General features: G+C 31.4%; 1 protein-coding gene and 1 non-coding gene across 2 annotated transcripts; both read left to right on the top strand.

Moving 5' to 3' along the window:
* Positions 1 to 15,836: 15,836 nt before the first annotated feature.
* LOC108912888 (protein Wnt-2-like) lies at positions 15,837 to 50,488 on the top strand. The gene is made up of 4 exons (XM_023455086.1): positions 15,837 to 15,861; positions 19,778 to 20,049; positions 47,663 to 48,023; positions 50,337 to 50,488. Exons 1-4 carry the CDS (start codon positions 15,837 to 15,839, stop codon positions 50,486 to 50,488), a joined length of 810 nt encoding a protein of 269 aa, XP_023310854.1.
* A 10,671-nt stretch (positions 50,489 to 61,159) lies between these two features.
* LOC111691770 lies at positions 61,160 to 61,279 on the top strand. The gene has a single exon (XR_002763054.1). It is a non-coding gene; the product is annotated as a 5S ribosomal RNA (ribosomal RNA).
* Positions 61,280 to 66,287: the final 5,008 nt, after the last annotated feature.

The raw sequence follows: 66,287 nt of genomic DNA on the forward strand, positions 1-66,287 counted from the left end.
CTTTCATTGCGCCGTCGTGATTTTCCAAATATCGTTTTAATCCAAAAAGATGAAAGCGACGAGTGTAAAGAATTTTGTTGATGTGCTTACAAATTTCACTTACTTTTAAGCATAAACATAAATATTCTTGTAATATTATGGTTAGAAGTATCTGCCACTAGGGGATTGTATTGGTATGAATAATTTGAGAACGGTGAACTTTAGGGAAAAAATTCAAGTTACCTTTTTTACTTATTTTGTACATTAAAATATAAATCCGTTGCAATAGCTTGTAAATAATACAGTGGCGTAGGTTTTTTTATAAAAAGGGGGTGACCCTGTCCAATTGTACACCACTGGTTGAACCTTTAGAGCTCATATTTTAAGGAATGCAAGGCCTACTGTTATGCATTATCTGTACCAAATTTTATTGAAATCGGTTAATAGATTCCGGAGATATAAACAAAAAATCAATTTTTTTAACAACTTCAACACCCTGTATCTCTAAAACGAGACCGTTCCAGACTTATGTTTATAAGGCAAACACCTATTATTTTAAAGAGATCTATCTGCCCTCGAAGTTTCCTGCATAAAATTCGGACCACCCTGTATATANATGCGTATTTTTGGATATCGAGTTTTTACGAAATATAAAAGTTATGGCAAAAAATGGCTAGAGGGGTGGTTATTTCATCCCCTTTCGAGGGGTTAAAATTTTCGAAAAATAGTTGAAAACTCACATCTATATTAGTAAACAACCTGTAAAAAATTTGTTATTTGTACCTCGATCGGTTTTCAAATTACAGCCAATTTTCATAATTTTTTTGGAAACTTTGATGGCCCATATCTCTCCAGGGGTGAACATTTATGCTACTCCATTCAAAAACATCCTGTATAATGTAATACCTAATTACTTAATTTAATGCAGAATTTAATATCACACAAAATAAAAAACCTCCCAAAAAACAGGGGAAATTTTTGCTATAAGATATGTTAATAAAATTACAAGTCGTGGTACCTACTATTAGTAAAGATTAAGATTATGTGTTACTTCCTTATTTTAGAAGTGGAGAAAAGTGCTATATAAAACTCGAATGCATGATTTTGGACACTAGTTAATAAATTTTCGATATGTTAGAAATTATGAAAGGGTAACTTTCCGATAAGACACTTGAATAAAAACGTTTCCATTAAAATCTGGAATTTTGAATTTTCCAACGTGTATAAAATTGCATTAAGAAGTCGTGGCATTACGTATGAAAAGTATTAAAAAATACCATAAACACGGAAATATATATTTTAGCTCGAACTGTAATTATTGCTAAAATAATATAGAAAAGCTGGTTAAAAAGAGTATGTTGGCAGATGTTGATACGGAAGCTAAGTCTTTGATTAATATACCTTTAGTACCTATGCTATCGAAGTAGTATAAAAAATATACATAGTAAACATTTCGGAGGGGTTACAAAACTGGAATTGCCGAATTCTGATTTCAAAAGTCTATTGGATTTCAGTTACACATCGTATGTGTACCAACAATCATTTAATTCCTTCAAATGATTCAAAAACTACAGAAAATACAAATTTTAGTGAATATTAAAAAAATCACTCTGTACATCTGCAAATTTTAACTTAGGACCTTTTTGAAAAAAGACCATTCCGTACTGGCCTAGATTACCAATTTGTCATGAACCACCCTGTATTTTAATTAAACGGCCTGCTTGAATTTATGAATCTTATCACCGGCTCCTCCGCCAAAATAAAAAATTACAGCTGCCTAACTTAATATTTTAAAATATAAATAATGCACAAGTTACGGATATAAAAAGCAAACATTGGATCCTGGAATTTTTTAAAATAATTTGATAATAAATATTTTGAAAATGAGTTAATATTATCATTTCAAAGAGTAAATCCTCAAATAAGTCTAAATTCGTGTCTAAATCTATCTTCTACCTCAATGTAGTCTTAATAGATTTAGACTAAGACAAAAATGAAAGGTATTAAAAAATATTTCATATTTTAACTCCGTTATTTGTAAAAATTTCTATGGAATTTGATGGTTTTTGGGGTAGCCGAATATGATGCGCTTATAATACGTTATTTACCTAAAACACCAAGGTCTGCACTCTTTGTATAATATAGACATAAAGGCTAATCGATATGAGCCAAATTTCAACATGTGATTCCTAGAAAAAATAATAGGCGACAATAAGATAGCGCTGACTAACCAATGACAATACAGGTTAGTCGTTATATAGGATTTGATGATAACATTTTTTTGGCTATAGAAACAGCTTCCTATAAAAGTTGTATGGTCCTTTAAGGGCTATAAACAATATTAGAAAGAATAATTGAACATCGCACTTCCAAATTGATAACAAATATATAGAAAAAAATACCCCATTATAATTATTTTAGTTCTTGTTCGACATATTTTATCTTCTAAAGATGACGGTTCCACTTATACAGTACAGGTACACTTATACGGTACAGGGTGATTCACTATATTTTGACCCCCTTTAACTTTTTTGTTTTAAGAGTTATAAAAAAATGTTAAATATAAAAGTTGCACGATTTTTTATGAATTTTTCGAAAATGATAGTAGAAAAACAAATGAAGTGCAAACAAAATGACCGCGGATGTTAGCTTTGTTAAGTTAAATGGAACACCTTATATATTTTTACATATTTGGATAGAACGTTCCCTGTCGAGCATAGTCATGTAGGGTTTGTTGGGTCCAAGATTTTTTATTAAGAAAATGATATATCTTGTAATTGTTAGACCTTTTTTCCAATCGAGTAAGGATTTACAGATTTAGTTATAATATATTTTTATAGATCGGACATTGATACGGTCCAAAATGCGTATAGGTAATGTAACGAAATCTCAATAATTAGGCCATGAGAGGTCTAATTACTCATGGACATTATATGGTAGGTCGTGACAGTGGCAGGTAGTAATGTATGGAGAAGGACTTTGCTCTATTTTAATTCCTATAATATTTCAATTTTCTGCTTCTGTGTAACCTATTTTAATTAAATAATAATACAAACTGTCAAACAATAATAATGTTGTCATGACATTACCTGTCACTGTCACGGCCTACCATACAGCAATGTCCGTGCGTAATTAGGCCTCTCACGGCCTAATTAGTGAGATTTAGTTACAATACCTACAGCATTTTGGACCATATCAATGCCCGATCTGTCAAAATATATTATAACTAAATCTGTAAATCCTTACTCAATTGGAAAAAGGCAGAAATGCCTGAAAAAGGTTTAGCAATTACAAGATGTCTTATTTCCTTAATAAAAAATCTTCTTTTTGTTTTTTATTAGTATCTCGCTTATCAGCGATGGACCCAACAAACCATACATGACTATGCTCGACAGGGACCGTTCTATCCAAATATGTCGTCGCCACGGTAGTGCAGTCGGTCGAGAGTGCGGTGGCAAGCATTTCTCGGCTAGGCTTCCTACTCTGGTCCGGGTTCGATCCCCGGTGTCGGCACTGGCAATGTTGATGGATAATGGGTGTTTGTCCGCGTTTTTTCAAGTGTAGCCCCCTTCCGCACAAGCCTTTGGCTTTGAATTTGGGGGTTGTCTCATTTCTGTGGTGTGTGTTTATGTAAAAATATACAGGGCGTTCCATTTAACTTAACAAAGTTAACATCCGCGGCCATTTTGTTTGCACTTCATTTGTTTTTCTACTATCATTTTCGAAAAATTCATAAAAAATCGTGCAACTTTTATATTTAACATTTTTTTATAACTCTTAAAACAAAAAAGTTAAAGGGGGTCAAAATATAGTGAATCACCCTGTACTTGTTGTCTTTAAATTTAGTGCCACCTGAAAAAAAAAGTAAGGTGTTTGTTAAATGTTTATTGAAATATATTTTAACTGCTTCAGTTTGCTATTACAATTTAATTTAAATATACAGGGGTGGAAAATCCACATGGTCCATCTGCCTTTACATGAGAGCGACAAAGTAAAGTAAAGAAATCCGTGCGATAGACAAGAATGGCTATAGTGAAGACGTTTCATAATCTGAATAGCCACCGCCTGTTTCAGGTTAGAAGTGGGAGTGACTATTCAGATTGTAAAACGTCTTCAATGTAACCATCCTTGTCTATCGTACGGATTTCTATGACTTACTTTATCGCTCTCACGTAACGGCCGATGTACCATGGGGACTTTCCGAACCTGTATAATGATAAAGACGGTTTGTTGTAGATTGAAATATCGATAGTGTCGTAATGTATTAAAAAATCTTATCTAGACTGAGCCAACATATTATTATTAAGTATTTATATTGAAATAAGAAATATTTCCAGATTTTAAAAATATTAAAGATCATAGTTTAAGAAATTTAAAACTGGTTTGGCGAAATCTCGAATTGTAATTCAGGCGTTCATCTGTACCTAATCAAGAATATTGATGGCTATGTAATTAATTACAATAGGGTATGGGAAGTACCTAATATAAAGGTAATAAGTAATTGGTCTATCGATTTGTATTTGACATTTTTTAACCGCTAACAATCTACCCATATCCTGTAAATTATTGTAATTATATACCGAAGGTCATTGTGGTGAAGCATGTATTGGAATCTCGCAGACTGGCTTAATTGTTCCAGTTTTCAAAAGACTTAATATTTTTATGTCCATGAAAATCTTTTTGCAAATAATTTTACTATGTATTTAGCATTGCCGCATTTCTTACTTCACTTCGTTACGTCATTACATTTTGTCGTATTAACGATACATCGTCGAAAATATTAAAAATACACTTTTCGTTCAGCATAAATTTCAATATTGCACCCATAAGAAACAATTAAGTTAAAAAGGAAATAATGATGGTTTCTTGAAACCACAGCGTTAAAACGAGATTCGTAATTCACATTGAAATGCTTTATTGTAGTAAAGATAGTTAACATAGCAGAATGATCTACCCAGTACATATAATCACAATAATATGTAAATTATTACAGAATAGTAACCTACAGATTGTAGGCGGATTATTAGCTCCTAAAAATATTAAGTAATCAAACCCACAGATAACAGATCGACTACTTATTATTTATTATACTCCATTATCTAAATTATAAAGTTATCAATATTCTTGATTTTGCATAAATGAACGCTGTTATTAAAATTCGATTTTTTGTCGAACTAGTTTAAAGCTTCTTAAGTTATGGTGAACTAAATGGGCACTAAATTATCTGAAAAATTGCTACATCCTGCACAGTAAGTGTTTTTACCATAGTAAGTTCATTGTATATGAATCAGGACGTTACCGAGGTATATTTTTAATGAAATCAGTAAGTTAATATAAAAAGTCTTATTAACTGACTGACACGTTCAAATAATACGTTTGCACTGCATTACCAATAATACCAACACCCAATAGATGAATGAATCAATAGGCGAATGAATAGATATATCAGAACCAATAAATGAATTTAACTGCGTTTCATTGGTATCAGAAATGGAATGTTCTATGAAGACATATATTTTTAGTTCAAGAGTAAGTGGATGTCAGTTACAAGATTTGCATAAAATGAGAAAATTTTGAAACAAATAATGGACATAAATGAAAGACATGAAATAAAAAAATGTAGTGAAAAAAAACAAAAATAATGATTTGAATGAAGAAATGAAGAACAGCCAGTATGAAATGAAGAATAGCAGTTTACAGAGAAATAATAAGTTTGAACATGTAAAGGATAAACTGAATAATTTTGAAGAAACTGTCGAAGAAGAAATTATTCAATTAGGTAGGTAGTAAGGTGTTATACAATGTCCAAGTTGTAAAAGAAATTTACAGAGGAGAGTCACACATCTGATGGGAAAAAAAACGTCTTGAGCCGTCGACAAAACCAGTTAAGGTTAAGGCTAATTATTTTCTATATTTAAGAATTAAACCACCAATATTTGATGGGAAGGTATCATGGAGCATCTGCCTAAAACAGTTCGATAGTACGATAAATATCCAGGAAGAAAGGCAACATCCTTACGAGGTGAGGTTATAGAAATTTGAAGAACTAAAGCTGAAGATATAGAATATATAATGATTGAATGCTTAAGGCTAAAATTGAGATATTGTGAATCCCAATCTGCAACATATCTACTAGGCACCACTAAAGGGTAGAAGACAACGCTTCAAAAAAAAGTTGCGGCCATATAAGGCCTATATAGTGAAAATGATGAATCCAGCCCACTGGGAAAATTCGAAGAGTAACTAGAAATTAGTAGCTTCACCGTTGGCGTGGCAGAGTCGGGCATCTCAGTCAAGTATTGAGATTAGCTAGAGTCTAGACAGAGTCAGACAGGTGAACAACGAAATGTCGAGAAGAATCCCATCCAATGTTGAGCGGTGCTTTCCAGCATTGAGGCGCAAAAGTGAATAAGAAAAATTGAATAATTTTTATTTGCTATAAACTAGACTTACTTTCTTTCTTTCTTAATTACCTCGCTAACACTATTCTGAAAATAAATGTTATGATTTGGATCACCCGGTATATTCATCATATAAATAACTATGTCATTGTTAATTAAAACTTATAATAATAGCATTTAAAAAAGTTTACAAGATAAAAATTACAAAGTAAAAAGAACCACTTCTGTGTATCATTCAATTTTAGGTAAAATTTTACATAGATCTGTAGAACAGTTATATTCTGTTTAATATTACGGAATATTTATAAGAGGAATTATTAATTTATGGTCTCGTAATGTTATAGGTATATTTGAAATCAATATTATGCTGTCCACTATTAAAAACTAACAGGTAGGTGGAAGGAACTTGTAGCTGCAGTCCGTCGAAATATCGTGATGGGTAAATGTGGGTATATAAAGTCACGCAATCGTGGATTAATTGGCAATCTGCGTGCACTTTGAATGACGGCCAACAATCGTGGGAGGCGTTATATCATTAGCACTGTCTGATTTATACAGATGCTGATCACTGATCTGATAACTAACAAACGGTTATTGGTTTCACTTTGGTCGATGTGCAATATTATTGGAATTTAATTTGGAGCCGTGAGATACAATCGGATTCACAGGAAAGTTAATTAAAGATTTTAAGAATAGTTTTTACGGACAAGATTTATAGAAAAGAGAGGCATATGTTTGTTTTAATAAATATTTATTTCAGACAGATCAACAAAATACACATATTAATTAGTAAACCTAAAACATATGGTTTGCCTCATACCCTATAGACCTCAGTAGTTTAAAAATTCTTAAGTAACAACCTATTGAATATGAAATTTCTTAAGTTACTATTCACAAATGCAAGCGGTTCTACATAGGTACTGCTGTGAATTTGGATTGGATGTAGGCTGATTTTGATTGGCCGTAGAGCTTTTGGGCGTTGGCGCATCGGGTTGAGCTGCGCCACGCGCTCTTGGGCAGCGCCTGTGTCCCTTCGAACTTATCTTTAAGCATAAGTATGGTGTCGGATGGAACGACTTGGTCTGGCTCCGTTTTTACCTACAATGTTAGGATGTTAGTCACCCGCTCGTCAATAAGGGGATTTCCAGTCTGTCGTTCTTCCTCCATTGATGACGAGTTCTAGGCTTCTTTGAGATGAGCAGTCTACGCTCTAATTTGGTCTGGAGTTGCACTTGCGCACTTCACTTACTACTATTAGTTCAAGTTTTGAGGGTTTCAACTGACCCTTTGGATTGTTTTTCACTATCTTTTTTATTTTTTAACATTGCGAGACTATGACTCTGGTGTCTGTTCACTGGTAGCTAAGCATAAAAGTTTATTGAGGACTTTTTGACATTGCGCCTCCTAGGAGGACAATTGTATGGCAGAGCAGATCTAGGCGGGTAGCTTAAGGAGCTAGGTGAGCTTAAGAGCTTGTGCTTATTTTTTAGAGAGAATAGTCAGATAATATATAAAGAAATATTGGGTTTCTTTGTTATTTTGGGTTAATAGTAATACCGAGTATAAACTCAGGTCAGATATCCGTACACTGGTTAAAAATCTGCCGATAGTCAGGGTCGACGTTCGGTCACAGGCAGGGGCATCTCCGCTGGTGGTTCTTTCGCGTGGTCCGGTTTAGAGCGGCACCATTCCCACTGCTGGGCTCTACCGTCCTGACCTAAACATGACATCCTTCTGGATTGGCCTCTATATGTTTGTAGTAGTTGTAGTGTTTCTGTTGGATTCAAATTTCATTGAATCCGTCGCCCTATCCCTCATTGCGCGTCGTTAGGGATGTTGGCTGCTACGACGAATGTTTGTTGCTGCTTGAAGCTGTGTTCTGAACGCGACGGCAGGAACTTTGGAAAATGTNTACAAAAAGTCTCAACCCAAAAAAGAATTCGCATAAAACAAAAGAAAGCTAATAAGTTCGTCAAATATTAATTAGTGTTCTCAACATTACAACGTTCTACGCCTTCCCAAGTGTCTCACTAGCCGGGGACCCCAAAAAACTATTTCAACAAAAATCCAACCACAAGGCGAGGCGTAGACACTAGACTTACTTTCTTTCTTTCTTAATGACCTCGCTAACACTATTCTGAAAATAAATGTTATGATTTGGATCACCCGCTATATTCATCATATAAATAACTATGTCATTGTTAATTAAAACTTATAATAATAGCATTTAAAAAAGTTTACAAGATAAAAATTACAAAGTAAAAAGAACCACTTCTGTGTATCATTCAATTTTAGGTAAAATTTTACATAGATCTGTAGAACAGTTATATTCTGTTTAATATTACGGAATATTTATAAGAGGAATTATTAATTTATGGTCTCGTAATGTTATAGGTATATTTGAAATCAATATTATGCTGTCCACTATTAAAAACTAACAGGTAGGTGGAAGGAACTTGTAGCTGCAGTCCGTCGAAATATCGTGATGGGTAAATGTGGGTATATAAAGTCACGCAATCGTGGATTAATTGGCAATCTGCGTGCACTTTGAATGACGGCCAACAATCGTGGGAGGCGTTATATCATTAGCACTGTCTGATTTATACAGATGCTGATCACTGATCTGATAACTAACAAACGGTTATTGGTTTCACTTTGGTCGATGTGCAATATTATTGGAATTTAATTTGGAGCCGTGAGATACAATCGGATTCACAGGAAAGTTAATTAAAGATTTTAAGAATAGTTTTTACGGACAAGATTTATAGAAAAGAGAGGCATATGTTTGTTTTAATAAATATTTATTTCAGACAGATCAACAAAATACACATATTAATTAGTAAACCTAAAACATATGGTTTGCCTCATACCCTATAGACCTCAGTAGTTTAAAAATTCTTAAGTAACAACCTATTGAATATGAAATTTCTTAAGTTACTATTCACAAATGCAAGCGGTTCTACATAGGTACTGCTGTGAATTTGGATTGGATGTAGGCTGATTTTGATTGGCCGTAGAGCTTTTGGGCGTTGGCGCATCGGGTTGAGCTGCGCCACGCGCTCTTGGGCAGCGCCTGTGTCCCTTCGAACTTATCTTTAAGCATAAGTATGGTGTCGGATGGAACGACTTGGTCTGGCTCCGTTTTTACCTACAATGTTAGGATGTTAGTCACCCGCTCGTCAATAAGGGGATTTCCAGTCTGTCGTTCTTCCTCCATTGATGACGAGTTCTAGGCTTCTTTGAGATGAGCAGTCTACGCTCTAATTTGGTCTGGAGTTGCACTTGCGCACTTCACTTACTACTATTAGTTCAAGTTTTGAGGGTTTCAACTGACCCTTTGGATTGTTTTTCACTATCTTTTTTATTTTTTAACATTGCGAGACTATGACTCTGGTGTCTGTTCACTGGTAGCTAAGCATAAAAGTTTATTGAGGACTTTTTGACATTGCGCCTCCTAGGAGGACAATTGTATGGCAGAGCAGATCTAGGCGGGTAGCTTAAGGAGCTAGGTGAGCTTAAGAGCTTGTGCTTATTTTTTAGAGAGAATAGTCAGATAATATATAAAGAAATATTGGGTTTCTTTGTTATTTTGGGTTAATAGTAATACCGAGTATAAACTCAGGTCAGATATCCGTACACTGGTTAAAAATCTGCCGATAGTCAGGGTCGACGTTCGGTCACAGGCAGGGGCATCTCCGCTGGTGGTTCTTTCGCGTGGTCCGGTTTAGAGCGGCACCATTCCCACTGCTGGGCTCTACCGTCCTGACCTAAACATGACATCCTTCTGGATTGGCCTCTATATGTTTGTAGTAGTTGTAGTGTTTCTGTTGGATTCAAATTTCATTGAATCCGTCGCCCTATCCCTCATTGCGCGTCGTTAGGGATGTTGGCTGCTACGACGAATGTTTGTTGCTGCTTGAAGCTGTGTTCTGAACGCAACGGCAGGAACTTTGGAAAATGTGGTGAAAATTTCCTGCGCCACGACGTCCTCGATGTTTCCGCGGATAGAATCGATTTGTAGCGGTATTGGACGCATGGAACGATTTCAGGCTGCTCGGAGTTGATCAAATAAAGACCGAGTTTAAATTTATTCGATTTAACTTAAGCAATAGTGTCTAATCATTATCATTAAAACTTATATACTTGTCATTTCTTTGTCATGAAAGTCTAATTTCCTTTCTTATTTAAAATGATTTTCAAAGATCGTGAAATAATGATATGATCCCAATATATAATTTTAATAATTGAGTGTTCAAAGTACTTCTTTCGGTCATTATGTTTAATAGTTTTAAAATCTCTGCTACCAGGTAAATTTCTATTTAAATTTTGTAGTTGTTGTTTGTTTAGAGAAATTAATTTAAAATTTAGAAAGTTCGTACTTGATTAGGTTGAAATTGACATTAACTTGAATGAATTTGAATTAACTGATGAAAAAATGAAAGGATTACCTAATTTGTTTCTTTATTTTATTTATTTATTTCTTTTGACCGCGCCAGAGAGATAGAAGCGTCACAGAAATACTCGGTATCGTCACTTAAACATTTACCGTAAATATACCATAAGTATAAGTAATATATTTTATAATAAACTTTATTGCATTTAAGCATTATTGTTACATAAAGCGAATATGATGACAAGAAATAGAATGCTGTTATCTAGATACTAATATAACTTACTTTATAAATGGCTAATTTTTGGATGTCTTCACTATTCTATCTAATTTAAATAAGTATATTTTTTCTACTTAATTTACAAGCCCTACAACTATTATAACAACAGATATTAATAGATAGATAGATACACAAGTTTACAGAATTTGAATCTTAGTCTGAAATTAGGTAGGAAAACATTTTAAGGTGCCCTGATTAATGTGCTTGTGTCAAACTTTCATTACAAAACGACATTATACAATTAACACAAAGATAAAAAACTTAATAAAGAAAGACATCCTTTTGGCATATTTGATAGGTGCAATGATTTTATAATCAATTACCAGAATATAAAAAACTAAACTCATACAGAAAGTGAGTGATTGCTGCTAATCAGATGTCAGTAAAAAATATTTAAATAAGTTTTCAAACAAGTTATTCAAATAAAGTGTTCTAACTTTACTGACAAGATCTACTCGGCGGGATTCACATAATGTCGCGGCTAAACATCTCAACTCATTAGCGAGATCCTTATCATCTTCATTACAGGCTTATAATAACTACAAATAATTAAACATATAAGCCTGGTTAAAGGTGCGTAAGTAGTTTCAGAATAAATGTTTATTTATATGATAGCTGTACCGTTCCAACACTTCAACAGGGCATTTGACACTTATTATTATGGAAAATGAATCAAATAAAAAACAGTAGGACATGTTAATAAACAGGTATTACGGGAACTGAATAAGTTTTTGTAAAAAATGATGTTATTCGACACAGTCATATTGAACACTTTATTAATACTACGTCAATACAAAAAACATTATTACACAGTTTATCTAAATTTATTTTTCTTAATGTTCTGCATTCCGAAGCTATAATTCTTTCAATATTACTAGACGAATGTGAAAATATAAAGTTAAAATATTCAAAATTGAATTTATTGCTTTGATATAAGCAATATATCTAAATTTAGAAGACAGCTCTTTTAAACTTGTTTTTATAATCCTTTGTACACCGGAATAGGTGTTAACTTTAACGCTAGGTAAAAATCATCAAAATGATATCTCAAAGCTATTAATTAGACGGCTATTTTTTATTATTAAACGAAAATCGAAAAATTGATTGTTATATGTGTAATGAAACATATAAATTCCAATTTTTTGTACAATTTGTAGTGTTCGTTTGTCGTCCAGTTTCACTACTAGTAATAGCAGCAAGAGTAGACATCCTTTTCAACTGCACGAAGGAAAATTAAAAATGAACATCACTATGCTTATGCAAACACGCTTATCATCACAATTTTATCTGCCTGTGTCTGTACTAAAAATGTTAATATCAATTTATCCATTTTCTTTAGTAAAAAATTCATAGCTTCTAATTAAGTAAAAAATTCATAGTTTCTAATTAATATTTTTGAAGGACGTTGCACCATTAATATGAATTTTCTGACCTATTGTAGTATAACAACCCTAGGTTCGACAAAAAATAAGTAAACGTAGTTGTGGCCAAAAATATGTGATCGTCATAAGGACTACCTACGTTGTGTGTATCCATTTTTAATTGACCGGAAGGCGCTGGCTACTAACTTTGTAGAGGGGATGATGGTTTAATTATATAAAACAAAAGCAGAAAAAATACACCTAACCTTTATTTACATACAATTCAAATTAAACATGTGACAAATAGAAAGAACAACAAAAACATTAACAACCATTTAACATCAAATGAGAGTGCCAGGCTCACCTAGTGCTCCTGTGGGGAAAGAGCATGGCAGAGAAACCCACGATCGTTGCTCTTACCACCCAAATATAAATACAAAACAACCGCTAACCAAAGGCATAAATTAAGAACCTTTGCTAATGATAAATAAGTCCTGTCTCATTTAATGTGTCACTAAATGTCATCTGTTAACCCCATATTAGTCATACACCAAGTAAAACTGGAGAGATTTGGTGTTAGTTAGCCGGCAGAGCCGGAAGTTACTGAGGTCCCATAATACGGGAGGCTACTCAGCTAAAGTTGAGATTTCGGAAGATCCTTCTTAACACTGGAGTCCCATACAGGAGGCTATCCAGCGTAATCCAGATTCGTTCCGCACGGGCGAAAATGTTAGTAACTGCAACAAGGCTCGTATAGACGTGTGACATAAAGTGGACACAAGAAATCAAAGAACAACATGATCTTGTTTAAAACAAGTTAAATGTGAAATAAAGAAGTCGTTATTGCACTATCTGGGCGGTCTCGACAAAATACATATTTGAACATGTCATAAATAATAAACAACCTTAAATAATAATTGTAACAATTTAATATTAGGAAAATATACGCCCCTAAGCGTAAGACAATGAAGGCTAAACATATACAGAATTATTATCATGAGACATCTATATTTTACGTACAACGTCATCACTACTAAAACAAGTTGTAAAACAAAGGAGTCATTATTGTAAAGTCGGGGCGCCCACGACAATGTATATTTTAACATGATATAGATAATGAGCCATCGTTAGTAATAAGTATAACAATTTTACCTCAGAAAAATATATGCCCTTGAGCATAAAGCAATGGAAGCTAAACATACAAAGAATTATTATCATGAAATATCTATGTTTTTCGGACGACGTAATCAGGACAAAAACAAGTTAGATGTGAAACAAAGGAGTCGTTATATATATATACGACAATATATATTTTAACATGTAATAAATAATGAGCAATCGTTAAGAATAATTATAACAATTTTACCTTAGAAAAATATATGCCCTTGAGCATAAAGCAATGGAAGCTAAACATACAGAGAATTATTATCATGAAACATCTATAAACATCACAATCATAAGATTTCATAGAACAATTAACAACAAAGTACTTAAAGAATATTACCTGCTAACTAATAACACTTTCAACAATTAACTTTTCACTACTTTGACACACTGCCCGCCGATCGTCTTGCCACCGATCTCCACACTGTTCGCACTTCAACTCCCTATCTTCAACTATTTAGGCTTCCTTCCAGAATTTCCTACCTAAGTGCCTGTTTTTTGTGCTTCCTTCTATCGACCGTTAATATTACTTTTTCATTGCTATACAACACCTATGTAACAGGTGACGTGGAAGTTGATAAGATAAGTACGGTTTTGCACACTATATTAATAAAACTTGTCTACCATTTTGATTAATTCTGTCTGGTATTAAAATCTGCATCATATATTCAAGGGCGCCCTGTGACCAAAAATAATGAAAACATGTTTTCGTGAAACAATTTCTCAGGTCTTTATGATTCTTTAAAGATTTAAAATGAAACACATTTTTTAAACAATAACTCACAAATATGTGAGTAATATGACTTACAGCAGTTACACTCCGTACGATATTTGCTGAGATAAAATTCCAAGAAGACCTCTGCGTCACTTTCTTGGAATTAACCGCATTCGACCCTCGAGGTAGAGAGATATTAACAGCTTGGCGTCTACCGTAGCAGCTTGCAATGCATACTGTATTTTGCAGTTACAAATGCGTATATTTTGAGTCTAATTTTTTATTAAAATAAATCAGTGGAGGTGAAAAATAAAAGTAAGGAATTTAATTCCCAGTCGAGGAGTATCGTGTTTAACGTGTATACTTATCTTAACTCCCACTATTATTGTCTGAATATATTTATTTGTGGCATGGTTTTTTTTCTTTATTGAAAAAATATAAGAAATTTGTGAAATAAACCTTACGCCAAATAGATCAGTCAGGGTTATTTTAATGATTATTTTTTGACGTTTCTTAAAACCATTGAAATGCTTCTTTATTTGTCACAAGGGTAAGTTTCAACCAATTATGTCATTATTATAGTGGGAATAAATCTCTTGTGATTATTCTCGGGAATAATCACTGTGGCTTTTATTTGCGTAGCAAGTGTCAGATAGTTGTCAAAATAATTACCTAATTGTGTCAACGCGATATATAAAATGGGTGAATATCATCGGTTTAGTACCTTTTCTGATGCGGAAATAACAAAAAAAATTGTAGAAACTACTTCGAAAAATACTCTAATAAGTAATCAGTCTATATGGAGTCAATTTAAGACCTTCACCAAAGAAAGAAATTATATTCTGGATCAATCTACTACAACAGCTACTCTGGCATTGATTTTGAAAGATTGGGCTTATAACATGAAAAGAAAAGACGGAAATGATTATAAAGAAGCAGTAATAAAGACAATGTGGAATAAAACGGCAAAATTAGTTCAAGAACTTTACTTTAATAAGTATAACAGGTCCTTTGATCCTTTCCATGATATAGAATTCAAAAATGCTCGAAATGCAAGAGATGCAAAAAGAAAAATTTTACAAAAACATCCTGAAAAGCACAAACAAAGTTCTGTGGCACTTTCTAATACAGAATTGTTGCAAATTTTTAACTATTGGGACGAAGATACACCTTGTGGATTGCAAAGAAAGTTTTTTCACGTTGCATCGTATGAACTAGCTTGGAGGGGAGGAGAAGCTACGAAATGTTTAGTTCATTATTTTAAAAAAGAAACCGACATAATAAGATTAAATACTGGCCGCATTGAATACAATCCCATCTTTACAAAAACTGCACAGGGTGGAGCACAAAGGTGCGCTAATAGTAAATGGTTGACTCCAAACATAAATAACCCAGATATTTGCCCTGTTCGTCTTTTTGAAAAACTAATGGGTAAACGTGAAGAAAATATTAAAACCGAACGCTTGTTTCTTACTCCAAATCCGGCTTGGCAAACTCATGGTTCTTGGTATAAAAACGTTCCTGTGGGAATAAATTCCATTTCAAAATGGATGAAAGAATCCGCAGAAAAAGTAGGTCTAGACACAGTTACTAAAAAAATAACTAACCATTCTGCCAGATCAAGTGCAGTAAGTAACCTTTCAAAAGCTGGTGTAGGAGAACAAGAACTAATCAAGGTCACTGGTCATAATTCTGCAAGTTCGATTAAACCATACTTACAATTGAACCAAGAACATCATTCAAATATAATAAATAATCTTAGAGAAAATACGCAGGAGGAAACACTTAATATAACAAGCAATTCCAAATCCTCAATAAATAATGACTCTCGAAATATTTTTAATAATTGCGTTTTTCATTGTACTAATTTAAATTGTTAATTCTTTTAATATATTCACAATGTGTCAACGATATTTTCGTATATTGTAATAATTAATTAAATTAAATTTTTCAATAGTTTTATGATAGTTTTATTGATCTTTTTTATTGTAAAAATTTGTGAATCAAAAAATAATCTAGTCAAATATAACTCGCGAGTTCCATAAATTAGAAAATAATTTGACAGATTTTGTTCAAACTTGTTGCCATTTGGAAATAGCCACTCGAGCCCTGCGGGCTCTCGTGACTATTGCCTGGCAACAAGTTTTCAAAAAATCTGTCAAATTATTTTCAATTTATTCTCACTCTCTTGTTATATTATTACTGACAATAGTTTTGCCTAACAAAAAATTCTCACTGAAAAAGCAGAGAAATAGAAAATAGGTATAAGATTTTTCATAGACAGGTCCTATAAAATATAATAGAAATTTACAAGTTACCAATGTTAATTGAGTACTTACATCTAGAAGTAGCCGTATATGATGAATAATTCTTTGTTGACATGCGGTTTTACGGATTCTAAACTTTAGATGGCTGCTAAGTCGTAACAAAATTTCTTTATTGGACGTACCTATTATTAATTATAAATACTTATATTGTATACTTCTGCTTTCTAAACACTTAAATTTAGTAATAAAATTTCTTTTATTGACAGCTTTCTATTAAGTGCAATAAAATTGTATGAAAATGAAATTACATGAGAAGAAAATAATTTAACTTGGATACATCTATAAATTCGTTCGTGTAGGCGGGTTTATTCCATAACCATAGAATTGAGATGTAATGAAATCATAAAGCGATCTTTCTGCTAATAGCTTTCGAACGGATGAATAACTTCAGATAAGTCAAGTACTGATAGAAAACAGAAGTAGGAAGCATCCAGCATTGGGAGCTTATATCTCAGAATGCAATGGGAATAAATTGGCATGATTCGTAGTTACAGCATCGTCAATGAAACTCCAAAACCGTTTGACGATCCACAAATCTGCAATACATTCCAATTCTGTTGCAGATAATTTTTATTTTCTAGCAGAGAGTAACTCGCATAAGCGATAACCCTCTCATCATCATCAAATACCTTCACCAAGATAGCACCCAAAGTTTTTGTGATAGCGTCTGTTGTGTATGGACGTTCAATGTCCGGACACATAAGAATAGGTGTAGAGACTAAGTAGGTACCCCTCAACCCACGAAAAGCAACTTCAGCTTCGTCATTTCATTCAAACTGAGAATTCTTGTTGATTAGTTCTGTCAACGGTTTTGCGAGTCCAGCAAAGTTGCTGTCAAATCGTCTATAAAAAAAGCCATCCCCAAAAATGAACTTACTTATTTGGCCTTCATAGGAGTAGGGAAATCCAATATAGCTGAAACCTTATCCCTGCCGACCAAAAGACCACGTTGATTTATTAGGAACCCAAAAATTTCAATCCGTTTATGACAAATTCACATTTCTCTTGGTTTACTGTATTCACATTTCTCTTGGTTTACTGTTAGGTTGGCCGCTAATAATAAAATCGGGAGTCACTATAACAATCTCGTCGAGATGAACAATATAAAAGGAACGGTTCTACAAAAAGCTGCCGTGGGGGGGGGGGGGTTGAGTAGAGCGTTATGTAAGCCAAATGGCATGCGACAAGACTTAAAAAGTGAATGTAGTTTCTTGCTTACTCAATTCCTGTCTGTCGGCAAAAGATTTTCAAATCATCGAAAAGAGTATCCTAGAATTCCTTAATTTGTCTAATACCATCGACATACATAAATGGGATTTGATATGCGTTCTCTTTGTTACCTTATTAGGAACTCTGTAATTTACAAACAATCTGTACGTATTATTGGATTTTTTTCTAGTATTGGCGAACTAGATGATGATGGTTCCACTACCCCCAATGCGAAATATTATTCTACTTGCCGTTCATAACTTTTGCATATATGGCAGAATTGCATAGTACATCTGCTTGATCGGTTCACAATCCCAATTTTATGTACAACATCCTCTGCATAACCAAGGGAAGTACCCCTAACTGAACAGTATTTGTATACCTCCTTCAGTTCGGCATGCTCCGCCTCTCCCAATGATTGCTTATTAATTAAAAAAGATTCCACATTACCAGAAAAATTACAACTGCAATTACTAAAATGTGGAGCAACTTTCATTTCTTGCTCTTAAGTCGTTGCCCAAAATAATTTCCTTATCCTTTCTTAAGGATCATCAGAAAATTAAAAATTTTAATTTCCCCTCTAAGTAAATCGGTAAATTGACTACACCAAAACTTTAACATGTAATAATAATAATAATAATAATAATAATAATAATAATAATAATGATAATGATAATGATAATGATAATGATAATGATAATGATAATAATAATTTATTAGCCCAACAGAAGTAATTCCATTTATAGAGCTAAATTACATTGAAATAGTACATAATATAAATATAAAAAACTCAATAACATCAAAAGAACAAAAAACAAAAAAAAAGAAGAAAAATACAATAGTTCGGTAAAGTGTAGGAGTTAAATGAATATACTTAACCTAAGACATGTAACTTAAAGCAAGAGAGGCATCAATTACGATCATGGTTTACTATACTCATACATAACATTTTGACCGAGCAATCGTTTATATCGCAAGTGTTACAGATAGAATTAAATGTCTTGCACATAAAATAAACTGGGGACTTTAACAATAAGTTTGTGCAAGCCCTTGGCAAATAAAAAGTTGCATGATTCCTCATCTCAGCGGGTGGTACTAGAAAACTTAGTTGCTCTAGCAAATCTGTGCAATCGATTTTATTATGAATTAGATTATAAAGGAATTGACTGACAACGCCTGCGGGTTTCTAAAGCTTGGAAGTTAAACATATCTAATAATGTATCGTGATCGAAGCCTTGAGCCGGATATATACCAGTAGACTTAAAAGACAAGAATTTCAAAAAACGCCTTTGAACATTTTCAAGGGCATCAGAATATAATTGGTAATAGGGATTCCAAATCAATGAGCAATACTCAAGCTTCGATCTAACATACGTATAATACAGAATTTCCAAAGCTTTGATATTAGTAAACGAATGACAATTGCGGACTATAAACCCGCTCATTTTCCTGGCATGTGATTGTATTTGATAAATGTGATCAACAAAGTAGAACCATTAGCAGTCGTTATTGGTCTATCTCAGAGTCCATTCTATTTTTACTGCCTTGTTACCTATAATACATCTGGTAACACCACTATACTGTAGCCAAACAAACCTCCTATAAAAAGTAATATATGTTGCATATGGCCTTGGATCACCAAACATAAATGTAAATTTACTTTGGAACCTAGACTTATACTCCTCGACAAAATCTAGCCACTCCTGCTAAGATTGTGCTCGAAGACGAGATCGAGTCGCGTTTTCCGAATTCCTTCTAGAATATTTATCACAAATTTGCTTCACCGTACCTTCAACAACCAAAACAAGGAAAACATTTAGGAGCACGACTAACTCTACAATCCCTAAAATAATCCAGGACCAGTAATATTCTACCTTGTTGTATAATAACTGTCTCCTTTGTATTAAATCACATCCACCAGTTAATTATTCACATCCGTGTTTCTTTCCAGGTTCCCGGGAAGCAGCCTTTACTTACGCCATAAGCAGTGCCGGAGTGGCGTACGCGGTGACGGCGGCGTGTGCCCGTGGAAATATATCCGCTTGTGGTTGCGATCCGGGCCCCAAGCCGAGAGAACCGGCGCCATCTGGTTGGAAATGGGGAGGCTGCAGTGTCGACATCAACTACGGCGTAAGGTTCGCGAGAAAATTTATGGATGCGAGGGAGCTCGAAGGAGACGAGAGGAGTCTTATGAATTTGCATAATAACAAAGCAGGGAGAAAGGTAATTGAACTGTAATCTGATTTTTCATCGTATTTGGTGCATTTGCAATTCAGACCTTGGTAATGATTGTAGTTCACGGAGTATTTAATATCCGACTTAATAAAAATGTTTATAACATTTTTTACACAGTAAAAAATAAGATAATGTAATTTCAACGTTACTTATAAATGAAATTATTTTGGTGTTGAATTTTAAGTGTAATTTAGAATTTAGCAAAGAAATGCGCTAATCAACACAATTTTAGTTAAACATTATAAAATATATGAGAATGAGAATAGTGTATAAAAATCGCTCAGGTATGGTGCATTTCTGAGGAGAAACAGAACGTTGTAGAAAAAAATACCTAGCCGCAGTTTGGACACTGCTATATGAGAATAAATGACACACATAGCTTAGTAATCTTACTTAAAATTTGTTCAATGTTATCAGTATAAGATGTATTTAGCTAACAAACAGTTGAGTGAACATTACTCAACGAATAGTGTTATTATTTCAACAGTATCGGATGTGGACTCATTTTAACAAAAAACTTTGTTGATTTTAAGTGAAAATTTACTCAACATTTTTTACGGTACGGTAAGAATTTTGTTGTTGCTGCAACTAACATTTTGAAAATAATAACAGGATTATTATACTACTTTCAAACGTCTCACAATGAGAAAAATTCACATAATTTACATAAAGTTCATACCTTTATATCAACATTACGTTAACGCAACTAAACATAAAGAAGAGACAATTATTGTTCTAAATCTAAAGACAGAAAAACAATTAAGTAGTTTATGAGGCCTGATTCCCAAACAACTACCATTTCCAGACAAAATTAAAAAATATGCTATTTACTTTCTGTCTTACTTCACTACGAGTTGAATGTACACTATACAAAATGCAGGTGTAACAGAAAATATTCAGTAACTAAACTAAAAAATAAATAAATAAACAATGATATCACCAATATTCCTTGTACAGGGTGATTCACTACATTTTGACCCCCCCCCCTCCACTTCAGTTTTATTGAAAACTCAAGCATACGAATGGTACAAAGCATTATTGAAAAGTGGTCGATGGTGGTTGATAATTTGCCACGTTCTGGTCGTCCTGGTCGATAAAGTCAAGAAAATGGTGCTTGCAAAGCGTTACATTATAGTTTGAAACAGCGGGCATATGAACTAAACATAGCCCAGGAATCAGTTAGCACTATTTTAATTGCTTCAACGAGTTAATTCGGACTCTACATTTATGCAACGCATCATAGCGGGTGACGAGACATGAGTTTACGAGTTTGACATGTAAACGAGCCAACAGGCTTCGTAATGGCGCTTTTTTAATCAGCCGAAACGAAAAAAAACACGTCAAAAGACCATATTTATGGAAGGACAATTCTTGGATTTTGTACCACGAGAATGCACCATCACACAAAGCAATAACTATGAAAACTCAACGAATGTCATCGAGCACCGTATTCGCAGGATATGGTCCCTCTCAATAGAAGCCATAAAACAAAAATCGCTGAAGGAATGTGCGTTTGGAAAGTGCTTTGACGACAGGGTTGTTCATTGGAAAAAGTGTATTGCTTCAAATGGAGCCTATTTTGACAAATTCGGGATACTTTGAAAATAACACAGTGCTTTCGATGATCATCACGGGACAGGGTACTACTATATCGACTTTTCTTCATAGTTTAACTGTGGAAATGTAAAATTTTTATCTTACGAAAATAATGTTTTATCATTTTAACAGAGAAAACGCATATCCATTTATATATCTAAATAATTCATACATTATTTATGAGATTACTTTCCAAAGTAAATTTTGGTGGTTTATACAACCGTTTCTAAGATCTTTAACCATGTACCCAATTATAATTAATCACGTTTATCGATAACCAGATAAGTTAACAGAATGAATCAATTCCAGACAAATTTGCATATTTTAACAGGAAACTGAAGTCGCAGGAAAAGACCTGATTTTTTATTACCATAGCCATATTATGGAATCACCCTCACATCAAGTTCCAGTTCACATAGTTGTTTTGACATTATTATTATTAATCGAGTCATTAATATTTTTATTCGACATGGGTTGTAAAAATTAATCAGAATAATTTATTTTTTAATGCGAACAGAATTATAATCAAATATAACTTGAACTAAGACCTACGATATTCCTAATAAAAACGTGCAAACCATCTCTTCCAATCCTACTCATTTTCAGAATTGTGAAGTGTTTGGAACTAATTGTACCTGTTAAAATTTGAATCGATTTACATTATTCTTTAATACATTAAAGGAATCTTTAATGACGTCTATTAAAATTTTTCGAATACAAATGTCTATAGGTTATTAAAACAAATTAATATCATCATCATAGAGAATAATAATAGTTTAGATAATGATTTCGTTTTTTTTATGTGGTTCTAGAGACACTGCATGGAAAAAATAAATATTCAGTACATTTGCTAAACTAATATTGCCTGTAATTCTGTATTTGTGGTATTTTTATAGTGCATGTTCTATTTTATTGAATATGTTACGTATGAAAAAAGAAATTAAATTATTCATTAAAAATATATTAATAGCATGTCATATAAACAGGAAACTAAAGTGCTTTTTTTATCGAAAGACGCTTTCTTTGGATGGCATTTTCGACAGAGAGTTCATCTTTCGGTTGAGAATTTTAATTCAAAGGCACTTTAGTCATGTTATACGCTATTTTTTGCAGTTCGTGGCCTAAAGTAATCAGAATAACAGTTGTTACTGCAATAATTTTAGATACTTCCTGCGGGCATCGTTATCCTATAACACCCGTGGTGCCTCCATCATTTAAAAGTCTATGGCTGCATTCAGCCTGATATGATATTTAACAAGAGTCATTAATAAATATTACTTGTGATTTCTATTATCGAATTATATGCTAATGTGATTTTAATTTTCTCTAACACTAGTACGACGTATTTATTACTGATTACTTTAACTAGGGATCAGTTTTTTAGGTAATTGAACTGTAATCTGATTTTTCATCGTATTTGGTGCATTTGCAATTCAGACCTTGGTAATGATTGTAGTTCACGGAGTACTTAATATCCGACTTAATAAAAATGTTTATAACATTTTTTACACAGTAAAAAATAAGATAATGTAATTTCAACGTTACTTATAAATGAAATTATTTTGGTGTTGAATTTTAAGTGTAATTTAGAATTTAGCAAAGAAATGCGCTAATCAACACAATTTTAGTTAAAAATTATAAAATATATGAGAATGAGAATAGTGTATAAAAATCGCTCAGGTATGGTGCATTTCTGAGGAGAAACAGAACGTTGTAGAAAAAAATACCTAGCCGCAGTTTGGACACTGCTATATGAGAATAAATGACACACATAGCTTAGTAATCTTACTTAAAATTTGTTCAATGTTATCAGTATAAGATGTAGTTAGCTAACAAACAGTTGNAAAAAAATTAAGTTTTTACGACGATATTTGAAAAAATAAACTATAGATACGTGTTTCTAAAGGTCAAAAGAAACCTGTGTATAAATATGGCCCCACTCAAAGGTACACCATGTATAATGTCATTTAAGTATATATTGTCATAGTAATTTCTAATAACTTATCTTAATGTTAATGACGTGTTTTTCCAATATAACTTCTTAAATATGCAGTTTACAGAAAAAAACTAATACTGAAGAAACTGTTTGTTATGAAATTTGCTACAAGATAGAACTGTTTTGATACCTGCGCATATCATATTTTTGTTGCTAAATAGCCAAAACAACGTGATGAAAATCGGTAATGGTAATTTGGAAGCGTCAAACTGACAGGCAAGAAATTGTCCGATTCTACTATAAATGTAGATGTAAGTACTTTAATCGATTACAAAACGAAATTCCAAAACCCGATCAAAATCGGTCTGATAGTTTTGGTATGAGACAATTTGTTACTAAATTTCGGCGCAAAATGTCGTTATTTTTTTACGTGAGTGCTGGGGTTAAAGTTAGGCATTTTAATTGGCGCTGATTTTTTTACACATACTTGGACCCCTTATCTATCATATAGAATAGTTATAATATCAATTTTCTTTTTTTGAATAATTTTTGGAGCGATTTTAAAAGTTTGAAAAATTTTTACTTTATAAACAAATACTTTCATGAAGCGGTTTTGCGGGTTGGAAAATATACCAAAGTGCTAAAAAACAGTTCTCGGAAAGACGCTTAACTTGAAAAAAAGAACGTTCAAATCGGTCCTATAAGTTCCGAGATATAGAGTGTCAAAGTCAACAAGCGCTTGCTGCAAAACTATGCATAATGTAACAACAATAAAAATTTAATTTGGTAGGTTTTTTCAAGAACTTTCCGTATGTGTTTTTATAAATATAATCGCACGTGTGCTCTTTTTATAAAAATTCAATAAATATCGCCAAGCCGACCATTTGTGCCGCAAAACCAGGAGGAGGGGATGAATTATAGAAATTGAAATCGCGCGTTCAAAAAAAAGCTCGCGTGTTTCGGCGTTCAATATCTCGGCTTCTATGACTCCGATTTTGGTGATTTCTTTTTAATCGATATAGCAAAATGAGGGGAATTCGATTATCAAGATTTCATTAAAATATTATAAAGCCCTTTTCTGTCTATTACGACTACTAATTTCTCACATTTCATTGTTATACTGTATATTCATGTAAATAATAATATCGATGGTAGGATAAAGGTACATAATCCACTGTTAATAGGTATTTGTTTTAATAATTACGTGGTAATAATGTTTAAATAAAATCTTGAAATTGTTATGTAATATATATTTATTTATTGTATGCCTAGAATATAGAAAAAGAAAGAGGTAGATACAAATAATTATTTATTTATGTTTATAAAACGTTTTTATTATATTTTCATAACCATCGTGTTATTAAAGTTTTTAATTTTTTTACATCAGTGCTGTTTTCACTTATAATATCAGCATTTTAATAAGTATCGTTTTCCATTTTCAAATCAGTGATTAACTAATTGTAAGTAGGTACCAGTGTCAGATTAACAGCAAAATGATGACTTATGGTTGGTTAATTTGATTTTTTTTTTGCTAACGATTTCATAGCCATCCTCGCAAGAAATTGGATCATTTTATTTATCACAAAAACCATCAAAAACAGAAAAATTAAAAGATAGGTATATGGAGATGTAATATGGATAGATATGAGTAAATTTTTGCAACAGATTTTGATTAAATATACAGGGTGTCTAATTTATAAAAACCAAGTTTTGGCGGTTCGGTCAATCAAATTAGACAATAAATATGAAATTGAAATAGGTCGAAGACCATTAGACCATTAAAGATGGATATAGGGAAGCTTTATAAAATTCCCCTAAAATTACGTGTATAATCCAAATATGCAAAAATATACAGGATGTTCCATTTATAATAAGCAAATAGGTGGCGACTACCGGTATAACCGGAAGTTCTACAACAGTGGCATTATTTTATTTAAACTCTTTTTAAATAAAACCTCCAAAACCACCAGGTCCCAAATTTTCAAAATTCAAACCGGAGTAGTCTTCGAAATATTCTAATGGGCCGTCACCGTATGACAGCCTGTGTAAGAAAATTTTGAGAGCGAAAACAACAACTATGCTATAAAAAAGCAGAATACTTTAATAATGCGATGATACGTTTTATAAATATCAAATAATTGTTTGTATCTGCATTTTTTCTATGTTAACAATAAATGAATTACATATTAAAAAAAATGTCAAAGTTTTAAACATTATTACGAATTATTAAAACTAATAACTATTACAATGGACTATGTACCTATATCTACCATCGATATTATTGAATATACAGCAACAATGAAATGTGTGAAATTTTAAGTAGTCGTAATAGGCTGAGAGGCCTTTGTAATATTTTAATGAAATCTTGATAATTGAATTCCTCTCATTTACTAATTTTGCTATATTGATTTAACAAAAATCATCAAAATCGGAGCCGTAGAAGCCGAGATATTGAACGCCGAAGAGGGCACGTTCTTTTTGAACGGGCGATTTCAATTTCTATCATTCATCCCCTCCCCCCGGTTTTGCGACTCAAATGGTCGGCTTGGCGAAATTCATTGAATTTTCATAAAAAAAAGCACACGTGCGATAATATTTATAAACGCTCATACGAAAAGTTCTTAAAAAACCTACCAAATTCATATTTTGTTGTTGTTACATTATGCATAGTTTTGCAACTAACGCTTATTGACTTTGACACTCAATATCTCGGAATTTATACGACCGATTTGAACGTTCTTTTTTTCAAGTTAAGCGTCTTTCCGAGAACTGTTTTTTAGTACCTTGGTATATTTTCCAACCCGCAAAACCGATTCACAAAAGTATTTGTTTATAAAGTAAACATTTTTCTAACTTTTAAATTCGCTCCAAAAATTATTCAAAAAAAGAAAAGTGATATTATAACGATTCTATATGATTGTTTAGGGGTCCAAGTATGTGTAAAAAAAACAGCGCCAATTAAAATGCATAACTTTAACTCCAGCACTCACGTAAAAAAATAACGACATTTCGCGCTGAAATTTAGTAACAAATTGTATCGTACCAAAACTATTAGACCGATTTGAATCGGGTTTTGGAATTTCGTTTTGTAATTGCTTAAAGTACTTACATCTTCATTTAAAGTAGAATTGGACAATTTCTTGCCTGTCAGTTTGACGCTTCCAAATTACCTCAGTAGGTTATTATAGCCGGTGCTGAGACTCCCCCCTCCACTTTCGACCTTGGGATGACCTTGAGTGACCTTGAGATGACCTTGGATGACGTCATCCGTGACCTGCATGACATTGATAGAGGTCACGGTGACCTTCATTTGACCTCTGCATATGGGAGGAGGCATTTGACATTGAATGACTTTGAAGTGACGTCATAACAGTTGGTGACCTTCATTTGACCTCTGTATATGGGAGGAGGCATTCGACATTGAATGACTTTGAAGTGACGTCATTTAGTAAACAAGGAATGCTCCGCCCACACTCTCATACCCGATATTTAAAAGGAGGGAATGGGGTAAGCTGAAATCATTTAGAGTCGAGTTCTTCGTCAGGAACGTGGAATATAGCAAAATGCATTTGTGTAGTGCATGTGGTAAAACGTTTACTCGTAGTGACAATTTACGTCGTCATGAGAGGATTTCTTGCAAAGCGAGAATAACCAGTGCAGACGAACCTAGTGCTAAACGTATGAAAATCGATTCTTCAACTACTCAAACTATTAAATGTTGTAATAAGACTATACCCGCTAATCAAATAAATTCGCATCGCAGAACGCTGGAGCACAGAACAATGTCTTGTACTCCCAAATGCGACGGTATACAAATTATCAACAGCGCGTTCAAGCGTAGAATTATTAGCTATCGAGTGTATAGTCAAAATCAGCATATAGATTACAACTTGTTTTTTAATGAAGTAAAAGAGAAGATATTGGAATTGCTAGAAGAAATCGTGAAGGTCCACAAATCTGTAAAAGTCAATATGGAAACTTTCGGCAAATACGTATTACCAACAGAGGAAACAACAGATGTTAAAGCATTCAATAGTTCTAATAGGATTATTGACGAATCCAAGGATCTCAACAATNATTTCATAGCCATCCTCGCAAGAAATTGGATCATTTTATTTATCACAAAAACCATCAAAAACAGAAAAATTAAAAGATAGGTATATGGAGATGTAATATGGATAGATATGAGTAAATTTTTGCAACAGATTTTGATTAAATATACAGGGTGTCTAATTTATAAAAACCAAGTTTTGGCGGTTCGGTCAATCAAATTAGACAATAAATATGAAATTGAAATAGGTCGAAGACCATTAGACCATTAAAGATGGATATAGGGAAGCTTTATAAAATTCCCCTAAAATTACGTGTATAATCCAAATATGAAAAAATATACAGGATGTTCCATTTATAATAAGCAAATAGGTGGCGACTACCGGTATAACCGGAAGTTCTACAACAGTGGCATTATTTTATTTAAACTCTTTTTAAATAAAACCTCCAAAACCACCAGGTCCCAAATTTTCAAAATTCAAACCGGAGTAGTCTTCGAAATATTCTAATGGGCCGTCACCGTATGACAGCCTGTGTAAGAAAATTTTAAGAGCGAAAACAACAACTATGCTATAAAAAAGCAGAATACTTTAATAATGCGATGATACGTTTTATAAATATCAAATAGATATTTGTATCTGCATTTTTTCTATGTTAACAATAAATAAATTACATATTAAAAAAAATGTCAAGGTTTTAAACATTATTACGAATTATTAAAACTAATAACTATTACAATGGACTATGTACCTATATCTACCATCGATATTATTATTTACATGAATATACAGCAACAATGAAATGTGTGAAATTTTAAGTAGTCGTAATAGGCTGATAGACCTTTGTAATATTTTAATGAAATCTTGATAATTGAATTCCTCTCATTTACTCATTTTGATTTAACAAAAATCATCAAAATCGGAGCCGTAGAAGCCGAGATATTGAACGCCGAAGAGGGCACGTTCTTTTTGAACGCGCGATTTCAATTTCTATCATTCATCCCCTCCCCCCGGTTTTGTGACTCAAATGGTCGGCTAGGCGATATTCATTGAATTTTCATATAAAAAGCACAGGTGCGATAATATTTATAAAAGCACATTCGAAAAGTTCTTAAAAAAGCTACCAAATTCATATTTTGTTGTTGTTACATTATGCATAGTTTTGCAACTAACGCTTATTGATTTTGACACTCAATATCTCGGAATTTATACGACCGATTTGAACGTTCTTTTTTTCAAGTTAAGCGTCTTTCCGAGAACTGTTTTTTAGTACCTTGGTATATTTTCCAACCCGCAAAACCGATTCACGAAAGTATTTGTTTATAAAGTAAAAATTTTTCTAACTTTTAAATTCGCTCCAAAAATTATACAGGTCACAGATGACGTCATCCCAAGGTCACCCAAGGTCACCCCCAAGGTCGAAAGTGGAGGGGGGAGTCTCAGCACCGGCTATAATAACCTACTTACCTCGATTTTCATCACATTCTTAAGTTGTCTTGGCTATTTAGCAACAAAAATATGATATGCGCAGGTATGAAAACAATTCTATCTTGTAGCAAATTTTATAACAAACAATTTCATCAGTAATAGTTTTTTCTGTAAACTGCATATTTAAGAAGTTATGTTGGAAAATGTTAGAAAAAACACGTCATTTTTGAGTATTTTTGCAGTTTTTAATTTTTTCTGCATTTGCAGCACAACTTTTTTTCTTGGCGCAACCTTATATTTTCACTGTATATATTATTTTCGACCGATTTTTACTAATATCCAAATTACGTCAAGCAACAGCCATGTCAATGTGTAGTTAATTCTCCTGGACTACATACATACATTTCAAGTAAAATAGACAATATAGGGTGTCCGCAAATTTCACCGACAACGTTTGTCTGCATATTCACGACGATAAATAAATACGATCTACGAAAAAAAATTAAATAAAAAATTTCAAAGTTGTCAAAAATAAAATTAATTTAATTAATAACTTCATAACCCTTTTACCGATCACGTTAAAATTTGGCACATTTATTTGGACTATTATGGCGTATTATTTCTTAAAGCTTTAGTCAAATCGATATACTGGGTGATAGTTTTCTCCGGTTACCTCGTCCTTTTAGCAGTCAAAACTTTGACAGTGGTCATATTTTTTAAAAAGGGAAAGCAACATTGAAAAGGTCGTTTTATTTAAAAAGAAAATTGTCACTTGAGAAAAATCGCCTAGAGAAAGTCATTCTTGAGAAAAATGGCATTATTTTCAGTTATTTATGTTTCGGTCTGCGTAACAGTGTCATGGATTTAAAGCTTTGAGTTCAGTAGGTGATGAAAACAAGATGTTGATTGTTGTGGCTAACAGGTAATGTCATTATTGTCGTGTTTCGATAGGATTCTCATCACTCTACACATGCAAATTATAAAAATTTACAACTTCGTTCGTTGTAAAACAAGATTCTTCAGTACACAACAATTGAAGCAAATTATTATCTTCTGCATAGCCGTTCACCAACCACCGGCAAAATTGTAAAAAATTTTTACATACATTTAGGTAATTGTCTTGATACACTGCGGACACTTCATAATTTGCATGTATGGAGTGATGAGAATCCTAAAGATACGCGACAATAATAACATTACCTACCTGATAGCCACAGCAATTAACATTAACCTTTTCAATGTTACTGCCCGTTTTAAAAAAATACGACCACTGTAAAGTTTTGACCGTTAAAAGGGAGAGATAACCGGAGAAAACTATCACTCAGTATATCGATTTGAATAAAACTTTAAGAAATAATACTCATCTACTTAAAGAAATAAAATTGTAACTTCCAATAAAATTAATGATGATATACGTGGGTATGGATCAAGTGAGAGAATAGCGTTTAGACAATAACTTAACCTTTGGTTTTTTTATACAATAAAGACTTTTATTATTGTTTATATATTTTTTTTTGTATTTTAAAATGATTTTGTATTTTTTTGTTGCGGCAAAATACCCCATTAAATAAAAATGTATACCAGAATTATAATCTCCTACATGCAAATTTTGATTATATCGCTTTATAAATACATAAGTCAGGAACCCTCTCTTTTGGACCACCACAGAAGCCAATTCGTGGAGTACGCTTCGTATGTATATATTATAATTAAATACACGTAATATTCTCCGATGTTTAAAGACTTCTTGTTGCTATATAATTTGTGCAATGTATAATTATACTTACTATGAGAAAGACTTCCAGGCATCCTAAGTGGCCGATGGCATTTAGTTATCCGCCTTACCTCACGAATCTCATGGCATGTAATTTTAATTAATTTGTTGAGAATTTTTACGCTGTCATCATGTATTTCAAATATATTATATACCACTGAACAAATATTTCTATTGTGTGACACATTATTATTTCCTCACAAGATTATAGAAGCGATTTTGCAAATCATGCAAAAGAGAAAGGATGTCAATTTTTGTGTTAACATTTACCCATTAAATGTTAATAGAAACAAACGTGTTCCTCTTTTCTAATTAATTTTTTTATGTTCAAAATGGTTAAGATAGAAGAGTGTTACAAGACATATTATAACTTCAGGGGGTTCTTCTTGGGATCAAAGAGACCAAAAAACTTTAATAGGCTAAATGTGTTTTCGAACTATAGTGTGTCAAAATACAAAAAAGTATTGCTTTTAATCAAATATTTCTGAAAATGTTTGCCTTCGATTGACAAGACTGAGGTTAATGATGTAATTAATTAATGAATGGACAAATTTATCAACCAGGAGTATTTATACAAAAAAGTCATTCACTTCCTTTGAAAAACAAGCCATTACCAATCAAGGCATTTTTAAAAACATAAAATAACCTTATCGTACAATTAAATGAATTTAAAATATCTCTAAAATTCATTTCACAAATTTCGATATACTGTTTGTACGGTATCAAAAGTTCAAAAAAACATTTGCACATAAATTTGGTTTACTGTATCTCTGGCTAAATATTAATACAATTCTAAGAGAACACGTACTTAACCAAGCTTATTTGATACCAGAATAGTGTTAAAAAAATATTTTATACAAGTGTGTATTAAAATATTATCTTAATATCCATATTTTCAAATTATTATTTATTATTTTTTTATATAATCTATTTGATTCTCTTTCGTTCATTTGATTCTCTTTCATACCAGAATAGTATTAAAATAAAAATATTCCATTCACGTATTCAAAATTGATATATTCAAATCAATATTTAAAATATATTTTTCGATCCCCTTTATCTTGAAACCAAGAAGTGTATTTTTGTCTTTGGTGACAACTAAACCAACCATTGAGATATTTTTGGAAAGAACATAAAAACCATTTAAAGTCGTTTCTATTAAAACAATTTGATAGGGATTAGGGAATTTGAATGACAACTTGTTTTAGTACTTATGAAGCACCAAAAGTTTATTAAAAACTACGGTTCATGATGCAGCAGGTACAGAAATTTCAATATAAAGTCAACAAAAATTCCGTAAAATATAGTTGCAAAGTTTTGGAATAAATAGAATATTTATGTTAACGTAACATTTTGTTATTTTTTCGCTGTTAATGTCAATAAGCTCGAAAATCGATTAAATCGAGTTTCGATTTCTCTCCGGAAAATAATTACACACCAAATTACGCAATATCGCTTTTCAATATACCTTTTGAATTTCTAACCCATCTTACATACATCTTGATGATTGCACGAAATTTTGCGTCTTATATTTTAGCAATTTAATTAGTATAGGGTCGCTATGTTCCAAAACATGTTCAAATCATTATTAGTTATCAACAAAACAATGTATTAACATATTTTTTGGACTGATCAACATAGTTCTGCTAGATAATCTTGTCCATCAAAGAAACCAGTAATGTTTTTTGCGGTCTACCAAGTTTTACTATACCAATAAATTTTTTCTTTGTTATATCTAAAAATCCTGTCCATTGTGTCCGCGGGATGAGGACATTTAAATCATTTCCGTTGCGATTCGGCTAACAATCATAGGCGGTTGGTCCATCATTCAGAACCTGTCAATTAGTGCCACGCACACCGCGAAAAAACCATGGGAAACTACTGCTTACCCTGAGGCGAAGTCTACATGTTTTACATTTTTTTTTAATTATGTTGATTTAATGCTTCTGTTTTGTAAATTGTTTATGGTGCCCTCTTTTGACTTTATAGCTGTAGATAATACGATTAGTTTGTTAATGATAATTATATTCGGGATAAATGAGTAACAGTATTCAATTAAAAAATGTCATAAGATTTAATTCCTATTCTTTACAATATATTTTAATCTTATGATTTAGGTTTTCATGCTCGTGTACAGCAAAGTATGCAAAATATAGAAATAATAAGATATTTCTGTTGTGGCTATTTCTACGTGATGGCAATTGCCAAGAATGATTTGAGATCAAGAAGAATACAAGATATTTCTTTGAAATTCTATGAAGTCTTTATTTTTATTTAACTTTACTTTATTAGTTAAATATGTCAAGTGTGTGTTTTTGTATTAATAATATTCAGATATGTCATTTTTAATTTTTAGTCTATATAATTGATTACTAGCTATTTCTTAGATATTATATTGCTGGTATAGTTAAGTTTTAATTGGAGTAGTTCTTTCCCTCAACATATCAGTTAAGAATTTTATCTATTGAACATTGTTTGATTTTATTTGATAGGGTTTTTAGTAAATTTTTTAAATATAATTGAATTAACTAAGTATCTAAGTAACTAATAAAGTGAATATTTAAAATAATAAGTAAGAAGTAAACTCTCACTAATCTAGTCATATTGTCAACACCCTTGACGTTGTCTTTTCAAAATTCAATGAAAAAATATGATGCCACTAATTTCAGATTCTCTTCATTCTGCAATTTTCTCATCAAATTCGTTGGAATAGAAAAAAAATCTGTGATGAGTGCGACATCCTTTTTTTAAATTGAATTATGTATAACTGAAAATAGTGAACATATACAAACATTTTCGTGAAAAAATATTTGATTTATTTCTAAACTTTGCTTTCATTTTATTATCAAATAAATTCCGTTAATAATAGATAAATTGTCATCAAAGTGTTTGTAACATTTTAGAATTGGAAAACGAGTTGTATAATAAAATAATAATATAATATTTGTATAATAAAATAAGAACTGAAATAAAATGAGGTCATCCCGAAAAAAAAGTAAGAGCACATAATGTTTAAAGTTACAGGTAGTTTTATCTTTTCTGTAAATGCATTATTTCATTTGTTATTACAAAAAGTAGTAATTATACAGGGTGTTCGGAAACTAACGCGACAAATGATGATTTCATATTGATTTGACATAAATCGTCCTATCCAAAAATGCTTTCTAAGGGAGGTAGGGCTCTTTGAAGATGGCCCTTGGACATTGTTTTTTTAATTGCTCAGATAGCTGTTTATCTAAAAGGATCAAACTTAGGATATGTGTTAACTTTTATATATACCGCCTTCGAATGTAAACATGATCTTTTAATTGTAATCATAGGCGTCACATTAGGAAGGGTTAACTGTTATTCTTAATTATACATTATTTATTTTTGACTTTTTGATATTTTTAATATCAAACTCGAAAACTTCCGAGTATTCTAGTTTAAAGAGGTACTCTTGTCTTGAGTGTACGAGAAAAATCTATTAGAAATGTGTTTTTTCGCACAATAATTACAAAATTACAAATTCTTTACGAATATTTAGTAGTTGGCTTTGGAAAACAGATAACATAGCAACCGGTAACTACGCTGTGACTGTCAGATTTAGTTTTCATTGGAACTATTTTTCTCTCAGTTCTCAATAATTTAAATTGACATTTGCTAAGTACAAAAAATTCATTCAGTTGTTTACAGAGAATATGCCGATATGTATTTAGTGTATGGCGAAATGAAATGGCAATATCAGAATAGATTTAGCATAAATCTTTGGTTAGGAGTTTTTTGATAATCTATTACGGCTTGTGCAGCAATTCTTGGAGAATATTTTACCAAAATTATCAGATTACATACCTTTGTATATTCTTTAAAACTTATTAACAAAATTATCAGATGGCATACCTTTGTATATTCGATAAATCTTATGGTTTCTACACAGTTTGTGATATTTAATACAAAATTCTAACTTTTTTAAAGAATTTTACTTTATCTGTTTTACATTGGCAAAGAATTTGTAATTTTGTAATTATCGTGCACAAAAAACACATTTCAAACAGACTTTTATTGCATATGGTGCACCCTTACCTTAGACAATCAAGACAAGAGTACCTCTTTAGTCTGGAATACTTTGAGGTTTTAGATTTTTATATTAAAAACAGCAAAAGGTAGAAGGTATCCCAAACTTATGGTTACAATTCAAAGATCATTTAGACAAAATATTTCTTATGTGTACTTATATTATTTAGTACTGTTTCCTTAAAAAAATTGTATTTCGGCGGTCTTTTTAAATAGTATCTACATTTTGCTTACTTATTTGAAATATTTTAACAGCAAAGGAATAAATTGCAATAAAAAGCGATTTATGGATTACTCTGTGCATCACTTCTTGTAAAAATCAAATTAAAAAAAAGAAAAATAATTTAAAATATGAATTTGTTGGTTAAATTATTTCTTTGCAGTTTTTAAAATATTTCGTTTCTAAAATTACGTGTCACTGTTTTTAATCAGTTTTTTTGTCATATCTATACATTTCAAGTGTATTTGGAACATTGAATTTATCATAGTGAATGGTCACAGTGGTGCATAGGTCGAAGACACCATTAAAAATAGTTGGCATTACACTAGAATCACTACATATAACCATTCTATAATTTATTAAACATGATTTATTTAATCAAACGCTTTACAGTACGTAGTCATAAAGTTTTTTTGTTCGAAATTATATGCTCGCAAATTATGATGACAGTGTTAAGTAGTCGTATTTCAAAAATGTACAACATCTATTTATTTTTGAAGATCATTAAATACTACTACTAATATTGTGTTCCAATTTCACAGCAAAAAGCAGAAAGATATCACTTTAATTATGTATGAGATCGATCAGGTTTCCTAGCAATACCTTTTTTGGCCACGATTATACGGGGTGATCGATAGCGTGTGTAAAAAAAATCAGAGCAGGATAGCGCACAAAAAATATTGAAGTTAAAAAAATATAAATAAAAGGATTGTGTTTTAAATTTTACCCATAACTACATTTCATCTTGAAATATTTATTTCATTTTTCGCTTGTAAATATTAATTGTAAATAGCCACTAAAGATAGTTACACTTAATAAATAAATACCTACCTATTTATATTTTATATTCATTAACGAATCAAAATGTTTATCATATTTTTAATGTTAGATATTCATGTTTTCTTTTGCTACACTGTAAAATTTGTACATATATGCAAAACTGACGGTATTTAAAAAATACGATGAATTTATTTGTTGTGACTTATAATAGACTAATTTGATGCGTAGGATGTTTTCCATATTTATAAATTTAAATTTACATGTTTTTAATTTGTTGCTTTTTGGAACAATCTAATGATACACAAAAAGTAAAGAAATAAAACGCGAAAGATTGATGACGGTTTTAACGAAGAAACCTTTTACATAAATATTAATTGAATTAAATAGGATGTGGCACTAATTAATCAAGATTAACAACACTGGAATCAAAACAATTCTTACCGAGACAAAAGAAATATGTAAAAGTAATAATCTTGACTTAAGGAATATTGATTGTTTCAGAAGTTTTAATTATCAACCTTTATTTTTAGTAAAAAGTCACTGCCAAATAAATTCAAAGCTAACTACACTCTTAAATTTAAATTAATTACAATATCGACATAAGCTTGCCTAATTTTTTATGTAGAAGCAATAAGCACTAAAATGTTGAATCTACTCGGTATCTTTAATTCATCGTTTTGAGAACGTAAGTTATAACTGTCGTTTTTTTAGCAACGAAAAAGTTTCATTAGTCAGTAAATATTTTCTGAAGTTTTTTAAATATTGACAAGTTTATAATTATGTAAGTTTTTGTAGTAGACCACATTTTCAGAAAATACTAAATATATGTAAGCATAGTTTATAGAACGCTTAATTTTGTAGATACAGAATATAGAATTTAAATGTATGTATACTTATACTTATATACCTATACAGTATGTCCCAAATGATGGAACAATATTCATTTTTTTCCAGTTGAAATAAAAATAAATCTCTGTAACAGGTTAATTAGTAAATAGAAATTGACACTTTTCTGCAATATTCTCTATTTTTTTAGCCATGTTTGACAGACCGACATTACCGACATTTTTTTTAATAGGACGCTCTATATTTTATAGTAAGTATAAATAGATAGCCCGTCTAATAAAGACGAATTCAGCGATATAAGGTTATATGTACCTACTTTTTTGTTATAGTTGTCAAAAAAATGTAAAAAATTGTCTTTTAAGTCGTACTGACGAATATTTCAAACAATCCTAGTCTCTTCTATACTTTAAAAAACATACTTATTCTTTATTAATCTTTTTCTACTTACTTCAAAAAGCTTTTTTTTCTTAAAAAAAATACATCGACAAACATAAAATTCACCAGAGTACCTTACGTATAATGTGCATCGTTTTAGTTCCAAAGTTGCTAAATTATTTTGAAAAATATTGCCCGTTTAAGCGAGAAAGAAAATTCAAATTTTAGTTATGATTGGATGCGGAGATAAAATCCGTTGTCAACAGGAGGTATGTGACTTATTTCACCATAAGTATCCAGACCAGAGAATTAGTCGAGCTACAATAAGTAAAGTATCCAAAAAGTTTGAAGAGACCGGAAGTATAACAGACAGAAGATTACAGTTTTGCGAGGAAATTAAAAATTTATTTGAAAGACAACTCACACAATTTTCACTGACGGAGCAACTTTTTGCTTAAACGGAACCGTGAACAGGCAAAATACTAGGTTTTGGAGCCCAGAAAATCCCCACTGGATGCAAGAAAAACATACACAACGGCCAGAAAAAGTGAATGTTTGGGCTGGAATAGTAGGAAATCTCATACTGGTACCTTATTTATTTGAGGGCAATTTGACAGGCGACATTTGGATTTTTTGCGTTTTCAGCTGATTCAATCCCTGGAATTAATTATTCCTAACCCTAATGAGCACGGTATGCCTGCTGGTGGTGTCTGGTTCTAACAAGATGGTGCCCCTCCACATTTTCGCCTAGATGTACGAAATTACCTTAATGAAGTTTTCCCAAATCGATGGATAGGCATAAGAGGGCCGCCTCAATGGCCACCACGCTCCCACTTTTTTTGGGGGTTATCTAAAAAGCAAAGTGTATGTGAACAGACAAGACACTATCAAAGGATTGAAAAATCGTATCAGAGAAGTTCGAAACATAACACCAAATGTTATTCAAAATGTAATTGATAACTTTGAACACCTATTATTGTTTTCATTTAATTCCTCCATTTTTTTGGCAACTATGACAAAAAAGTAGATATAACCTTATTCGTCTTTAGAAGGGACTGTCTATTACTATACAGGGTGTCTCATAATTAGCTGCCAACCCTGAACAGGCCGATNTTATAAATTAAAGTTTGTTTGTTTTTGTTAATCGTCGTTTTGTTATAATTTTTGCCAGTTTGTGATATTTAATACAAAATTCTAACTTTTTTAAAGAATTTTACTTTATCTGTTTTACATTGGCAAAGAATTTGTAATTTTGTAATTATCGTGCACAAAAAACACATTTCAAACAGACTTTTATTGCATATGGTGCACCCTTACCTTAGACAATCAAGACAAGAGTACCTCTTTAGTCTGGAATACTTTGAGGTTTTAGATTTTTATATTAAAAACAGCAAAAGGTAGAAGGTATCCCAAACTTATGGTTACAATTCAAAGATCATTTAGACAAAATATTTCTTATGTGTACTTATATTATTTAGTACTGTTTCCTTAAAAAAATTGTATTTCGGCGGTCTTTTTAAATAGTATCTACATTTTGCTTACTTATTTGAAATATTTTAACAGCAAAGGAATAAATTGCAATAAAAAGCGATTTATGGATTACTCTGTGCATCACTTCTTGTAAAAATCAAATTAAAAAAAAGAAAAATAATTTAAAATATGAATTTGTTGGTTAAATTATTTCTTTGCAGTTTTTAAAATATTTCGTTTCTAAAATTACGTGTCACTGTTTTTAATCAGTTTTTTTGTCATATCTATACATTTCAAGTGTATTTGGAACATTGAATTTATCATAGTGAATGGTCACAGTGGTGCATAGGTCGAAGACACCATTAAAAATAGTTGGCATTACACTAGAATCACTACATATAACCATTCTATAATTTATTAAACATGATTTATTTAATCAAACGCTTTACAGTACGTAGTCATAAAGTTTTTTTGTTCGAAATTATATGCTCGCAAATTATGATGACAGTGTTAAGTAGTCGTATTTCAAAAATGTACAACATCTATTTATTTTTGAAGATCATTAAATACTACTACTAATATTGTGTTCCAATTTCACAGCAAAAAGCAGAAAGATATCACTTTAATTATGTATGAGATCGATCAGGTTTCCTAGCAATACCTTTTTTGGCCACGATTATACGGGGTGATCGATAGCGTGTGTAAAAAAAATCAGAGCAGGATAGCGCACAAAAAATATTGAAGTTAAAAAAATATAAATAAAAGGATTGTGTTTTAAATTTCACCCATAACTACATTTCATCTTGAAATATTTATTTCATTTTTCGCTTGTAAATATTAATTGTAAATAGCCACTAGAGATAGTTACACTTAATAAATAAATACCTACCTATTTATATTTTATATTCATTAACGAATCAAAATGTTTATCATATTTTTAATGTTAGATATTCATGTTTTCTTTTGCTACACTGTAAAATTTGTACATATATGCAAAACTGACGGTATTTAAAAAATACGATGAATTTATTTGTTGTGACTTATAATAGACTAATTTGATGCGTAGGATGTTTTCCATATTTATAAATTTAAATTTACATGTTTTTAATTTGTTGCTTTTTGGAACAATCTAATGATACACAAAAAGTAAAGAAATAAAACGCGAAAGATTGATGACGGTTTTAACGAAGAAACCTTTTACATAAATATTAATTGAATTAAATAGGATGTGGCACTAATTAATCAAGATTAACAACACTGGAATCAAAACAATTCTTACCGAGACAAAAGAAATATGTAAAAGTAATAATCTTGACTTAAGGAATATTGATTGTTTCAGAAGTTTTAATTATCAACCTTTATTTTTAGTAAAAAGTCACTGCCAAATAAATTCAAAGCTAACTACACTCTTAAATTTAAATTAATTACAATATCGACATAAGCTTGCCTAATTTTTTATGTAGAAGCAATAAGCACTAAAATGTTGAATCTACTCGGTATCTTTAATTCATCGTTTTGAGAACGTAAGTTATAACTGTCGTTTTTTTAGCAACGAAAAAGTTTCATTAGTCAGTAAATATTTTCTGAAGTTTTTTAAATATTGACAAGTTTATAATTATGTAAGTTTTTGTAGTAGACCACATTTTCAGAAAATACTAAATATATGTAAGCATAGTTTATAGAACGCTTAATTTTGTAGATACAGAATATAGAATTTAAATGTATGTATACTTATACTTATATACCTATACAGTATGTCCCAAATGATGGAACAATATTCATTTTTTTCCAGTTGAAATAAAAATAAATCTCTGTAACAGGTTAATTAGTAAATAGAAATTGACACTTTTCTGCAATATTCTCTATTTTTTTAGCCATGTTTGACAGACCGACATTACCGACATTTTTTTTAATAGGACGCTCTATATTTTATAGTAAGTATAAATAGATAGCCCGTCTAATAAAGACGAATTCAGCGATATAAGGTTATATGTACCTACTTTTTTGTTATAGTTGTCAAAAAAATGTAAAAAATTGTCTTTTAAGTCGTACTGACGAATATTTCAAACAATCCTAGTCTCTTCTATACTTTAAAAAACATACTTATTCTTTATTAATCTTTTTCTACTTACTTCAAAAAGCTTTTTTTTCTTAAAAAAAATACATCGACAAACATAAAATTCACCAGAGTACCTTACGTATAATGTGCATCGTTTTAGTTCCAAAGTTGCTAAATTATTTTGAAAAATATTGCCCGTTTAAGCGAGAAAGAAAATTCAAATTTTAGTTATGATTGGATGCGGAGATAAAATCCGTTGTCAACAGGAGGTATGTGACTTATTTCACCATAAGTATCCAGACCAGAGAATTAGTCGAGCTACAATAAGTAAAGTATCCAAAAAGTTTGAAGAGACCGGAAGTATAACAGACAGAAGATTACAGTTTTGCGAGGAAATTAAAAATTTATTTGAAAGACAACTCACACAATTTTCACTGACGGAGCAACTTTTTGCTTAAACGGAACCGTGAACAGGCAAAATACTAGGTTTTGGAGCCCAGAAAATCCCCACTGGATGCAAGAAAAACATACACAACGGCCAGAAAAAGTGAATGTTTGGGCTGGAATAGTAGGAAATCTCATACTGGTACCTTATTTATTTGAGGGCAATTTGACAGGCGACATTTGGATTTTTTGCGTTTTCAGCTGATTCAATCCCTGGAATTAATTATTCCTAACCCTAATGAGCACGGTATGCCTGCTGGTGGTGTCTGGTTCTAACAAGATGGTGCCCCTCCACATTTTCGCCTCGATGTACGAAATTACCTTAATGAAGTTTTCCCAAATCGATGGATAGGCATAAGAGGGCCGCCTCAATGGCCACCACGCTCCCACTTTTTTTGGGGGTTATCTAAAAAGCAAAGTGTATGTGAACAGACAAGACACTATCAAAGGATTGAAAAATCGTATCAGAGAAGTTCGAAACATAACACCAAATGTTATTCAAAATGTAATTGATAACTTTGAACACCTATTATTGTTTTCATTTAATTCCTCCATTTTTTGGCAACTATGACAAAAAAGTAGATATAACCTTATATAGCTGAATTCGTCTTTATAGCCCGGGAGGCGCGATCACAACGCGATTGAGAGATATTGCAAAAAAATTATTTCCATTCCTCCCTCTTCAATGGGTCCCTGTGCCCTTAGGAAGCATTTCCGGACCCATGTTCATATGAACTTTTTTACTTAGTTTTTATCATAGAATCGGCTTGTTCAGGGTTGGCAGCTAATTATGAGACACCCTGTATAATTATATATCCTATTAAAAAAAAATCGGTAATGTTATAGGTCTGTCAAACATGGCTCAAAAAAATACAAAATATTGCAGAAAAGTGGCAATTTATATTTACTAATTGACCTGTTTCAGCGATTTTTTAAAATAAAAATAAAAAATATATGAATTTTGCTCCATCATTTTAGGACACATTGTATATTTAATTATATACGATTATAATAGCTTAGAACTATATTACTAGCTTATTATGAAAGATATAACTTAAAAATATGCCAAGACAGACTTGAAAATTAACTCAAAACAAGAGATACATTATTATATGAAGAATAAAGCAAACAATGAAAAATCAATGAAAATCAACTGCCAAATAAGTTGTAATACGCGCTTTTTGTAAAGAAGTATTTACGATCATAGTCCTCCTTAAAAGTAGCCATCTTTGAGATATTTGTTCTTCAAGAACAGATTATATCAATTACACCGATAACGAACAATATATAGATATATTAAACTCTTTATAAAGTAAAAAATATAGGATTTTAACAAAGAAGAAGCAACCTTAGAGCTGTTCAGTGCGATGAGCACGTTTGGTAGTCGACAAATGACGTTATCCCATTTTTTACAGCATCGATTACCTAATTATAGTAATAATTTCATAAGCCCCTGCATTCAAAGCAATGCTATTGGAATAAACCACTAACATTATACCGTGAAACCTAATACTTAGAAAGTCATAATTAAATATCTATGTATTTTTTCAGAATTAATTTGGTAATAGAAAAAAAAACACCAAATTATATTTATTAGAATTGGAAGATGATATAATGGGAAAAATTATAACCTTTATTCTCTGAAGTTGTTTATTTGCCATATAGTTTTATTTTTTCATATTTATTGGGTATTCTAATGTTTGAAAAAATGAAAAAATTAATGGAATAAACCCTTGCCTTATAAAAAATCTAAAAAAGTAGATAAATAGGAAATACAAAATACTACTATATACCACGCACTTCAATATGTACTGACGTTTCAAAAATCAATATGGTATTGTTTTCAGGACTCTGCAATGACGCTAGAGTTTTGACAGTTTTAAGTTGTTTCATAATCACAGTTTAAATTTGTTTGTTCTCGCTTCCATGACTAGAGACATCATATGATGTTTATGTTACTATTATTCACTTTCACATTTAATAAAATTATCGGCGTCTCTTTTAACCTTCAAAATTTTGTCCAACCGCATTGAAAAATATGATCATTTTCCCAATTTTTGATGTCTGAAATCCTCGCATTTCAATGTAGTCTTTGCGTTCATCTATTCTAATATTTTCAGGTCAAGTGGTCTGTCCAAGATACGTTTTTTTTTGGATTTGGATTTAAACATCATTGAGGGCGCGTCTTTAATAAAATAATCCGTAAAGTATTATGTATTTTATTTTACACTTATGCGCTTTTTTTAGTATGAAATTTTTGGTTTGGCAAAACTATTTTAATAAAAAATAATCATTGACTGACAAAATACCCAATAAATAATATCTGTCAGTAATATCTTCGATTGGAGAGACAGTTCCTTTAAACTTTTGTCTGAAACACAAACTGACAACCACATAAAATATTGCATGTCTTTCAGCAACATATAAATGCTTGCGGTTTTCTCTATAGGTCATGTTAGCCTGGTAGCTAAATTATTACATTGGAATTTTAGTTGTTTGAAAGTCTTCACCTTTCCAGGAATAATTAAATAAGACATGAAAACACGTACATACCGTACGTGTTTTTTTCATCCATATTCATAATGGATATTCCACTCTTACAGGAATGCATAAAATTGCTTTTTTAACTGGAATTAATAACTAATAGCATCAAACTAGTAACCTGATTTCAAATTTCTTCCTAGAAGTTCAATTACATTTTAACTATAAATATTTATGATCCACTAATGTCAATTTAAAATATTCCACTCTCAATATTTTCATCGATTTTTGTTAGAAGGATTTAAGTAGAAAAAGTTGTTGGCTGGAATGGAATTCTCAATTTAAGCCATATTGTTTTTTCTGTGGCATCAACTAAAACTAACAGCGCGTAAAACACTGTCAAGAACTATTTAGGAGTTCATCTGACAAATAAATGTTGTAGTAAAGGCTTCACAAAGCAGAGTTTAATCTACATTCCCCTTATTTTTTTTAATCGTACACTTTTTCAATAGGTTGTTTTTAAATTTTAATAGTAGTTTTTTTTCATATCCTGATCTGGTATCAAAGAGCATAATATATGACTTTATCTAATGAGAATTTAGATTTTTAGTTTGTATACCAAATTATTAATAAAATTAATAAATCAATACTCATTTAATAGCTGTTTCAATAAAATTGAAATTTGTACAGTATGTAACAAATATAAAGGATATTGACTATCAATCAGAAACAAATACGTTTTGAGAAAATATGCTAAGACAGTCGATTCTTATTTTTTTGTAAATATTTTTTATTAAATTTTACATTCAATTGTTGTACACTGATACTCCATAAGTAGGATCTATTATTTACCATTTAGAAATTATCAAGCAATTTTTCCCACAAAACCTTTAATTTCTAAGAATAAAATAGGATATAACAGTCTCATAAATAAGTCATTTTAACTGAAGGATAACGTTATAACAAAAGTTGTGAAAATATTAATTGACAACAATAATTACAATACCCGCTATTTACTGCTTAACAGTCCCTAAACAGTGAACAAATTGATTTTGTATATTTGTCTTATCTTAACTTTGATCCTCTTATAGCATTTTTCAAATCTGCCGCGTTTTTCAAATAACTCCACAAGAAAAATTCAAGCGGTGTTGGGTCTGGCCACCGAACAGATTGTATTGTAATGAGTCTACCTATCCATCGATTGTGAAACACTTGTAGTTTAATTAAACTGCATGTTATATAGTATAGGCACAGACAAAATAGCTATCGCCACAGACCGCTCCTGGAATAGGCCAGCAGTTTTAAATTTCCGAATTGCCGGTAGAGTACACCACCAGCAGAATTTTAGGAAGAATCAAATACAGCGGACCGCATACCTAAGCCTATCCTAGCAACATATAAACAAGACTTTGGTAATGTTGCCAGGCGTACTTACGGATTTCTTTTGTACACTTTTTTATCAATATCTGTTTTTTGCGTTACTGTATTTACTTCAATATATGATGTAGGTATTGATAAAAATGTTTTTAAAGAATCAACGAATATCTATGTATGTATCATATGATATTCTGCAGTGGTGTTACAATTAAATTATTTAATCATAATTTCGTTAATTAGCTACCTACTATTTTCATTTTTTGGTATTGAAATACTGCAGAAAATATATTTCCAAATAAACAAAATTAGTAATAATATTTTAAACAGCTTGTAATATAATTTTTTTAATATTTGATGATAACGATAAATTTATTTAATATACAAGGTGGGTTATTAGTACATCGCGGAATGTAGGTACAGTTTTTTTTTTGTATTTTGACATCCACTTATAGGTTTAATAATTAAAGATAGAAAGAAACTTTAAATACGACTTTTCCTTTATTTCATTTGACATCAAAATTTACTGGCATAAAAAATATATGTTTAAAATAAAAAAAAATCATTAAAAAAAAATTAAAATTCATCCTTATGAAAATAACAAACAACGCTTTTTATAACTAACCTTTACAACAACATAAGGAGAATAACTAAAAACGAAATAACATTAATATACCTACAATTTTTACAAATCAACATGCAAGTGATTGTGATGATACAGTTGAAAATATGTTTCAATTTACTATTAATTGCTTCAAAAACAAATTCAAAATTATCAAGCATTTCGTCCTGTATTTTTTTTTTCAATACTTGCAAATTTTCAGGTAAAAAAAAATATGTCTAAAGGACTGACAATGAGATCGGGGCTGTTTTCTGGCCACCTAAGGTTTCTAATAATATTTTTTAGTGTTCGTTGACGGGATTCTTCCTCCAAAATAAATTTGCCAATATTCCTGAAGAACTTTTGCACATTATTGTTATTTGAATAATACAGTTAATTATGTTTTATTTTTCGTCATCAGAATAACCCATTGTAATTTTTTTAATTTTTTAAATTAAAATGGGTTATTCTAATAATGATAAATCCCATGTATTTTTAAAAGAAGGTTCGTTTCTGTCGTTTTTGTCTGATTGTGTGCGAGAGAGATAGAGTTATAGTGTGCGATAGAGATAGAGTGACTCTGTCCTCATAGAGAGCTTTTCTCTCTCTCTCTCTCTCTCTGCTGTCTTCAGGAGTCTCCCCAGCAATTTCAGGACACCTAGGGAGGGAACGTGGGGTAGAGCGCGTGGCCTTGTTAAGCCTTCGTTATCGATCTATGATGTCACACAGTATAAGAAAAAAAAATGGTTTTTGCTCGTAACTCGGAAATGGCTGGAAATATAAACAAATTTCCCCTTGGTTCTGAGTAGAGCACTCGGTGGGTGACGCAGAGCGGGGTGTCACAATATATGAAAGAAAAAAAAACAGTATTTGCTTAGACTCTTAAGTATCAAAAAATCTCCCATGGTGAACAAATAAATCTCCCATGGTGAACGAGTGAAAAACGTCAAAACCCGCATGTCAAAAAAAAAATCGGGACCAACGGTGTGTGACGTCATAGGATAAAAAAGTGTTTATAACTCGGAAACGGTGCGTTGAATCGAAAAAATAATTGAAAAATGTCAACCCCTCCCTCCCGGGTTCTGTATGTTCCTTCTGCGTTGAATGCAAAAGGTCCGAAGTCCGTATGTCGAAAATAAATTCTGGAAACAAGAGATATATCGTGTTATAGTAAAAAGGCCGTATAACTCGGAAACGGTGCGTTAAATCGAAAAAATAATTGAAAAAATCTCTCCACACTTCTGGTTCTGTATGACAGTTCTGCGTTGAATGGAAAAGGTCCGAAGTCCATATGTGGAAAATAAATTTCGGAAAGAAGAGGTGTGTGAGGTGATACAGTAAAGAAGGTCTTATAATTCGGAAACAGTGCGTTGAATTGAAAAAATAATTAAAAAATCTCCCTACTACTCTGGTTCTGATTTCCGTTCTGCGTTGAATGGAAACGGTCCGAAGTCAGTATGTCGAAAAACAAAAAAGTTAGTTAGTTAAAAATTGCAACAGCAGTAGCGAACGCATTATCTTATCTCTGTATTGATTGATGATTTGTTGTTATTTTTAAATAAATTTCGTATTCAACTACTCCTTGAGGTTCCAGCAATTTTACATTGTGTTAATTTTTTTGANTCGAGTAAGGCCAGATTTCCCGGAAATTCCCGCTTCGAGAAGTGTCGACCAGAAACCCTAAGCTGAAAGCCGGCTAAGGAGACCCTACTTCCATTTCGGGTTGCCAATTTCCAGCATTTAAGTAGCAGTCTGTAGCGATACGCTATATTGTCTGTGGTATAGGTGTGGATTATCGATTAATAAATAGAACTTTAATAAAGCAACGTATTTTATATTTCTTATTTGTCTGTTTTTTCCATATGAGATTTTTCATTAAGCAAAACTATTTTCATAAAAATAACTCTTGACTGATCTGATCATTTTGGCGTAATGATTTATTTCATTAATTTTTCAATATTTTTTTTTTCACAGGTGGTAAAATATCCAATAAAAAATAAAAAGACTAATACTTTCATACATATTTTGCAATTTGCAGTTGCCTCCTGGAATTTTTTCCAGTTTAATATTTCTATTAGATAACTTCAACATTTAATATGTAGTTATAATTTGCAGGCTGTAAAAATGAATCTCATAGTAGAGTGCAAGTGTCACGGAGTGTCCGGAAGCTGCACTATGAAGACTTGCTGGAAGACACTTCCAACATTCAGGCAAGTCGGTGATATTTTAATGAAAAAGTACTATAGAGCCAGACCAGTAGCTGCTAGTGCATCACAGCATGGACCAAGAGGTATTGACGGCCCTAGGAAGCAGAAAAAATTACATCTTGTTTTAACCAAGGGAAAATTGCCTGTTAAAAAAATGCCAAAGAAATCAGAATTAGTTTTCCTACAAATGTCTCCAAATTACTGTGAAAGGGATTTAGCAGCTGGTTCCTTAGGCACAGTTGGAAGGACATGCAACAGAACCTCGAGAGGTAAGTTGGAAATTGATCATTTAACGAATTAAATATACAGGGTGCTCGGAAAACAATGTTACATTCTTTAGTGTCGGGTTCCGGAAAACAAACGGGAATCATTATAGCCATATTTCAAATTGGAAAGGGTCGATTATCTCCTAAAGTAAGATAGCCATCCAAAAATCATAAGACACAAACATTTTATGATTTTTTAAAATCTGCTACAATAAAGAAAAATCATGACGAAACAAAGGTTTTTTTTAATGGAACACCCTGTATATTATTGCATATTTCAATTCTTCTCAAAATTCTAAACAAAATTCATATAGCACATCGTGTACCTTAACCGTTTTCGAGATATAGAACTTTGAAAGTAAATTTTTTATTACTAAATTTATAAAAAAAAAGGACCGAAAATTATGGATGTTTATTTTGAAAATAACACAAGGTGAATTCAATTTTATTATTAGTCTTTTTATAAAAAAATTAAAAAGCCTAATAATTCAGGGTTGATAAAAATGCATGAAACGAAAAATTGTATTTTTCAATGAATGTCCTGGATATTTTTTTATGAAAACAACAATTCATTTGTTACAATTCTTGTAACAAATGAATTTTATATGGATGTAATTATTCTCGCAAATTTTTTAAATGCATTTATCACCACATCTAACATTTTTATTAAAAATATCCACTAGTTCGTCATAACTTCGTCTTCTATCACCATATCATTAAAATTCAATACGCTCGGTTTCGCTTAAACGATACAATTTTTGCTAGAAAATTTTTCATAATAAATGTATTTTTGATAAGATAATCATATTAGACAAAAGAACGACGCGGTGTTATTATGGAGCTAGAAACTTTCAAAGGTAACTTGATGGACTATGAACTTAAGGACTAAAATATTTTTATATAATTTATAAGAAAATGACTCAAATTTTGATGTCTCGAAAACGGTTAAGTTTAGGTACATGATATGCCATATAAAATTCGGTTATATTAAAAGATCGGTTAAATGCGAATAAAATTTGATGTCAAATGTAGCATGTCGAAGAGAAATTGAAGATTACCAACAGAAATCGAAAATTTTTATTTTCGTTTCTGTTATAAAAAAAAACAAATGTGTGGTCCTTTTAAACTCAAGTATTATTAGGACATTTTTTGGGGTAATCATGTAAACGACATTCAACTTTAACAGTAATTTAGTTTTGTTTTTATTACAATGATAAAATGTTTCGGTTCGCTTCTTCATCTTCGTCAAAATATTGAATTATTCACTTTTACAGCGAGTACTTTAAAAACAAAACATTCAACAATTAAGCAGGTACCCCAAATAAAATTTTGACACTTCAATTAAATTTTCAATGACGTTAAAGAGAACTAAAAATGCAATTTTCATATGATAGGCAGCAAGATATGCATATAACTTTTACTTTATTTTAAACTTAATTGAAATAAAATAAAAAAAGTTTCCTAAAATCCTGTCAAATGGAGTAAAATATGTTCTTTGGTACCAAAAATTTATCAATCGTTTTTTCTATAAATACTTATAATTCACAAGAGGCCATTTCATCTATTTATCGCGGATATATTTGCGTGATGGTCTTTCTCAAAGGTAATGTAGAATAATAGGAATAAAAAATATTTCTTTGAAGTACTACATTATTGAATGATTTCAAGGTATGTGTTTTAAAAATTAATAAATAAGAATTTTAAGTTTTATTTCAGGTAATTATTTAATACTAGCAGTTTACTAGATATGGTATAATTCAATGCTAGTCGGGACATGTAATATATAGGTATTTTGCATACCTAGATTTTTTTGGTATCATTTGATACCAACATCTTTTAACACATTTGATAGGATTTTAAGAAATGTTTTTGAGTTTATTTGAATTAGTTACGAGAGCTAAAATATATATTTATAAAAATATGCTTAAAACTTATTGATTAATGATAATGAAAATTTTTAGTTTTCTAAACTATATCGTTGTCAACAAACAATTAACTCCACCAGCAAACTGTCGCTTGAAGTAAGTTATGTTTTGTCTTCATAAAAATGGAAATTTGATAGATATCAAAATAACGCCCATAAAAAAAATTGAAGCATTGATAGGTGACGATATTTACGGTTTTCCAAAGTATTCCTTCAACACGAAGCAAATTACTTCTTTTCGGCATCTTCTTCGGCATCAAATTTCACAATATACGATAATCGAGATGCTCATAGTGCAGCTCGAATAACAGTAACCCGTTATTATCAATTAATTTGTAAATTTGTGTTGATTCCGTTATTATCATTAAAATTTGTTTATTTCTTTATTTTAGGAACAGACGGTTGTGACTTAATGTGCTGCGGAAGAGGATACAATACTCATCAGTATACAAAAACTTTTCAATGTAGATGTAAATTTTTATGGTGTTGTCGAGTAGATTGCGATACTTGTAGTGAAAGAACTGAAGAATATACTTGTAAATAACAATTATTTATGTATGTATTTATAGACATTAAGTGCTGCGCTGTATTGACTAATACTTTAATAGGATATTACGATATATGAATATTTAAAATTATGTAGAATTTTATATTTCTCAAACGCGTACTAGTAGCAATGTGTTACTGTAACACTATCAGATATCATAAAAGCGTCAAGGAAATATTTTACTTTATTCAATTGATTACTTTTATGTAAAACATAAAATTTATCTCGGGCATTTTCAACATGACAGAAACTTTTAACGACTAATGCATTGGATTGAAAATGTATATTTGTGAAGCAATGTCATTCTTAAAGATGAAAAAATTAAACCTAATAGCAAACGATTATCTCTTAAAAGAGGATAATAAAAATTTTTCCTTTACCGAAAAAATAATGCACTGAACTGGAGATATTAAATTAAACTTCCTAATTTCAATGTATTCTTGTAAATATATTTTTGTGATATTTCAAAAACTTAGATAAGTTATTATTATTCTTAAACTTGGACGTTCGTACTTTCTAATTGAAACTTAACAAGGCAGATATTTAAATATTTTTTATTTACTTTGTTTAAAATGTTGGCTAATTTATAATCAAGAGATAATTTAAAAATATATCAAAAATTCGTACATACAGTCAGGGATATGTAAAAGATACAATGATTCAGTTATTTTTCAGAGGAAATTATTTTTTATTTCGTTAATACATACTTATGTACAAACTGCAATAAATCTCCAAAATAAATTAAGTTCCCCAACCTCAATTTTTTTCGATTTGAATGTTAATTTTTATCTAATCATTCAATCATAACAATTTTTTTTATAAAATCTTAATTAAAATAATAAAAAATCGAAGAAAAGTTTCTTTACAAATGGTAGTGTATGCTGTCTTAAATTTTTCGTCCCTTTTAAATCAATAATACAAAAAGTATTTTTCAAGATAATTTTAAGACTGACTGGCGTGATTTTTAGACTACAGTAATCGCATAATAAACAAAAGCTAAAAAAAAAGAGTAAAATTGTAAAAATTAGACAAAAATTTCAAATAAAAAACGATATAACAAATAATATATGATGCAGATTGGATCATCCATATGAATTAACTTTTATTTTACTTACTTAATTTGATAAATATGTTTTTAGAAATTCTGATTATAAAGAGGAAGTAGGAATTTACCAAATTCATATTGGTTCACAATATTTTAAAGCAACATTAAAAATTTTATGTACGTTTAAACAAAATTTCAATTAACAATATTGAAGTTCGCAATGCAATTTAAAATACTCTAAGTAATCTCATATACTTAATTTATTACAGAAATGAAATCTAGTATTTAGCTAATAAATAATAATAAGTTACCATAAAAGTCGAGACAACATTTGAAATGGAAAATTGCTGCTGCGTTTTATATGACTAACAATTTCTCCAGGCCAACTTATACGGAGTGTCCGCAAAGACAAATTTAAATAGTTGCTATAACCACTCCATCTCAAAACTACTGAATCTATTTGGTGCAAATTCTGTAAAATAATACTTGTTTTAACAAAAACTTATCCCCCTCCCCTTGTACATGTATATGTGGCAGGTCAATTTTGATTTTGAGGGACGTGCAATTTCGAGTCAAATGTAATATTGCAACATCCATCTCTCACGTCTCGGCAACCCCATTATAAAAAAATTAAATTGGAAGGATCTTCTCAACCTCTAATAACCACCTTTTATCTTAAAATTATAATTTTATACCTTTTAAAAATTGCTGGTTCCATTTTATGAAGATAAAGTAAAAAAACAGGTTTATTTTAACGCTTGCTGTACATAAAGTATTCCGCTTTCCACTTAATAATAGAAAATACACGCATAAATCATCCCACATTTCAGATTTTTTCTTTATAAGTAAATGCTATATATTTTAGAAAAAGTAAATTAAACTGTGAAAACATACAAACAAAGCCTTTTTAAAATTACCACAATTTTTAACGTTTTTGGGAAATTGTATTGATAAAGAATCAAAAATTCTTTAGAACCCCTATAGGAGGTATATTTTAGAAAATCAATTAACTAAATTGTATCAGTGAGTCTTTTGAATTGTACTGCTATTGTATGAAAAACTGAAATAAAGTACTTAACCATTACTCATTTTTTATAAAACAGCATGAAAATGATTTTCAAATTCATGTTTGAGTTCATTCACTGTCCATTTGAGTTATTATGTTTTTCGATTAACAGTTTCATAGGAGCATAATCTTTTTCTCAAAATATCAAATAAGAAACTGACTCCATTGTGGTCAACTGATTATATTATTTTTCAACTATAAAGCATTTACATAGGTACAATTACCATGTGAGGCTATGATTAAAAACAGTATAAACACAATGACGTAAAAATATTAATATATAAAAAAATTATAATATATAATATATTATAAAATACCTATATAAAATATATGATATATACACACAGGGTGTTAATGAATTTATGTCAAATATTTTTGGTACATATCCGTTATGTCAAAATACACGGATTTGTGTTGAGTAAAATGTAATTTTAAAATCTGACTTACCTCAACATTGCAAGGAGCCACCTTTTGAAAATTGCTGATTTTCACAAGAGATGTTCGATGTATCCACCATTTGCTTGCATACAAGCTTCAGTGCGACGTATCCAATTCGCTCGCACGCGTTGCAACATCCTTGCGAATCGTATTACAAGCTTCGGCAATACGATGTCGCAGTTGGTGGATGTCACGACCTTTCGTGGAATACACAATACATATCCCTACAAAGAGAAGTTTAAAAGGGTGAGGTCCGGGGACCGGAGGGGTCATGTAACTAGGCTGCGGCGGCCTATCCAGCGATCGGAAAAAGTATTGTTTAGAAAGTCGCGCACTCTCCGAAAAATGAGCGGGGGCTCCGTCATGAAGTAACCACATATTTTGCCGAACATTTAATGTCACGTCTTCCAATAACTCCGGCAAGCGTTTCGGCAAAAAATCTATACATGAAGCATCGAGTAAGCGTCTAGGCAATTCAAAAGCTCCTATTAAAGTGACATTAACGATATCACATGTTCACTGAAAACTGTTGCTGAAGAGCACCGCGACGTATTTCATGTGGATTTTCGATAGTCCAGTGGAGAGTGTTGTGGACGTTACGTACACCATTTCGATTGAAACATGCTTCATCTGTAACAAGTATTTGCGCTGTAAATTGAAGATTTCTTGCATGTTCCTGAAGCAACCATTCGCAAAAACCTCGACGTGGTGGAAAAATCCTCAGGAGTAAGCGCTTAAACACGTTGTTGAATGTTGAATGTGTTGTTGTTATTGTTGTTGTTGTGTCGTTGTTGAATGGGTATAACTGAGCTCCTCGTAATGTCCGCCACACAACAAGACGCGGAATATTTACTTGTGCGATATTTCTGGTGCTCCGATGCTGATCTTCTTCGACGAGATCTAAAATCATCTCCTCGACTTTTAAGATTGTTAGTGGTCGCCCTGGGCCACCGTCGCGACCTCGACGCGGTTGTACGTGACCGGTGTCCAAAACTCTTTGCGCTACAACAACAAATGTTCGCGGTGCGGAGGCACGTCATTCAGGATATATTGCACGTTACACTTAACAAGTTTTGTGGGCATTTTCGTTTGCTTCGCAATAAATTTTCATAATATTCGCCAATAAATGCGTCATTTTCAAAAGAAAACTTGGAAATACGGCTATTAAATGTACACTCGAAAAACAGTACAGCAATCACTACAACAATGTATTACAAACTGACTTTCGAAACTCGTAAAATGTATTACATAATTTTTTTGAAAGTACTCGCCGCGATAAAAAAACATGTCTTTCAGCAGTTCCAAAACAGTTTTAAATACATATTTAATTAGCTTTTTTCTCTATGACCTTAAATTTCCGATACAAGTTTATCAGTTAACTCAGTTTTTGCTCCTTTTTCACTCCTCTAAATTATTGACATAAGTTCATTAACACCCTGTATACTATACAATAATTTATAATATACTGGGTTGTTGACGGTAAATAGCCTATTAAACGTTTCGGAGAAACCAAAGATCTCTGACTGTAATTTTGTTTACGGTTATCAGATATGCTCTCTTCAATGAAAATATATAATGCCATCAACCGATTATACCGGAAGTAGCTGTCATCTTCGTGATTTTAAATAAAACACCTTATATATTAGTGCATTATCGACAAGATAAATGAAAATAAGTCAAAAATGTTAAAATTTCCATGTACCTAAATCTAACCGGTTTCGAGGTAATCGACAAATTTTGGCAGATGCAAGCGTTTCGAAAATTCCTTATATCTTTCTTCGTTCTGGGAGCTTTAACTTGCTATTTGGAATACACAAAGAACATAAGATGCACTACCTTCCACTATCAAAATTACTTGATGAAAATTGTACTCAGGGTCCCATTTTTCATGTTACATTTTGAAAACTTAAAACTGCCAAAACTTTTAAAATTCAAATGGAACACCCTGTATTTTTCTGCATTACTCTTATGCTACTTTTTCCTACAGCTTTTTTTTAAACATTTATTGACCTAAACGTCTCATTTAATGTCATAATGCGCCCATCAAAACAAAAAATTTACCTACCTGTTACAGTGACTTTCTAAGCATATCCTAGTTAAGTGGGACAAGTTTTCGTTAAAACATAAAAAATAATAATAGACAAAAAATTACATTCTGAATATTAATTTTCAGAATGAGGTTTATAAATTATTTTTGTCTGACACATTGAATTTTAATAGAAAATTATGACAAATAAGGAATTTATAACAGGGTGTTTTTTTATTTGGACACTCCACTATGATTTGTATACTAATTATTTGATCGATGTCAAATTTAACATACCGAGGTAAAAGAACATGGTCGATTGACGGCAGCAAATTTTTCTCAGGTTGCCATTTTTGTAATACAATAGAAACATTATCGTTCTAAATAGAACACCCAGTATATATTTACATATTTAGATAGAAACCCTTCTTATGACTATAGTGACGAGGCTGGATGCGTCTTATAGTAAGAGAAATGTGAATAAAAGAATATAGCATAAGGATAATGTATTAGAAAAATGTTGATGCCATCTGCCAGACGACCAAGTCCTTGTTTAATAGATTGGGCTTCTAACACACTCATTTGGATACATTTTCTGTTGTATTACAGACAGGTCTATTTGAACCATAAAATTTCTTGTAGAAGTGGACACTGGCAATTATGTAAATGTTCTGATCCCTAAATGTAAAATTTGATATCGAACATGCTTATAAAAAATTCTTATAAAAGTTACCATGGTATGCTATCATAACACCCTGTATATTTAAATTTATTGATATTAATCATGTTCATTCTTTTATTTGGGAACACCCAGTATATCAAAAATCAACTCTTGCAAGAAATTTTTTTAGGTGTGTCCGTGTTACAATATGTTGTTTCGTAAAAGAATGTTACATTCTATCACATGTTTCGACTTTATAATTTTCAGTGTATGGTATGTCCTAAAACTGTACATAAATTGATTAATGACTGTGTATTGACATTGTACAGATATCATGACGTAAGAAAGTTAGTTTCACTTGTAGGACTCATCTTGACAATGTAATTGTTATTGGTTAACTCAAAGTAACAAGAAAATTGTAGGTAGTTTCAAAAGTCAGATTGAATATCTCAAAAATGGTTAAATATAAATTAAATATTTCAGTTTTGCATAGTTTAAATATAAAATAATGGTATTTGCATTAAGAAAAATATAAATTAGATTAAGGAAGATATTGACAAACTGGCTGGTAATTTTTACATACGACATTTCCAAAACATCAATTTAAAAACAATACTAATTTAATTATGCCTAACCATTCTTGATATATATTTGCACAATTTGCCTTTGGAAACCCAAGGTGTATAACGCTACTTTAGATAATAATTTAATTATTAAGCTATTTATTCCTTATGCATTGATATCATATTAATTATAAATTATGTATTACAATAAAGTTTTATATACTTGTAAAGGTAAATATATATTTTATCTATTTCTCTCCCTTTTTTCAAAAATTGTACCTGAATTGAAATTTAATTAACAGAAATTGTCAACAAAATTTACCGAAAATCTGCGTTTCTACAAAGAAATTTTAATAGATATTATAGATATCTGGAAATGTATCCAAGTAAATAAAATATAAAGAACTATAAATATTTACGAATAGACGTATTTTCAATCGATGAGACAAGTTGATCCAAAGAAAGATTTAATCGTAAAATTTTTTTGTCAGTGTCTTGAAAATTACTTTAACTACGTTAAGAATCAAAATAACAGTTGTGGATATATGTATCACTAACTTTGTTAATATCAATTTTATAATTAAATTAATTCGAGATATGGAATATTTCAACTTACATTATTAGGCAGTATAATATGTAAAGTGCAATGGATTCGGTATCCTCAAAGAAGTTGGAAGGGATAGAGGGAACAAGGATTGCAATTCTGCGCTATAACTGCCGTTTTTCGGTAGTCGATTACTGAAGTGGAATAATTTTTATTTTAAAATAGACCATAATGTAGTACTTCTGCTATTACCTCCTAATCTGTAAATTTTACCGAATATTGGTTAGACAAAGAACCAACGACATCCCTTTCCAAGTGATGGTACGTCTTTCTATACAAACCTCCCCTAAATTTGTATAGCTTATGTGAATACAAATGGTGGACACTAGAAGGTGGTTGACGACCATGGCAAGCTTTTTTTGGAGTCCAAGTACCTCCCCTAAATTTGTATAGCTTACGTGAATATACCGATATACAAAAGGTGGTTAGGTTGACGACCATGGCAAACTTTCTTTGGAATTCAAGTTCTAATCCCAATCAGAGTTGCTTGATTTTTCATATCAGTGACATGAATACCAACTCTCTAGGTCGAGCTCGCCCTTATCTTTTCTTACATCTATCAATCATAAAAAAACTCTTCACAGTTATTATCTTCGATCGATATTGAATGAAACCAAGTGGTTACTAATGTACATGTATGAATGTTGAGGCACGATCCAATAGAATCCTACACGTCTGTCGTGTCGAGCAAATATTCTCAGCGTCAACGTACTTATTAGTTACTGATTAAAGGCAACATTGTTCACCATTACTATATTTAAACTATACTGACAATTAAGCTTGCGTCATATATAATGCATTTCTAGTACATAGTATATCAATTCAATAATTTATTATTTATTTATTATGAACTGTTAAGCGTTTTGTGTCTAATAATATATATTGCAGTTGACAAGAGCTATCTACGTACTTGTCAGAGTCATACCTGAAACGTTTAATACATGATAATATGAATCAAACTATATTCTCATCAAGAATACTAGTCATAAACGCAATGCGTCAGATTCTATATGAATATTTTTGGTTGGGACGCGATGCGCTTTTACCTCATTGCGATTTGCAATGCAATATCTTCTAGAAGCATTCACCTAGATACATTCGCAGGGTTTGTTCTCAGTAGTATCCAAACGTGCCTGATTATTATAATATTGTGATACTATCGAGTTACTTCTGGTCAGGCGTAACTCTATTAATCCTCAAAAATACCCCTGCATAAATGGATCTATGAGTAATTGCATTATCGCAATCACGCGAAAACGCCTTATATCACACCTGTTTGTAGAATGCTTGAAGCTCCTCTAAACCGACACGACATGGAACGTCATCGATTTGCGATACATTATGGCACTTTCCAAGGGATGCACTTCTATATCAAAGATTACTAAAGAAGTATACGTGGACTTTATTATATACATGCGTATTTCATCTGATCCGGAGTAACTATACCTATCTACTTTCGCACACGCGTTTATCTGAATGTTTCCATGCAATGCGATATCGCAGGTGTTTGCAATACTAACAACGTTTATCTTTTATACGCACGCTTACATAATATGCATATAATAAACAAAATACCACATGCACTGAAACTGGAACGTTTGATAGAGTGCGTAAAAGAACATCTGGATTCTCGCTGAGAATTTGCTTCTTCGTCTTCATTTGTCACAACCAGAAACAGAAGTTTCTCATGATGTAAAGATGAGTCCGTGCCTTATTTTGATGACACAAGTTAGAAGATTGTTGAAACCGTCTTTAATAGTATGATACAAAGAGAGAACAAAATGAGGGATACACAGTAATTAGATGTGGACAATAAAAAGTTTCCAACCTAAACTGTATGTAGTCCTTAAAAAACGGAATTTAATTAATTAATTCCTTTTAAAATGTTAATATAAAACAACTAAGTACAATGTGTGTTTTTCACCCGTTTTGTTTGCACTGTTTGGTCTAAAGCCAAAAATGTATAAAAAAAGTTTCAAGCATTATTAATTACCTACCTGTTGCCCGATTATCATCAATCTTACTTTCCACATTAAGAATCTACAATTTAAAAACGGATGGTAGTTTCCCTTGCTAGAGACCGGTACAATTGAATGTCCTCAATGCTTGTACTTTTCTTGCACAGTCATATTGAACTACACTACAGTAAAAATAATTTCTATTAAGTAAACGAAAAGTCAAAAGTGACGTTTATATTTTGCGACAAGTCAAATTTGTCAAATATGACACTTCTATATTAGTATAAAATCCATATACTTCTATCTATAGAAGTATGTGATAAAATCAGACGGCTCTACTCTATGTTTTCAAAACATTATTTTATAGTTACTTACAAACAGGACAGGTGTGAGCGACATTACCATTGACTATATGAACTCCGTAATGTGAATATAATATGGGAGAACNGATTGTTGAAACCGTCTTTAATAGTATGATACAAAGAGAGAACAAAATGAGGGATACACAGTAATTAGATGTGGACAATAAAAAGTTTCCAACCTAAACTGTATGTAGTCCTTAAAAAACGGAATTTAATTAATTAATTCCTTTTAAAATGTTAATATAAAACAACTAAGTACAATGTGTGTTTTTCACCCGTTTTGTTTGCACTGTTTGGTCTAAAGCCAAAAATGTATAAAAAAAGTTTCAAGCATTATTAATTACCTACCTGTTGCCCGATTATCATCAATCTTACTTTCCACATTAAGAATCTACAATTTAAAAACGGATGGTAGTTTCCCTTGCTAGAGACCGGTACAATTGAATGTCCTCAATGCTTGTACTTTTCTTGCACAGTCATATTGAACTACACTACAGTAAAAATAATTTCTATTAAGTAAACGAAAAGTCAAAAGTGACGTTTATATTTTGCGACAAGTCAAATTTGTCAAATATGACACTTCTATATTAGTATAAAATCCATATACTTCTATCTATAGAAGTATGTGATAAAATCAGACGGCTCTACTCTATGTTTTCAAAACATTATTTTATAGTTACTTACAAACAGGACAGGTGTGAGCGACATTACCATTGACTATATGAACTCCGTAATGTGAATATAATATGGTGTGCCTATAAGCATATGATGACGTCACTTGAGAGCAGGCCCGATCTCGTGAGGCCTAGGGTTATAACCCCGTAGTCCCTACCAGATCCTGTCCTGCTTGAGAGAAAGTCTGACGAAATCATAGAATCTTGAAAATGCGACTTTCTGACTTTTTCAAATAATCCAGAGTTGTTGTAACGAAAAAATCTTTACATCATTAATTTCATTATGTAAAACAGGATTTGGTTCGAATACAAAACCCGAACGACTTCCAGATGCAACTTTTCATCCAAAAATCGTTCAATTTTACCAAAGGATTTGTCAGAGTGAAGCGTGTTTTCTATAAGTAAGTAACAAATCTTGAAGATAACTCATCAGTTAACGTCATATCTATGAAAGCATGTCTTAAAAAGGGAAAATTGTTATAATATGGTAAAAGTATTTTATATAATAAATAAGAATGATAAGTGTGTAATTTGTTATATCTGATCGCAATGCCTTCTGGATCCTGACGGCCTACAAACGTCAAAATTGGTAGGCAAGCGTTAGCCGTTACTTTGACTTAGGTATCTGATAACGTAGCTTATAAAATCAATGGTTATATGAGTCAACAAAGTTGTGTTGTTTCGATACCTTATTAGTTTCAGAAAGGGAAAGAATTCCATGAATTAGAGATGATTCCAAAACAGTTTTAAGAGTAAATGATAAAGGGGGGTATCTGATTTCCCAAGAATTAAAATCTGATATAATTGAACAATATGAAAATAAATTTATATATTTAAATCAAATGTATATAGGAAAAAAGACAATATAAAGGACAAGAGTTTAGGGTCAAAAATAATTATTTTTAGTATTTCGATTTATTTGAAGAATAATTCGCTGCCGATGTAAATGTAACTCATATTGCGAATTACTCTTCTTCCAGGTCCAGGCAGATTTTAAATATCCCATCAGAAATCTGAAAGTTTTTCTAAAGATTTACACAAATCATTAGAGCATTATTCCATCAAAGATAATCCTAAGAAAAAACTTAAACCAGTAGAGATACTGAAGCAATTAAACAAAAATTTAATTTAGGTAAATAATTCCATCTGAATGTAGTAAAATGTTTGCCGTATTTCGATGATTATTTACAATTTAAATCAGATTTGCTTTTTTCTTCGTATTAATTTAATTGTATATTACCATCGGATTAAAAAACTATAACAAATACGTAGGCAACGGCCATACCACGATGTAAAATACCAGTTCTCGTCCGATCACTGAAGTCAAGCATCGTCGGGCGCGGTTAGTACTTGGATGGGTGACCGCTTGGGAACACCGCGTGTCGTTGTCCATTTTTTTTTTCAAATAGGGTCATACAAATAGTTGACAATATGTCCATTACTTTTAATAATTTTTAAAATACGCGTGGTGTATTCTATTTTTAATAAAGCTGAAACGTTTTTACTTACTTTACTTTTAGCTTATAGAACTATTAGCTGACTATGTCAATAGACTCTTTCAGTGTGACTTCACATATTTAGGCAATCCGCAACAAATTGTCATAGTTGAAATTGTACAGACCGAATCTGACTCTTGTGTACTATTTACATAGATACTATAAAAATGAACAACTTCAAATGAATTTATTTTTGCAAAGATTTACATGTATTTAAGAACAACAAACACGTGTTTTAAATAGATACACTAATGTCCTTAAAACTTACAAAAAACGATATAAAATAATATTATAATAGTAAAAATTTAACAGCCGTGTTATGCCTAATGCGCATGCTCATAGAAGCAAGAATAGCCTCATTCGCAGATGAGATCTTGTTGATATGTCATCGTTGTCATCATGAGCGTATTTTCTCTTCTTTTGTTTAATCTTGGCATATTTTAGTTCTATTAAGTATTTTTATTGTTTTTCCTGGTGTTGTGATGTGTCAGTGTGTTTATTGAGTGTTTTTTTCTTCAACTGGTTTATTATAGACATACTCTTAACCACAACCAAACTTTTCTTGAATGATATCCTGTTGCGAGGCTACTTCGCTTACATGAAATTATCTTTAATGCGTATGCTCATCCTCAGTAACATTGATATAATTTTAATTTATTAATTACTATAAAAGTCAATATTGTTCTATTAAAAATATATAAATTCTATAATTCTTTTAGTTTGTCACTTGGGGTTTGAAACTTCTTAAATGTTTTTAATATTGCCAGNAATCTGACTCTTGTGTACTATTTACATAGATACTATAAAAATGAACAACTTCAAATGAATTTATTTTTGCAAAGATTTACATGTATTTAAGAACAACAAACACGTGTTTTAAATAGATACACTAATGTCCTTAAAACTTACAAAAAACAATATAAAATAATATTATAATAGTAAAAGTTTAACAGCCGTGTTATGCCTAATGCGCATGCTCATAGAAGCAAGAATAGCCTCATTCGCAGGTGAGATCTTGTTGATATGTCATCGTTGTCATCATTAGCGTATTTTCTCTTCTTTTGTTTAATATTGGCATATTTTAGTTCTATTAAGTATTTTTATTGTTTTTTCTTGTGTTGTGATGTGTCAGTGTGTTTATTGAGTGTTTTTTTTTCTTCAACTGGTTTATTATAGACGTACTCTTAACCACAACCAAACTTTTTTTGAATGATATCCTGTTGCGAGGCTACTTCGCTCACATGAAATTATCTTTAATGCGTATGCTCATGCTCAGTAACATTGATATAATTTTAATTTATTAACTATTACAAAAGTCAATATTGTTCTATAAATTTAAATATATAAATTCTTTTAGTTTGTCATTTGGGGTTTGAAACTTCTTAAATGTTTTTAATATTGCTAGAATATCAAGATATTATAAGTCATGACAAAGAAGACATTTTTTTGGGGACTTATATCCAAACTACATAAGGTGGAAAATCGATCTAGTAAAAACATTGGGAAATGCTTCATGACAATGTGCACTATGGGGTTCCCTATTATTTTGCGTATGTGACATCACTACTAAAAATGTCTATTGGCGGAACGGTTAAAATTGATCCTGGTGCTCTCGCGCATGTTGCCATTTTGGGGAAAAAATACATTGGTGTGGCGTCCGCTAAGCTTGGTGTTATAGAACTAAAATTGGCGTACGTGTAGATAGTGTACAATTTCTGAACTTTATTTAGATATTTATTCTATGTTGTAATGTTCTGATTTTTTGCTATTTTATGTAGTGGGTCAAATGGTAGGTACAGATTTGACAGGCGTGTGGGTAGTTTTGTAGTGCTTTAATCTTACTTTTCTTATTCATAATGTGTGAACGTTGAAACCACCACATTTATAATATCAGAAATAACATAAATAGAGGATATAATAATTATATTATAATTAAAAAGGAAAGTTTTTTTTAGATTTACTGATTACACCTCATTTTAAAGCTTTATCAATTCTGCTCACGACGACATGCGACTTTTTAAATTTTGGTTGGGATATAACAATACAATCATCACTTAAAAAATAAGATTAATGAATGAAAGAATGTTATTTTATAAAATCTTCAAATTGGTTTCCCCCCGCTTCCATACAATAATAAAATCTTTGCTCCACTTCCGAACGAACATTTCGAAGCATTTCGTTATCTGACAACATTCTTCAACAATTCGCTGACAAAGCTCCTCAAGTGAGTTCGGTCCTCTTCTGGAAAAGCGTTGTCATTTTCATCAGGTTCGTTTTCAGTAAATTCAGATACATGTTTCCATCCAGCTTTTCCGATAGGAAGAAAGGTCCTATGAGGTGGTCTCCCATTATACCCGCCCAAAGAATCTATTTCCTATGATGCTACGTATGAGTTCATGAAAAATGCGTACATTTTCATCACTCCAGTAGCGGTAAATATGGCGGACTCAACCATCCAGTTGGAACGTACATTAATCGGAAAAACAGATCGGGTATAAAAAATTCACAGAACTGCAAGTGGCGATCAGGATCGTCGTCATTAGTTTCTTGTACAAAATTAAGTTTGTATGGGATTCGGCGTCAACTAGGTACATAAATTTCTGAAGTACTTGCTAGTTTCCGGAGAGTCAAATTTGGTTCCATTGCGATGTGATCCAGGACATGTGATTACTTACGACCTGTTCACGTTGATACTTTCTGTTTGCAACCGATCCAGTTTCCGAAAATTCATGCACTAAATCCAGGACGTACCGATGCGAAGTGTTTTTGTCAGAATGACGATCACTAAAAATCTGTGCTGCCTGCCGTGCACAGTCATTATTCTTGTACAACAAACTAATTATTTCCACTTTTTCAGCAATAATTGTATAAACTACTTTCATGAATTGATATTTAAAACATCTAAAAATTGTATTGACAGATAAACGAAAAATCAAAACAAATTTTTTTATCGAGAAGTTGTTGAAGAGTGTCGTCAAATAACTCCCGAAATGCTTCGAAATGTTCGTTCGGAAGTGGAGCAAAGATTTTATTATTGTATGGAGGTGGGGGGAAACCAATTTGAACACTTAGTATTTTGATATTTTGTCTTATTCGTTAAGTCATGATTTTATTATTATATCCAAACCAAAATTTAAAAAGTCATTTGTTGTCGTGAGCAGAATTGAAATAGCTTCAAAATGAGATGTCACTCAACATAGGGTGCCATTTAAAGTTTAAGTATTTTACACCCCTGCCTAAAGGGTAGATTCTAAGGCACAAATTTCCCTTGAAAGGAAATCAACGTCTCAGGTTATAATTGTTTTTTTTTTAATTCCGATATTTTCCAGATGGAAAGTTTTAATTGGAACGTCCTGTATATTGTAATTTATTCAATGAATTTTGTTTAATGTTTCTTATATTTTGTTCTTTTTTAGCAAGCTTGTTAATATATATATCTTCTCGTATATTTGAAGCAATATTTCTTCTTCTTGAATCGATAGTTCGCGGTATTGATAATTTTTTTAATGCTCTTTTATTGACAAATTGAATATACTTTTGTTTTAAAAACTGTTGACTAAAGTCTTTTTTTTATTTACTATATACAAATATTTTTAGAGAAATTACTCGTATATAATTTATTTTTATTTGGACAATTGTTTTTAATAAGGTTTAGAAAAATCCATAATGAAAATTGTTCCCATATTTGCGTTATACTCTTTATTACACTGTGTACTACATGTGTCCGCAGACACAAGAATAACGTTGAAATATTTTCAATACCTTAACGTTGTGGAATATTTTCTATTCTGGTGACCAAAAGGTATTGAAACATTTTCAACGTTTTCAAGCTATCGGGTTCAGAACTTTTCCGTATTTGTCAGTTTGAATAATTTAAAGTTAAATTGGAAGAGATTATAAAGTTAACATTGAAGAAATAGCAACATTGATGAACCATATTGAAAACTCGTTTTAAAAAGTATCGCTAGTCACAACTGATAAAGGCTTATTCCCGGATTTATTTATTTTTCTGCCGAGGAATATCAATGAAACCTTTATCTAATTAGCTGTTTAAGATAAACGCAACTGTTAAATAAAATATCGTAATACGGTCCTGTCATCCTCTCTCTCTCTAATAATTCCTAAAAGTATACAACTATTCTTAATTAAAAGTTAACACTTTTCCACAGAGTGAAAGAGAAACAGCTTCAAGGAAAAATTGTTCATATCTGAAAGATCAAAGGCGCTGCTTCGAAATTGATTAGCTAAAATTGTTCAAGGCACGTTCTATGAGGAAACTCATTTTGCTCACAAAAGTATAAATAAATATTGCCCTAATAAGCAAATTGTAACTGAACTTATGGCTCCGTTTTATTTAACGATCTCTTTATAAAAGTAGTTTGGTTCCGTACTGGCTCTGCCATCTTTCATTGGGACAGAGAATTAAATACTTCATGTTTAACTAGCATAACAGAAATCATCATCTAAAAAACCCATGTTATTTTTAGAGGGTCCACGCAAACAGTTTACTTGTTGGAGCGGCAATGTGCAACGAAAATAGGTTCAAGGCCGGTTCAATGCAATGCTAAATTGACCTAGTTATAAAAACTCAAAAGTTCCCATTTGGCTTTTATTTAGTATTTGCCTTTATTGTGTTATTAAAACTGCAATTATGTACTTGTTAGTTAAGTCGACAATCTTTATAATATGTGGATCATGCGCGATAAACATACATTTTAGTTTTTTGCATAGGAGGCAACTTCTTGAAGGATCTAACCTAGGGTGGCGCTTGCAATGCTTAGATTGTCATGAGCGCACTTGTAACTTCAAACTCAAATGCATATAGGTACATACGTCTAAAAAAAAAGCCGGATTTTATTATTATTATTATTATTATTATTATTATTATTATTATTATTATTAT

Source organism: Anoplophora glabripennis, unplaced genomic scaffold, assembly GCF_000390285.2.
Source record: "Anoplophora glabripennis isolate ALB-LARVAE unplaced genomic scaffold, Agla_2.0 scaffold412, whole genome shotgun sequence".
Classification (NCBI taxonomy): Eukaryota; Metazoa; Arthropoda; class Insecta; order Coleoptera; family Cerambycidae; genus Anoplophora; species Anoplophora glabripennis.

Bases quoted from the DNA above. Each gene is read 5' to 3' on its own strand.
- LOC108912888 (XM_023455086.1), top strand. From the start codon at position 15,837: ATGGATGAAAGAATCCGCAGAAAAA. The intron at 15,862-19,777 runs GTAGGTCTAGAC...GTTTCTTTCCAG, and splicing joins TGAAAGAATCCGCAGAAAAA to GTTCCCGGGAAGCAGCCTTT. The intron at 48,024-50,336 runs GTAAGTTGGAAA...TCTTTATTTTAG, and splicing joins ATGCAACAGAACCTCGAGAG to GAACAGACGGTTGTGACTTA.